The sequence below is a fragment of the Pinus tabuliformis genome, chromosome 2_2, assembly GCF_031772625.1.
Source record: "Pinus tabuliformis cultivar Carrire ecotype Pingquan chromosome 2_2, CPIR1, whole genome shotgun sequence".
NCBI classification, from domain to species: Eukaryota; Viridiplantae; Streptophyta; class Pinopsida; order Pinales; family Pinaceae; genus Pinus; species Pinus tabuliformis.
The window spans coordinates 518,765,854-518,837,942 of record NC_142300.1 but is presented as its reverse complement, the minus strand read 5'-3'; the positions used below and the strand labels follow the sequence as shown (position 1 = coordinate 518,837,942).

The 72,089-nt window shown below is 36.1% G+C and overlaps 1 pseudogene; it reads left to right on the top strand.

Annotated features, from left to right (window-relative positions):
- The first annotated feature begins 42,937 nt into the window (after nt 1–42,937).
- Nucleotides 42,938–44,610, top strand: LOC149193620 (abscisic acid receptor PYL9 pseudogene; annotated as a pseudogene).
- Nucleotides 44,611–72,089: the final 27,479 nt, after the last annotated feature.

Here is a 72,089-nt window from a genome sequence, read left to right as displayed (position 1 = left end):
ATTAGTATTAGATGTTTCATACAAGATTTTGAGAACATCTCATGTTTCTTTCGATGTTTTACAATCGCTAATATGAGGAATGTTGTTGTCCTTACATTCGTAGCAACACCTTTTCTTTTGTTTCCCTTTTTTCCCAATCTGGAATAGCTACAGCAGTAGTTGGCTTAGGCTCCAGCCCACTCACTATTGGCCATAAATTATTTCCCTCTAAAACTGTTAATACCTTGAATTCTAATTTTCATAATTTCCTCCATTAAGTGGACTCATTCAAATAAGTTTCTTCAAAAAAAATTGACATAATGACAAAAACATTGTCCCCAATCAACAAAATGCACCCAAATCCACCAGATCTACACCAAAATTCATGAGATCTACATCCAAATTCACCACATCCAAAACCAAATGTACAGGATCTAAAAAAACAAGACTTAATCTTGCTTGAGATCTACATCCAAATTCACCACATCCAAAACCAAATGCACAAGATCTAAAAAAAGACTTAATCTTGCTTCCAATTAAAAAACAAAGCCAAAATTACTTCTTATTTCTCCTTTTTTAACCAAACCCTGTTTCAAAAACTTTAATTTCATTTTTTAATCAAATACACCCAATTTTTACCTTTCACCCAAAAGAAAATATTTAACTCCTTATATGTGGTAAATTATTTTTCACCGTAAAAAAATAAATAAAAAAATAAAATTTAATGCCTTATTCCTCCATTAAAAAACCTTCACGTTTACAAACAAAATTTCATTATGAAGACTTTATACACAACGTGACTTAAAAAATAGTGAATTGTTTCAAGGTGAAAAGTGAACTCTTCAATGGTGGAAAACACTAGCTTTTCAGAAAACAACAATTACTTCCGGCATGGTACACTTTATTATTCCAAGTTTCATCTAAAGCACAATGTTCAACGCTCCGTTTTGATTGACCGATGAGTTCCCAAATGTATCTACAGTAGATCTGCACATCACTTGCCTAGAACCAAACTATTATAGGGAACCTGTGCAAGGCCTCAGAATACGTCCCACCTACATATTTAGATTGCACACCACTATTGCAGATAGCCAATGAGAGTTGAATCTTGATTGTACACAATGGCTATAGACAGACAACACTTCAATAACTTTTTCACAACCAAAAAACATAGAAAACTTGGGAGCAACACCATAACTACAAGATCTCACAAGCTTCATGAATCTTAGCCCTCTTTCTCTCAGATATGAAGTTTCACTAGATCTCCCTCTCTGGCTCTGATACCATATTAGAAAATCATAGAGATGCATAATAATCAAATGAAATCTCATTGATCAAACTGCTTGGACAACCAGTACATTATAAAAAATTCGGATTACCAACTCACAACACAAACTACGAAGACACAACTCATGACAGATAGACTCAAACACTAACTATGAGAACAAAGTTCATCAACTCTATCTAGACATATCATTTCTACATTATTCCAACAACATTGTTCCTTTAAATGGGAATTCAAAGAATCAATGATTATCATTGAAACCAATCTCTGGATTATGAAAAGATAACGTTTGAGTGTCATGGTTGTCTCCAAACTGGTCATTTATAGAATTCCTACACTTTGTCAAATTACAATGAGAAATGACTCTTCAAATCTTCTAAATCTCAAAGTTGGAAACCTTGTGACCTAGCCCCTATGGAGGGCATGGCTTCTTCTATTTATAATGAAAAGTAGGATGGTGTCACAATGATATGATTCCAGGAGAACCAAATCAAACTATCGCTACTCATCAGAATCTCATACTTATGATGATTCAACAGGTATCCTAGTATCCCCTACAAATAGGAAATTGGTAAGTCAAGATGTCTCTTTCGGTTTTCTAATGCAGATGCATGAATCACCATCTTCTAACAGAGATAAGGAATCTCCATATATCAACAATAACTTGCAAAGTACTTTGCTTTATCTACCTCCAATAGGTTGGACTAAGGTCGTGAGAAAGAGAGGAAATAAAATTCGTTCGGAAGACCATCCCCAAGTCGAGTGATTCTTTTGGGTCTGTCAAATCCATGGTAGTCTCTTTTTTCAAGTCTCTCAATTCTATGGTCTATCAAAATCTTTAGATGGACAAATTGTTGCAACAATGTAATTATGTTTTCATGATAATAGAAAGTATTAATTTACAAAACAAAAAAATGTTCATAACTAGCCTTGATCCATCTTATTTTTGAATCTACTTAGCATTCAGAGTGATCAAATCTCCTTTCACTCTAAAACCTTTCACTCTAAAAGATGTTTGCATAAGAGGTTTGATGTCTCTTGGTGATTGGTAGAGATCCACAGTTAAGATGGATCTAGGATATTTTTATTATTAATTATAATTATATTATTATTTTTATATTTTAGTTATAGTTTTATGGAATTTGACGAAGTCACAAGGTTTTATTAATATTAATATTTTTATTTTTTTAAAGTTATTATTTAATTTTTTTTTTTTTTTTTTATAAAGTCAAAATATTTACATAACATTACACCATATCTACATTCACTATATATTGTGTTGAAAGCACCTCTCTAGGAAATTAATTTTAAACTTTTTTTTTTTTTAGTCTAGCCCACATGTAAACTTACAAACATTTCTACCACTAAAACATTTCCCCCATAAATTTTTGTTCTTATATTTAATTTAAAAAATGTCATAATATAAATATAAATTAAATATTTATAAAATATTTTGATTTTGAAATGAGTTATGGTTTTTGGATAAGTGGTATTGATAATCCATCGTGCATGATATTGCAATGAATCCTATTTAGAAGTTAATGATAATCATAGTAAAATGAGAGAGAATATCCATGGTTAAGAATCTTGTTATATTGTAAGTTATATTTTTATTCTGAAATGAGTTATGGTTTTTGAGCACGTGGTATTGGTAATCCATGGTATTTTTCCATGATATTGTAGCAAATCCTATTTATAAGTTAATAAATGAGGGTGAATATTCATAGTTAAGAATCTTTCTATATTGTAAAATGTTATGTGCTTATTAATTAAATTTAAATATAGTTACTGAATCATCATTTGACTTTATATGGTTAAAAGGATCTTAATTTAGAACTATTGTTTATATGCTACACATTTTAATGTGATATGTATATTATGATTTTGTTTTATCTAAAAAAAATTCATAATTTTATTAATAAAAACAAATTTACAATATAAAAAATTTGAATCTAAGAAAAGTTTACATCTAACATCTAACATCAAACATCTAAAGCTTACACATCTTCCCTCTCCCCTATACTAGGTTGTAGAAAGACTCTCTACACAATTAAAATAGATATAAGTTATATGTTAATTCTTTCAATAATAATAATAATAATAATAAATGAAGTTATAATTCGTTAATTTTTATTGATTTTTCAAATCTTAGTAATGTAAAATGTATCATGAGATAAGTGTTTTAATGTCTATCAATATTTACCAATCAATTAATTTATGTAATTACATTAATAATAATTGCATGATAGAAACTTTGTCCTAAACATTTCTATCACATTAATAATAATTATATAATAAAAAGTTTAAACCCAATATCTAATGTGAAACCAAAAATCCAACCTCTATTTCATCATCGTTTCTTTACAATACTAACTTAACTATCTGTTAAATAAATAACACCTAATCTTAAGCGATCTTATGTTAATTTTATTATGAGTTATTGAGAAATTTTAATGTAATTAATTACAATCAAAATATGTAATTTCTTATGAATTTATCTCATTTTGATAATGAAATAAACTAGCCTATATCTATATAAACTACATTTCTACCAAGCATCGAGAGGGATCAGATCTCTTGAGATGCAAAAACATTTGATCCCTTTCATCGCTTCGTAGATCTAAGTTAAGATGTATCTAGGATAGTTTAATCCCCCCTTCAAATATGCTATATTTCACATGAATAACATGGATCAATACCGTGGGTTTTGATCAACCTAGAGCTCCAAAACCATTAGTATCTTGACTATTATATATTTTAGTCTATTCAATATTGTTTGTATGTTTATTATTAACTTTCGTTTTCTATAAAATTTAATAGGGAATTCCCTCCAATAGTATGTCAATAAATTAGATAACAATGCCTCAATGTTAGTTAAAAAAAATCCCAGATTAGACTTCAAAAATTGGATAACAATATCTTGGTGTTAGTTAAGAAAATTCTCAATGGGCTTCCACAACAACAACAATGATGAATCGATTCTAGCACATACTTAAGTAAACTCTCATACTGGCTAATTTATGATTGTGTTTTTGAGTTATAGGAGAATTTGCAAGCTTAACTTTGCTAGTGGTGTATGTTATGTTCCCTTTTCTAATTTCCTAGTTAGAATTAAACTCCTATACCTACATGAATATTATAAGTCATTTGATATAATCATTTTAATATCATACTTATGTTTATAATATTGGTCTAGTTTCCAAAATGGAAGACTAGTAGCAATAGAATTGTAATTTTTTTTCTTCAATAGCACTGATAGCGTAACTTACCAAAAAGGAAAATTTACTTTTTCTACTTTTTAAATTCCAATGATATCAACTCTATATTAACCTTTATTTCTCACTTACCTTTATCAAATTGTCCATATTTTATGGATTTGCATTTTTTTGAGTACTTAATTTCTTCTATTGCCAACATCACTAGCAGTTACAGGATTCACAAATTTGGATACCGAAAATAAATTGAAAGTAAAGAATAACATGATAGTTTAGTTAAATAATTTGGAGTTACAAGGGGAGTTTTGTATGTAGAAAACGTTTCTCAAATAGTTTCTCTTCCTTGTTGAAGTTAAAGTTTCATCATAACTTGCCATATAAATTTGGCTTTAGGGAATTTGAACAAAGTTGATAGTTGAAAAGTGGAAATTGCATGTGCAAGGATGCACAAACTTAGTAAATGCGCATATTTTAGAAATATTCATATGTTCCTCTTTATATAGCATTGATGCTCCTCAAACCACCATGCATGCATGCCATCTAATATTTTTTAGCTATAAATGTGTGTTCCTAAGCAGGAGCATGCATGAACATTAAAATGTGTTCACATTCCTAAGAAATAGTGTCCATTCACTATAAAGCATGTGCACATTCCTATTACAATGCGATACATCATAAAACGCATATCTAGTACTCAAAATGCTAAGGGTACATATATACCTGGTTAGTGGTAAAGGTTCTCACAATCCTATTACAATGTATTACATCACAAGACTTGTATCTAATGCTCAAAATGATAATGGTACCTATATACTTAGTTAATGGAAAAGAATGCCTTTGAGAGATCATTTGTGGTGCTTTAAAGTGTCATGCTTATCCCTCTTCCTTTAGGGGCTAAGTATTGTGAATTTTCCTTTAGGGGTTAAGTCTTGTGTTTCATCCCCAGACCATATCTACGAAATGAAGACTCATACTTAATGTTCAAAAAAACACAATTTTGACTATCCCAATTTAAACACCAAGAATACCCTAGAACATGCTTTGTGGCAGTTCAACATGTTTTTGATGGCTCTAGATACCTAGAATATACCCAGAGGACCTAAGGCATGAATTTCCTCTCTCAATTGTGTCCAACAACCCAAGACCCATACTTCTTACTCAAAATATCATAATGAAGACCATATTCCCACTTAAAGGCTAATGATCCCCTCAAGAGGCCATCTACAATGGTTAAGGTGTCATTCATGACCATTGAGCCCTATAAGCTACTTAAAACCCTAACAATCTCAGGTTGGTGGCTTGGGGCATCATTTAAGGCCTAAGACACATAAAATATTTGTACTTTATCTTGGGTCCATTAGTTAACCACATCAAGGCCTTGAGACCCATAGCTAATGATAAAATCCTTGTGAGGACATGCACATCCTTTATAAGAAGCCAAGGATACCCTCCAGAGGTTATGTGTGCTACTTCAAGACATTTTTCATGGCTTTAAATGCATTAAATATTTCTTTAGGACCTAAGGTAGGGCCTTATTCCCTAGATTGTTTACAAGAATCTATGGCACATACCTATTTTTCAAAACCACCTATTAGCTCTTACATTCCCAACCATAGACTATGATACCCTTAAGAGCTTTTTTGTGACTATTTAAAGCACCATTCTTATTTTCATGACCTTGCGAGACATACCTACTACTCAAAACCACTTAGTGGCACTACATAGCCAACCATAGTCTAGGATTCCTTCATGAGGCTATTTTTTATTATTTAACACATCCTTCTTGGCCTTTGATGGCTAGAGGATTCCTTTAGTGCTAAAGCTTCATGCTTCCTCCCCTAGCCATGTCAAGGGCCATAAGACCCATATTTCGTGCTAAAAAATGTTAATGGTACCTATATACCTAGTTAGGGGTAGAGAAATCCATTGAGTGGTTAGTTGTGGTGGCTCAAGATATCATTCTTGACCTTAGAAGAATTATTTAAATCATAACTCTTTGATTTATTCCCCTTGCCATATCCAAGGCACAAATCCTTGTAATTAATGTTTAAAACCTCCTAATCTTTACTATCCCCCTCCATTGACTAAGTTTATCCTAGAAAGTTAATTCATAATGGTTCGACATGTTTTTCACTCCAAATTTGAAGAAGATTCCTTTAGCGCCTATGGCCTAGGTATCATACCTTTATCATGCATAAGGACCTAAGATCTAGTGCTAAGAATCTCTTAATGATTCTGTATTCCAACATAAAGGCCAAAGATATACTTGAGAGGTGATACATGATGGTTTTGGGTATCATTCATGACCCATCAACCATGTAAGATACCTAGCACCTAAAGAGGTTAGGTGGGGTGCTTTGAGGTGTTGTGCTTGATCTTATGTGCCTAGAAGCCTTATAAGTTGAATAAGTTTTGGATTCCCAACTTTAAGAATATCAAGGCCTTGAGATCCATATCTATTGCTCAAAACCTTGTAAGGGTGCTAACATCCCATTCTCAAAAGGACAATGATACCATTTAGAGTTCATGTGTGGTGCTTCAAGGCATTACTCATGCCTCTAGATGCCTTAAATCTTTCCTTATGACCTATGGTATGCCCTTCTTCAATAGGGAAAGGATACATTCAATAGGGCATGTGTGGTTGTTCAAGGACTATTCCTTAGGCTTAAATTATTAAATATTCATTTAGGGAATAAGGTCCATGTGTCCTCCAATAATAATTTTTAGGGTCCTAAGACCCACATCTAGTGATAAAAAATGTCAATTATAGCTATATACCTAGTTAGAGGAAAACTATTGCCCTGTAAGTTAAATTGTGGTGGTTAAAGGTGTCAATATTAGCCCAATAAGACTAGAATTGTCATTTATGAGTTGACTTTTAAGTTTTTCCCCTAACCATATCTAACTTATTTAACTCATACTAATGTTTTAAATCTCATAATCCTAACTATCCCCACATGGAGGCTAAGGATATGCTATAATGGTCCTTTTCGGTGGTTCAACATGTCATTGTGGGCCCTAGATGCCTAGATTCTTATTATAGGACCTAAGGCCTTGGTTTTCTCTCTTGACCATGTACAAGTACTCAAGACCCATACCTAATGTTCAAAATATCCTAATGAGACCCATAATCACACTTGAATGCCAAATATCCTATCAAAACGTCATCTATGGTAGTTTCATATGCCATTCATCACTTTGGAGCCATATAAGTTGACTAAAACCTTCAGAGGTTAGGTGTGGCAGTTTGAGGCATCATATTTGTACCTAGTTATTAGATAAGGTTTACATTTACCCCCTCAATAATTTCAAGGACATAAGACCCATACCTAATATTTAAAACTAAGCATGCTAAAATATATACTCATATGGCAAGGAAATCCTCTAGGGGTCATGTGTGGTGCTTAATTAAGTTATTTGTGGATTTAGGTGCTTGAAAGCCTTCTTTAAGACCTATGTCATAACCTTATTCCCTATATAATTTCCAATTCATTGGGACACACATGCACTGATAAAACCATCTAATAATACAAGCATCCCTAATACAGGGACAAAGATATCTTCAAGAGGCCATCGGTAGTTTCTTGAAGCATCTTGCTTAGCTTCGAATGTTTAAAAGCTTCTTCTAGGTCCCAAGATTCACATTTTCCCTATTAACCATGTCCAAGGTCCCAAGACCCATATTTGAGATCGAATTATTGGTCCTAGATATTTGAAAATTTCCTTTAGGGCTTAAATCTAGTGTTTCCTATGTCGACCATGTTTAAGGAGCCATGGCACAATCTAGTGATAAAAACATCTTTATAGAGCCCATATCCATTTGTAGAGGTGAAATATCCCATAGAATCATCCTATATAGTAGTTCAAGTTATTATTCATGTCCCTTCAACCTTAGAAAATCTACCTTTAAGGTTTTAGGGCTAAGTCCCCCTCCAACCATGCTCAAGGAAATGAGAATGATACCTAGAGCTCAAATTCTTCTAACAGGTACCATATCCAAACTAAGAGGATGATGATGCTCATAAGATATGGTATGTGTTTGTTTGAGTCATTATTTTTGGAGTTAGATGCATAGAAGGTTACTTTAAGGTCTTGAATCGTGATTTTCCTTGACTTTGTCTAATACCCCACAACCTATACTTAGAAATTAAAAAAATTTAGTGGTGTACATGTTGCAATTCAGATGAAATATTGCAATTCAAATGAAAAATGTCCCATAGAGAGATCAATTATAATGGATGAAGAATTTATTGATGATAGTTGAGCCCAAGAAGATATGTTTTAGGCCTAATGAGCAGGTTTCATCACTTAAACTTGGTCCAAGTCTTCAAACCAATACCTACTTCTCTAAAAACAATAATGTTGCCAATGTGCCCATTGAATGGAAAAGGATACAATTGGGAGATAATTTGTGTGAGTTCAAGATGATTTTCTTGGCCCTAAATGCATGAAATATTCCCTAAAGTCTTAAAGCATTCATTTCATCTTATCACCATTTTGAGTAACCATTGATCCAAAGCTTGGTTTAAAATTGTAATGATGCACATAACTCCAGTTGAAAGATAAATATGCCTATGAGGTCATATTTTTTTCATGATAATTAATTCCTATAATATTTGTTTATGAAATAATACATTGGTTCCCCCAACTATAATTGGGACCCTGAGACCCATACCTAGTTCTATAAGGTTCATAACATCAACAATATCCCACATGAAAGGTATTAGTATGTTCTAAAGAGATCATGCGTAGTGGATCAAGCTATCATTCTTAAAAATTAATGTCTAAAATCATCCTTTATGGTGTAGGGCCTAGGTTTCATCCTTTAACTACAACAAATCCTTGTAATTAGATACCTTCTTTTCTCCCTTTCTTGCTTCCAAGGACTATTTTAGTGTATTTTTCCTCATTTTTTTGAAAACATTTTGTGCTATTTATCGAGTTGGAATTATTTTTGGTGTTTTTTTTCTAGCCAAAACATTTAGGTGCTAAATTGGGCAATAATAACGCTGGAATTAAGACCAGAAGTAGAACAGAAAATCAGGCTAGAAATATCGTTGAAAATAGCGCCATAAGTTTCCCCAAAAATAACACCATTGATAGTGTCAGGTTTAACTCTTTTTTTGCACCTAAATTACCTCCTTAGTTAGCTCCCTTTTTAGCTCTAGATGTGCCTAAATAGTTAATTAATCAAGGTGTTTGGGGTTAGGTGAATATGGAATTTAAGGATTATTGGATTTAGGGATTTGGGGTACAAGGATTAAGGGTTAAGGGATTAGGGGTTAGGTTTTAAGGGATTAAGGGTCAAGATCCAAGGCATTTGGTCCTTATGGGTTAGTTAGTTTAATGGTTAATGGCTTAGGGATTATAGGATAAGGGATTAATGTTTAAGTAGTACTTAGGGAATAGGGGTTTATGGATTAAGGGATTAGGGATTAGGTCTTAAGTTTTTACGGGTCAATGGCTTAGGGGTTAGGAGATTTAGGGATTTTACATTAAGGGATCAATGATTAAGTATGGTTAAGGGATTAAGGGTACTTTATGAATTAGGGCTTAAGGATCTAAAGGTCAATGCAGGATTAGGGATTAGGAGATTTATGATTTATCAAAACTCTTTAAATGTAGTTGAACATCATCTAATATGCCCATCACCAATGTCATCCTCCAATTCCACATGGTGAGTAGTGAATGGGGCCAACGTTGAAATTTATTCAAACTATTCTTGTATGCATCGAAATTTGGCATGGTTAGACTGAACATATGCCTTGATAGTATGTGAGGGTTTGAATACTCAAGGATGCTTGATGCCCTGCATAATATTTGAGACCATCCACATTTGCATCAACATTCGTCATGTAGTCTCATTATCATCATTCATCATTCCCATCTATGGAATATTTATTGAAACTCTCTTGAAATGTCATGGAACATCTTCTAACATGCCCATCAATGATGTCATCCATGGATGCTGCACAGTGAGTAATAAATAGGGCCAACATTGAAATTTCCTCAAACTATTCATGTATGCGTCAACATTTGACATGGTTATAGCAGACACATGCCTGGATGGTATGTGAGGGTTTCAAGACTCAAAGATGTGTGTTGTCATCGCATACTATTTGATATCATCCATGTTTGCATCAACATTCATCATGCAATCTCATTGTCCTCATTCCTCATTCCCATCTATGGAATCTTTGTAAAAACTGTCATGAAATGTCAATATGGAATGTCTTCCAACATGCCCATCATCAATGTCATCCACCGACGTTTCATGATGAGCAGTGAATGGGGAAAACGTTGAAGTTTCTCAAAATGATCCTGTATGCATAAAAAATTGACATGGTTAGACTAGGAACATGCCTTGACAGTATGCAAGGATTTCAAGACACAAGGATGCTTCACACCCCCGCATAATATTTGAGATCGTCAATGTTTACATAAACTTTGATCGTGCAGTCTCATTGTCCTAATTCCTCATTCCCATCTACGGAATATTTGTTGAAATTCTCTTGAAATGACATGGAACATCTTCCAACATGGCCATCACCAATATCATCCACCAACACTGCACCGTGAGCATTGAATGGGTCCAACGTTTAGATTTATTGAGTATGGGGATTAAGGACTATGGGTTAGTTATTAAGGTTTATAAGTGATAAGGATAAGGTTTATAAAGTCACACAACGGGGTTTATTAGGATTTATATATGTTTGGGGCTATGGGAAAGAGGGCTTAAGGATTATGTGGGTTAGAAACTAGGGTTTTTGAACTATGTGTTACGTTTTATTAGGGCTATTTGTTAAAGGTTAGGGGTTTTTTTAAGGGGCTATGTGGTGAGGATTTATAGGGGTTGGGAGTTTTTAGAGTGTTAAGGATTATAAGTTAATATGGTATTTATCAGCGATAGTGGATATAATAGTTTATGAATTTTACTTATTAATGCCAAGTCCAAAGCATATATGCATTTAGAGATAGGGGTTATTTCATTTAAGGTTTAAAAACAAAAAGGGTTTGGATGTGTCATATAGGTTATGGGTTAGGGCGTATAGAAGTTAGAGAATATGTTTGTATATGGGATCAGTTTATGGATCATAGAGGTTACTAGTAACAAGCTTAGTTGTTATGACTAAGAGTTTATTAGTGTTAATGAAAAAATTTATCGATAAAATGAGAACTGTAACCCAAAACCCCCAAAAAAAACATGAAGAAAAAAACCAAAAAAGAAAATTATGTGTGCGAGAATGATGTTTTTTAGGTAAATTTTCAACAATTTTTTTTAAATGGCAATAAAAACCAATTTTTTTTTTTTGAAAAAAGGATGAAAACAACACCCTCAAAACAATAAGTGTTGATGTTGGAACAAAAAAAATTCATTACAATTTTGACACTTTTTAGCAATGGAATTAAAGATAAATTATCATGACTTTGAAAAATCGTAAAATTCCAACAATTTTCGAAGATGATGTTAAAGATAAAATATCGTGTCTCAAAGCCTTATAATTCCAAGAATTTCCATCCATGTTATTAAAGATAAAATATCTTGACTCTAAAAAATTCTAAAATTATAATTATTTTGAACCATAACATTAAAGATAAAATATCATACTCAGAAAAACCTTAAGATTTTGATTTTTTTCATCCATGGAACTAAAAACCTTAAGTTTTTAACATATTTCAACCAAGAAATTATGCACAAATTATATGACTAAAACAATTTTTAAAAATGAATAAGTAAAGGAAAGATTCATTATTCCAAGATTAATATTTACTTTAAAGGCTAAAGTATAGTTCTTTTCAAATCTTAGCCTAAGACAACTTATCTTATTGCAACAAAAACCTAAAAATCAACCATAAAAAAAGCGTCCCCTTCAAATGAAGCTTTACAATTTAAACATTTTTAGAACTTTCTTATACCAAATGATAACAATAAATAATATCATGGCGATATCACTGTATAATTTAAAAAATCAACATTAATTTCTAATATTTCTTTACTTTTAATCAAAATATCAACTTTGGTAGATTGAATATAACATAAATTATTTTTGTAGTTCATTATTGCATTGTGGATATTCTAAAGAGATGAATTCTTCATAATTAAAACATATAATTCAACAAACATAGAAATGACTAATAACTTCATGTAAGATCATATGGAAGTCAAAATATTTATTTCATGTTACCATGTTATAGACATTTTTGTGCCCTACAACCCCAAGCATGAAATGTCCATAAACCAAGGGCTCCTAAATCCCTAAAAGTGTTGTTCTAACCCCTAAAGAAACAAGGTCAACAGATTACAACTTCTCCCAGAAGTTCTCCATGAGAAACTACTCAGAATTGGTCAAAACAGGATCATTGCAACTACTCCACTGGCTAAGTGCGTTGCATCTCACCTAAATACACTGTGAGGGTGCGTTTCATTTCAAAATTCCCTTCTGTGGGGTGCGGTGGGTGAGAAATGACAAATGGCAGTGTCATTCCACGAGGTGGAGAGGCAATGGAAGCTTCCAGAATCTTCTCCTATGACACTTGCCTCACTGAATTTGACCAAGGATGAGTAAGAGGCCCTCAGCCTCCAAGTGGAAGCAAGAACTGTCAGAGAGAAGACACTAATCAAATCACAAGCTGACTCATCCCCCTTACAGATATCTATATATGGATCCCTCATCCCAGAGATCCAGAGGCTGGAATTTTGCATATTGTAAGGAATTGTTGTTGGTTTCTAGAGACAAACATCAGATTGTTGGGTGATCTAAGCTTTGTTTGAGGTGAAGAGGGGCTTCTTTGCTAGGAGGTTGATGTTGGGTCAGAACAACTGGTTGTAACTCCTCCTGGATCTTTTTTTGTTTTATCAATAAAAGCTATTTGAGTTTTCCTCCATGCTTTTGTATCATTGATGCTTGTTACATTTGTATAGTCAATTTACATCTGATCCTAGATTGTTTATGATTATAGATCCATGTCTTTGTATAGTGCTATGCTTCTGTGATCTTACAGGTACTTTGTGAAGCTGGGCGTGCAAGGGACCAGGTAGTTGGGGACTATCAAAGAAGAGAGGGATCGAATCGAAGGATTAGCACAAGACAGAGGTTGGTCTTTCTGCTCCTCTCTATCTATAATTCATAAAGGGAATACAAAAGTAGTTTTTCTCTGTTTGTTTCTAAGGCAACTGTCACACCTTAGTGGGATAGAGCAGTTCTAAATAGACACTTTTCCCTATAACAAAATGGCGATTCCACTGGGGACCTAATTAGTTTGTTTGTTTATCATTCTTTGTTGTTTGTTTCATAAACTTACAAGTAGCATTCGAACTGCATTTGCCATAACAAATGCAAAGTAGACAACTGCTACTTCAATCCATCTACTGGATCTATTTATGATTTAAACAACTGATTCACAAACTATCTGATTGCCCTTGTGATAGCTCTTAGATCCTCCTTAGATCTACCCCTGATTGTTGCATTACTGATTGCTTTTTACTCGGCCAAAACCCAAGAACTGAACTGCAAACTGTGACCCGGAACCCGAACAGAGTCTCGTTTCTGGCCCAGCGCAGGTACTGTTCAGAGATTCTGAATTTTAGCGCACTTCCTGAGTGGACAACCTGCGTTGCATTTCAGATTCTCTGTGTTACAGGTGCGCTGATCAGACTAGCTTTGTGTAGTTGTGGCTTCTGTGGATCATCCTTTCCAGTTCTATTCCTGAATTTTGCTGCCTGTGATCAGTATATGTCTATTTGAAACCCCTTTTCCTTACTGTTATCCCACCTCCTTTGTACAAAAGAACTGTATATTTTTTGTGTGTTTGTTGAGTCATTTACAGTTCTCCTTTGCAAAAGTAGCATAGTCGTATTGTCGTCCTTTGATTTGAATCTGTCGCAAGTGTCGATTTCGATCGTAGGAAAAAGTTTGATTGCTGTTGATGGTTGATTATCCTGTTACTATTGCTTTTGGTCTGAATTTGTAATTTTCTAGTGTCGAGAACAAGCATTCAGTTCAAAATCGTAAGGTGTTGTAATCGTCTCCATTTTTTGATTTCGAAAAGAAACTTGTTTATATTTGTCGCTTGAAAATAAATTCAGATTTGTGCATCAACTTTCTTTTTAGCATCCATATACTAAGAAATTCGAAAACAAATACATGCATGTGCATTTGCATATAGACAGTCTGATTGGCTTGATTTAGAAAAGTGCATTTAGAGTGTGCTCTTTGCTCTTTGTGAAAAGATTCCGTCTTTCTTTTCCCTAGTAGCTAGGATTTTCATTGCATAAAGAAGATAAAAAGTTTGTTTATCATCTTAGATTGCATTTTAGGAATTACATCTACATCTCGTGGTGAACCCGAAAGGCAAACTTCATAAACAATATCAACTTAAAATAAATTCAATGAATCTAACAACACTTTGGAACTTAATGCACAACATTTAGAGGTCTAGGCCAGAGACGTATTCCGGCATCGTAAAGCCTGGTAACTGTTGTTCTCACTGATGGTTGGGTGATTCCTCCACTTTGAGACGATAAGTGCCAGTACGGACTTGTGCTCCCACGTACCGTCGAGTATATTTTGGGAGACCCCAATAGGCTTAATCCTTTATCCATAGGAAGCCATGTCTGCCGCCCTATCGATCACAATGCACTGAAAACAGCATTCAGGAAGATTGACTGTCGTACCGTAAAAAGTATTCTGTAGTTTTGCGATTGGTTTGGTACTCCCTCTACCTAGACTTCCAGAGCAGTCCCTTTCGTTCCTTTTCAGACTCCTTAACGGAAAAGGTTTATCTGAGCACTTGTCACTTCAGGCTCATTAAAAATCGAAGGAGACTAGAGTCATCTTTTGTTTTTTCTCGACACTTAAAAACTGAAAAAAAAAGTTGTGTCAAAGCGTCTAAAATTCATTTAATTCGGAAACATACTTCCCCTTTATTTTAGTTGATCGAGTAATCCACAATCGTGGAAGAAAGTCAATTGAAACCTCGTCTTTCACGGAGGCTTACGAGTCAACCGTCTTTGTCTCCAAAATCGAAGCCAGTATGGACAAAGCAAACTCGTTTAACCGGTTCCAAATCTCCTATTAAAGTTAGAACAAGTGTTCCAACTACATCAGAGACTCCGTTACTCCAAACATTTCTGGAATCCCTGCCTCTACAGAAGAAGTTCAGCAGCCACAGAAGGACAATGATATTGATCCTAGTCTGAGAGTAAACACTTGTGTTACCGAACCAGTTCCATCTACAACTGGTTTAGAGAGTCTTGCTCTTCAAACATCTGTCGCTGCTGATGTCACACCTTCTTCGGCACCAGAAATATTCTACGGACCTGACGATCTTCCCCTTCCACCTGGTCTGATTGCCATAGAAGAAATTATAGAAGATCCTCAAACAAGTACTCCAACGCAATTTGGAGTCGAGGTCACTCTATATCCTTCTTCATCAAAAGTTAGTCTACCACCAGCGGAAGCTCCTGTAGAATCGCTAGGTAATCTTTTGGATAGACTACAAATGTCTGAGCAACCGTTAACATCTAGGACTATGTCATCTGACACAGCATCGGCAGAACCCCCTTCTATCACTCTGACAATGTTCGTCGGTATACCATTTGTCCCTACTAGCTCTCAACCGCTAGAAGGAGTCCACTCAGGGGCTATTTCGGCAGTATGGTCTGTTCCTGTTTGTTCATCCGGAATAATATCCGGAAACTCTTATGTTGAGTCTCAACAAATTGATCCATTTGGAGGTCAATTTGGGCAATCCGGCCCCCAAGGGCAAACAATTCCCTTGAGTTCTGGATTACCACCGTATGGGGGGCAGTATACCCTTTCATTATCCCCTCCGAGAGGATATCAATACGGGAGTTCACAACAACATTCAGGTTATACTGGAATTACCTCAAGCGGTTGGGTACCAATACTACCTCAACAACCAAGAGTTGTATACTCGATGCAACAATGCTTACCTATGTCAAATATCCCAACTACGCCAGCTATTGTGATGGTGTCGCAAGTTCAAGCGCTGCCTGTTGTATGCCAACCTCAGGTTTCTCAGGTTGTAATGCAATAGCCCCTTGACCCTGTGACTCAACCACAATCGCCGATCGGAGGAATGACACAGGTTCAGACGAGTACAATTACCCCTCATATTGGTCAAACTGTTAGTATCGGGCAACAGCATATGGCTTCACAACCATGGCTGGTGCAATACCAACAACCGCAATTCCAGCAAATATACCAAGGTTCTGAGCAACAAATCTTTGCTAATAGTGGACAACCGTACATTCAAAACAGTAAAAATCAACCATTTTACAATGGTCATGCCCACCAACCTTACCAAACATACCAGCATCAAATGCATTATGCCGGTATGCAAAGACCAACTGCTCAGGCAATCCCATCTTATCCTGGGTATGCTTCACCTAACCTGAATCAACAGTTACCCTTTGTGGCAACTTTGGAGTTACCTGATTTAAACCGGTTAACAAACGATCCAATCGCTTACGCCCCTTGGTGGCCAGCGATTCCGCATAAACTTCCATCAGATATTCCTAAATTTAATGGAAATCCGGGTGAAGATCCATCGAATCACGTGATGACCTTTCATCTATGGTGTTCATCAAACACCCTGAATGATGATTCGATAAGACTTCGCCTCTTTCAGAGGACGTTAACGGGTCCGGCAGCAAAATGGTACATCGAATTGCCTAGAGCTTCGTTCAACAACTTCAGTACCTTAGCCACAACCTTTTTAACCCATTTTCAATTACCAATAAGGTATGAAACGGGAACATAATTTCTTACCAACTTCAAACAGACAACGGCCACTCACATATCTGATCATATACATGAGTGGCGACGTCGTCGTAGAATGGTAAAAACGTATGTCCCCGATCAGCTCTTAGCTGAATGGTTTATCAAGTCATTACTGCCTTCCATCACGGAAGATGTGGCAAAGGGGGGAGTCATAACAGAAGAGCAAGTTATTGCTCGTGCGCAATATCTGGACTTGATTTACACTCGGTCTGGCATGCTCTACGATAAAATACCTAACGCCCTAGACTGGAATTCTCAATTCCTCCTCCTCCTAAATTGAACAATGACTCTCATGCCGATGATGGCGTGATTGGCACAACGGACACGAAATCGACAAAGGCTACATCCAAAAAGGCCCGTAAGATTTCAAGTCAAAATGCAAAAGATGAACTTCTTGCTTCGGAAGTAAATGTTGTATCGATAGATAAAGGCAAAGAAACCAAACAACCAGGAAGCAAGAAGAAAGGCAAAGGGAAGAAGAAGAAACAGGAGGAATCATCACCTGAAAAATCTTCTTCAAACCCTCCTGGAGATAGGAAACCAAAAAATCCATGCTTTATATGCGATGAGGATCATTGGACCGCACATTGTCCACACAGAGCTGAGCTTAAGAAATTCTTCAAGAATTCAAAAACCTCCGCAGTGTTAACTGATCCGTTTCCAAATCCGGGAACAAATCTGGTTGAAAGTGGAAATGCTTCCCCGTCTCAAGTGCTAATGTTGTCGGTTTCAAAACAGCAAAATGATGCTTTGATATCGACAAGGAACAAAGATTATGGGAATCCACAGCTGTCGAACAACAAGGATAAAGATCAACCTAGTAGTTCGACAACAACTTCGACAGAAGTTGCGCCACCCACCATTCCTGAATTGACAATAAAACCGCCAAAAGGAGTAGTACACAAGTCGACATTTAATCCCTGCGCTAGAGCAGCACAACATTATAATATAGTGGAAGATTTGGCCCAATCGCCATCCGCTATGTCGACTCTTGAAGTATTACAGAATTTCCCATCCCAAAGGCAGGCTTTATTATCAGCCATTGGTGGGGTAGACCCAAAGGATTCCAATCTTGTATCCTTTGACCATAAAGGATACGATCCTCAATTACCAGCTCAACTAGCTTCCCTTGTTCAAGTGAAATCCCTCAACAAAACTGTTCATCGAACAATTATCGATGAGGGAGCATCTACATGCATTATGTCGATGAGTTGCTGGAAAAATTTAGGATCTCCAACCTTGTCGCGATCTTCGACGACATTAAAAGCATTTGACGGAAGAACATATACCCCATATGGTATCCTAAGTAACTTGAAAGTTGAACTAGGAGGGAAAACGGTAGAAATAGATGTTGAAGTCATCGATGGAAATCTTGATTACAACATCCTACTAGGAAGACCATGGATATATGCTATGGCGGCTGTTGTGTCGACCTATTTTAGGAAGATTTCATTTCCCTTTCAAGGAGGGATTACAATTGTCGATCAACAAAACTTCCTCCCGAATGGTTCTCAAGTTACAGGAAGCATTCCCATGATCCATGGAAGCCCCCATTCGCTTCAAAATATCGGAGTAGGCCTACTAAAAGATCCTATACTAATGGGAACTTTCGCCCTTCCACCTCCAATCAACCTGGCGGAAGTAGCGTCGGTAGGAACCTGTAATATGATATCTTCTAAAAAGATCTCACAAAACGATATCGACATGGATCATGCAGTGGTTTTACCCCCAAGCCCAACGGAAATATTGTAGCAATCAATGTTCCTAGCATGGGAGGCAAACCCAAATCAATGCTCATCAAGCGTTTGGATAGATAGGTCTAAAGAATATGGTACCCCTTCAGATCCTTGGTCGCGAGTGCATGTCACCGACGAAGGAATTGTCCAATCAATGGTAATGGAAGGGGCACCATGGAATGATTCCCACCATCGTTCCCTTCTTTTGGATTGTGAAGAAGATGCTCAAGATGACCTTTATCATCCTTCAGTCTTTGATTTCCTATCAAATACTGTAAACACGGTGGATTCAGAGTGAAACTTGTCCAACATTGAAGAGACTATCGCCATAAATATCTCGACCAAAACAGATGTTGTAGAGAATATTTATGTTGGCAAATGTTGTTCTCCTTCAGAACTGGAGATATATAATGCTCTTTTTCGCGAATTCAGAGATGTCTTTGCTTGGTCATACAGTGAAATGCCAGGCATCAACTCGAGTATCATTGAACATGAAATTAAGATGTATCCAGATGTCAAACCAGTACGACAACGGCTAAGGGAGGTGCACCCCAAGAAAGTCGTGCCAGTAAGGAAGAAGTTGAAAAACTTCTCCATGTTGGTTTCATCTACCCGGTTCCTCTAACCGATTTGGTATCGAATATTGTCCCTGTTATGAAAAAATCAGGGACGATTAGAGTGTGTGTCGATTATAGGGATGTAAATCAAGCTTGTCCAAAAGACAACTACCCTACACCCTTCATCGACTAGATAATTGATGAATGCACCGAATGCGAAATCTTTTCATTCATGGATGGATTCTCTGGGTATAATCAAATAAATATCCACCCATAGGACCAATCAAAGACTGCATTTATTTGTCCGTGGGGCACGTTCGCATATCGAAAATTACCCTTTGGTTTGAAGAATGCAGGGGCGACATTTCAGAGGGCAATGAATTATGCCTTCCATGACATCAAGAACATCGTTCAACCATACCTCGATGACCTTCCGGCTCATTCGCGAAAGCGGACTAATCATCCGCAGCATTTAAGAGCGATATTTCTACGTTGCCGACACTACAAGATACGACTCAATCCACACAAATGTGTATTTTGTGTCAGTTCTGGTCGTTTACTTGGCTTTGTAGTCTCGAAAGACGGGATTCGTCTCGACCCATGTAAGGTCCAGGCAATCATAAATTTGCCTCCACCTTCGAATTTGCTTCAAATTCAAAAACTCCAAGGGAAAGCAAACTTTCTGAGGAGGTTCATTCCAAATTACGTCGAACTTGCTAAAGGTTATACACGTCTTTTAAAGAAGGAATTACCCTTTGTCTAGGATCAGGTTGTGCAAGCTTCCTTTGATGCTTTAAAAGAATCACTAATGAAAGCATCATTAATGTACGCTCCTAATTATCAAAAATATTTTAACCTGTATCTGGCTGCAGCAAATACGACCATCGCAATGGTTTTAGTTCAAGAAGTCGATGGAATTGAACATCCTATATATTATTTAAGTAAAAACTTAAATGATACAGAAAGCAAATATTCTTACGTTGAAAAGCTAGCACTTGCAGCTGTTCAAGCGATACAGAGATTTCGACACTATGTCCTCTTTTGGAAAACTACCATTCTGTCAGATTGCAACCCCATGACTTATATATTGTCACGACAGTTTCTGGGGGGCAAATATTCAAAATGGATAGCAATCCTACAAGAGTTTGATCTGGAATTTGTAAAATCCAAGTCGAAGAAAGCTCTAGTTTTCGCAGAATTATTGTGCGATCTCCCATCGTCGTCCAATGATGACACATCCGAAGAAGAAATCGTGGACGAAAATTTCTTTTTGATATCTGCAAGCAATGAACGGTATGGAGATATAATCATTTATCTCCAAACCCAAAAATACAGGCCAAACACCTCCCACTCCGAACAAAAATGTATTCGATACCAAGCAAAATACTACATGATCGTCAGTGATACACTTTACCATCGTGGTATCGATACAGTTCTGAGAAGGTGACTCACCCATGAGGAGGCCGAAAAAGTCCTGAATGATTGTCATTCAGGTGCGTGTGGGGGGCATCAATCTGGATATGCTACAAAGCAAAAAATCTTACGAGTAGGATACTTCTGGCCAAAAATGTTCAAAGATTGCATAACCGCAGTCAGAAGTTGCCATGCTTGTCAAATTTTCGATAGAAAAACCAGAAGACCACCCGCAACTCTGCAACCAATAGTGGCTGTTGGGCCATTCGCCAAATGGGGCATCGATTTCATGACATGTAACCCCACCTCGACCGGCGGGCATGGGTATATCATAGTCGCATTTGACTATTTTACCAAATGGGCCGAGGCGATGCCTACATTAGATAATACTGGTGAAACAGCTGCCCTCTTCTTTTTCAATCATGTAGTCGCCAGATTCGGCGTACCACAGGCTATAGTCACAGATCATGGATCGCATTTTCACAATCACATGATGGTCGAATTAGCTGCCAAACTAGGGTTGTCTCACGACAGCTCTACTCCATATTATCTGCAAGCCAACGGAAAAGTTGAAGCAATCAACAAGGTCCTAATGCGCATGCTGCAAAGGATGATTGGAGTTCACAAAAGAAGATGGCACCTAATCATGTACTCATCTTTGTGGGCTTACCGAACATCGGTAAGGAACGCAATCGGGTTTACACCTTTCCAATTGGTATATGGCCTGGAAGAAGTCTTACCAATCCAGTGTGAAATCTCGTTTCTCAAACTCGCAATTGATCTCCTCCCCGGAACTTCAGAAGAAGAAGCTCGTTTCTTGGAATTAATCCAATTGGATGAAACCCGTCGTGATGCCACTTTGGCTAACGAAGCCCATAAGAAACGAGTCAAGGTGCAGTTCGACAAAAGTGTCAAACCCCGTGTCTTCTTAGAAGGTGACTTGGTCTTGCTTTACGACCAAGAATCCGATAAATTGGGAGCAGGTAAATTTAAGTCTTTATGGATGGGCCCCTATATTGTTAAATGAGTGTTAGCAAAAGGAGCGTACGAGTTAATGGATTATGACGGAATTCCACTGGCGCAACCCCGTAATGGGTTGTACCTCAAGCATTACTATGCGTAATGGTAACCTGTATGCTTTTGTTATGTTTTTGTTTTCGCTAAAGTGCTTATTTTGGCCAAGTAATCCACTTTTTACATTTATTGCAGATGTCGAACCCATTGGAGTCATGTGTTGGATATGCCGACGGAGCAAGTCGTAGTTCGCGGAACCTATCTTCCGCAGCCTAGGCTATTTTTGATCCGAGCGGCAAGTTAGTAAGTTTCAGAGGGGTATGTATTGGTCGATCAACAAATAACATCGTTGAATATAGCGCATTGATAGAACTTCTCTCTGATGCCATCACACATGGTATACGCCGACTAATTGTCAGGCTAGACTCTCAACTCGTAATACTACAACTCACGGGTATATATTCCATCAGAAACCCAGCTATTTATCACATGTTCCTAAGGGTTAAGATTTTGGAAAGACAATTTGATTTTATTCAATATCAACACATTTCCAGAAACTTAAACACATTAACCGACTCATTAGAAAATTATGTGTTAGATAGACATTTGCAACATTTATAAAAAGAAACATATCATCAATGTTTGCATTTGGATCATGCAACTTAACCAAAATAAAACTTCGAAAATCAAAAATATATATAATTGTTTATGGTTTACACATAATGTTCCGTAACGAAGACAAAATCGGTCAAATGACCAAAAAACTCAAAATGCTAGGGGGCACCCTAGTCTAATGATGCTCGTGATAGCAAGTCACAACCTGTGCGATCATGCGTAAGAGAAGAGTCCATCGTCAGGCACACCAGTAGTATGCCGTTGTAACCTCAAAGGTAGCTCGTCGGTCCTCACATCTGGAATACCAAGAGTGAGGCCCTCAACCTGCTCCTGTAATGATGTGAGAGTCTCGGCCACATCGAGGTCACGAAGAATAGCCCTTCCGACGGCCTCTCATGCTGGGGCAGCAGCTGGTACTCTCAGGCAAACTACTGGATGAACAGGACCAACATCTGCATGTACACATGAGTTTGATTAAAGTCTTGATAGAATAAAGCACAAGGACATTATAAATGAAAAACGATAAACAGGAATATGGTCAAAGATTTTACCAATGGCGCCCCACTATTCGCCATCCGGCAGTACTCAATCTGGATCACCCCGGAAGTCCATGCCAGTGTATGGATACTCGGAATAAACCATCTCCTGACGATCAAACCACTTGAAGAAGGTATCAGAAAATGAAATCTGAGACTGGCCAGCATGCCTAGATATATGGTCAACCCATCTCTGCATACGTGGTTCAGTAGGAGAAGGTAAATCGAGTGCAATATACTGCGGTTGCATTAGTGGTATCTTCTCCAAGGCAAAGGCGATCAAAATAGAACCGTACCCAAAGTTCTTCAACCTCTTGTTCTTTATCTTTGTCAACTGTTCTTTCATCACAAGAAGTACTACGTCACACCAGTTGAACACCTTCGGTTGGAGGCATTCCAAGGCATGCTACATGTAAGATTGGTTGGCTACATGAAGAGCCGCACCACCGGCCATCCTACCAAAAGTAAACAGAATAGTCCTGAGGGACCTGTCAGTGACACCACGGATGATGATCTTGCCATCTTTACTCGGCTGAGATCCTTCTCTGCAGTAGCGACGAACATAATCTCTCACAGAGTCGCCTCCTCGGGCCGAACCGGATAAAGAGATGGGGGCACCCTGCCTCGACAAGCCAGTCAAGAATTAGATGTCTACTACAGTCAAGGGGATAGATTTGCCCCTGATATGGAAAACCTGATTGGTAGGATCCCAAGCATCGAGCAAATACTGCAGTAAGTTTATTTGCTGTCTCTTGCTAGAAATGCGGAAGAACTTCAGCAAGCCACAGTTCCGCAATGCATTTACTGTAACCGGATCATGTAGGGAAAGCATGTCCTCTTCTTCATGCTCATGTTCTCACCATGTAATGGTCATATTACTCCAAAGATCTCTGAAAAACAAACAAGAGAGGAGTTAGATCCCAATTTTGGTAAGAAATAGGCAAAATTTCCATCAAAAATTGTGCATTAAATTCCTTTTCTGCGCCCAACGCACCTGCAGCAGTGTTCTAGGTGCGTTGAATGTCAGATAGCCTTTAGACAGGTCAACATTCAACGCACCTTTCAATACACAGAGGGTGCGCTGAAGGCAGAATGTGCTCTTCAAACCCCAAGGGCTCAGAAAAGCTAGGAATCAAGCTCAAAATGCAAAATGGAAACCATGAAATGAAAGAGCTCAGGTTTAGCTCCTACCTGGTCCAGACGGCGCCGAGAATCGTCCATAGAATCTCCCAAAATCAGCTGATGAAAATCAAGGGGGAAAAGCACCTCCAAAGCTCCAACAAACCAAAGTTCAAATGAAATGGTAAAATGAGAGGTAAAAATGCTTTTTCATTACTTTTTACGTAGTTCAAAGTAAAATATTAGTGTTCTATGTCGTTTTCAAGCATATATTGTCCATTTCTGATTAGTTTGATGAAGCAGTTGAAAATACAGTACAATCTTTGAAAGAACGAAGCTATTTATGGTAAAATCAAAATGGGACCATTTAATCGAGCAGTGTTACCGCAAGGTTCAAGCTCGTTAAAAAATAAACCCGCATCGAGCAGTTTTAGCACATAGTTCAAGCTCGTTAAAAAATAAACATAAGACATGAGCAAATGTTTCCCCCCGCATTTAAGCTCGTTAAAAAATGAACTATTCCCCGGTAAATAACCATCGTGAATGTAGTACTTCAGCCGTTAAAGCCTTGGTCGTGTTTGCACCGTCACCTCCACTTTTTCATTGGCCGATCATTCACCTCCATTTGATTGTTTACCCATTTTGAGGAACAGCTGCGAAGAGTGATTTCACTAGCCATCCTTGTGACACTGCCGTGATTGGAAAATTCCAAACCTTACCTAGAATCAACTGCTACCCGTTTTATCACTCGTTCCTCAAAAGACAAGTCTCCTTTAAGCTCTTTTCAACTGACTAGTAAAATATGAAAAGATTGTCGAGCCATTGGCCTCTCCAGCTCGTTAAAGGGACAGGAAGTGCTATCCCTCCTCTAGATTTTAATCTTTTTGGACCTGAGGGATTATTACACAAAAAGATCGAGCGCTTGTTTTGTTCGGCTCGTTAAAAGTATCGAAAATTCATCCCTTCTGTATTGTTTTATACTTTTTCGGACTTAAGGAATTAGATGACGAAAAAGGAATTTTGGAGTTACCTTTATGTTCCTTTTCAGACTCTCTAAAATTGAAAAGGACGGAGTTTTCTTTGTCGTTAAACTCGTTAAAAAGATTAATAGCGACAAACTTGTCTATAGACGAGAACGAGTTTCACTATCGCTAGGCTCGTTAAAACATAGCGATGGGTTTGCCCGAAGGGAAAATTATAGAACAAGCATATGTTATCCTCCTCAAGCTTGACAAAAATAAAGAGGTACTGGTCAGCAATGACTGGGGAAAAATTGGGAAGAAAACTCAAAGAAACTTTGTTGGTAGCAAGTCGCTCTTGAACATGACACTTCCGCTCCGTGTTCGAGTTGGGTTGGGTTGTTTCATTCACCGGTCACATCACCATGGTCACGCCATACCATTCACATTTGGGGTTAATGCTACCGATCCATCACATCAGTGTTGCCGATATGTTCAAGAGAAGTCATTCAGAGGATTCACCTGTGTCTCACCCACTACCATACATTATACTCCATTCTTTCATGACCGCCACCCTGAACCTTATATCACTAGATCGTTTTCACCTCCATCAAAATCATTTGCTCCGTTCCGTGTCATTGATGTGGGATTCATTAAGGCCCTCCTGTGACGGATCACTTCTTGTTGACATCAGCTCATTATCCAAGAAGTTGATCTAGGAACACCCCATTTAGTACTTTGAAGCTTGCATGCCTCAATGGCAAGTTTCTCACTTCCGACGACAGGTTTACATCAATGGCCTTCGACCGAAAGATTTTGCGTGGTGTTCAACGCCAAGTCCTTTATTCACACCACGTGAATTGTACTGCAGTACCTTGAGGGTCATTATCATTATCGGTGATTCCTCTCGCGCTTGTTAATAGTTTACATCATTGACTGGTAATCAAGCGATGTCTTTCCATGTTCGACTTCAGAACATTTCTCACATGGATCGACTTGTACTTCGAGTGAAGATCGGACGAGATTGAAGACCCCGGATCTAGTTTCATCCATCCGGGCTGCGATATATATTCAAGGAAATAAAGACATTAAATGTACATCATTTTCGCACAGATAATCATCCACTCAAAAGGATGATGGCTCTATCAGAATCATCAGTCTACACTCAGACGATTGTCTGTCCTATGTACATGAAAATGAATTTATAAAGCTGAGCATGGGAATGCCCGCCTCAGCTAGATCATGAAAATATTATGAAGATAATGTATTGTATTGTATCTTATTACAGGTCTCCTCCCAGCATTGAAAGAACTTCGGATCCTCATAATAAAGCATTTCACCCGACACCAAAAGGTTAACGGCCTCATACTTTAGGGGGCAACTGTTATAGACATTTTTGTGCTCTACAACCCCAAGCATGAAATGTCCATAAACCAAGGGCTCCTAAATCCCTAAAACTGTTGTTCTAACCCCTAAACGAACAAGGTCAACAGATTACAGCTTCTCCCAGAAGTTCTCCATGAGAAACTACTCAGAATTGGTCAAAACAAGATCATTGCAGCTACTCCACTAGCTAAGTGCGTTGCATCTCACCTAAATACGCTGTGAGGATGCATTGCATTTCAAAAGTCCCTTCTGTGGGGTGCGATGGGCGAGAAATGACAAATGGCAGTGTCATTTCGCGAGGTGGAGAGGCAATGGAAGCTTCCAGAATCTTCTCTTATGACACTTGCCTCACTGAATTCGACCAAGGATGAGTAAGAGGCCCTCAGCCTCCAAGTGGAAGCAAGAACTGTGAGAGAGAAGACACTAATCAAATCACAAGTTGACTCATCCCCCTTACAGATATCTATATATGGATCCCTCATCCTAGAGATCTAGAGGCTGGAATTTTGCATATTGTAAGGAATTGCTGTGGGTTTCTAGAGACAAACATCAGATTGTTGGGTGATCTAAGCTTTGTTTGAGGTGAAGAGGGGCTTCTTTGCTGGGAGGTTGATGCTGAGTCAGAACAACAGGTTGTAACTCCTCCTGGATCTTTTCTTGTTTTATCAATAAAAGCTATTTGAGTTTTCCTCCATGCTTTTGTATCATTGATGCTTGTTACATTTGTATGGTCAATTTACATCTGATCCTAGATTGTTTATGATTATAGATCCATGTCTTTGTATAGTGCTATGCTTCTGTGATCTTACAAGTACTTTGTGAAGCTGGGCATGCAAGGGAGCAGGTAGCTGGGGACTATCAAAGAAGAGAGGGATCAAATCGAAGGATTAGCGCAAGACAGAGGTTGGTCTTTCTGTTCCTCTCTATCTATAATTCATAAAGGTAATACAAAAGTAGTTTTTCTCTGTTTGTTTCTAAGGCAGCTGTCACACCTTAGTGGGATAGAGCAGTTCTAAATAGACACTTTTCCCTGTAACATACCATGCAAACATAATTTACATAAAATGTCTTAGACATTTATTCAAAATCACTCATAGGTTCTAGAACACCATTATAATCTACATCTTTAGATGAATGGCGGGATTCATATGAAGATGACCCATATTCTTCTCTTTCATCAACTAGTGGCCCATCTGAGTCAACATGCATGCCCACCATTTCATGTTTCAAAAGTCTTCTAGAACTACAAATAGGTTCAATAGACTCCCATCTTCAAAATATCTATGGTACTGAAGCGAAGAGTTCCTCTCTTTGTTAAATTGAAGTCATAAACAGGTATGTCAACATCCTCCAATTTTAAGAGGTCTCTGCAGTGATGATTTATGTTTGTATACTTTCTTTTTCTCTTTCTGCCAATTTCTTTATCAAGTACCATATCTAGCATGTACACACCATTGAATGGGTAGGTATTTGTGACATACCAATGTACTTCAATAACTGTAATATCTTCATTTTATTTAATGATCTTTATAACCTTGGAAACATAGAATGGATAGCCAAGTGGATCTCCATCGTCTAACACTAATATCATGCAACCATCCTTAACATCCTGCATAGAACCACTGCAAGGGTCTTCCATGGCTTCATGTCATGCTCATGATCTTCTAGAACCAATATAGATTTATCTTTCCTCTACCTATGGAAAATTAATTATCCTTTGAGATTATTGGTGTTCAAAAATGTGTCTTTACTCCTGTTCATTTGGCATATTTTGTTGCCAAATAAATGGAGTCTTGAAAAGTGTATCTTCATTTCTTGATCTTGAAATGATATCACTTTGATTATTGAAAGAAGACTCCCACCAAACTGGATTAGCAACATCAAAGTACCCTTATGTATCTCTAATACATCTTTTAATTTCTTCCATGCATTAAAAGTAATTTATATCTCTCTTATACCTTCGTGCATTATGGAGTTCAACAACTGATTGTAATAACAATATCTTTGATACAAATATTGGATGATCTGGAATGAACTTCAAAAATGTTAAACCTGATGATTGTTGGTTGCATGTTATATTATTTCCATGACTAGTCGCATTTGCAAGTGGTCATAAGGGTGTAGGTTTTAACCCTGTTAGAAATTACCTGCATACGAATTCTAGAACATAGAAAATAAACAATGTGAGAGCATAACAAATAAAACACATATACACAGAGATTTTCCCTTGGATCCCAAAACCGGAACTACCAGCTTGATTTTTCATTATTTTCCTTTCAATGTTACAATACGAATTATACATGCTGAAGCATCCAATACCATGGACCGAAAACCATCACATCCAAAACCATGGACCAAAAACCATTGTGTCCAAAACCATGTGCGAAAAATCATTCACAAAACCATAGGTAGGTCCGCCCAACCTAATATAGGGTCCCAAAAGAAATTTTTCTGGGGCGCTACCCTGGACCCCATAGAGTGGGGTTACCTGCACCCCTCAAACCCCCTGTGACTCCCCCCGCTATGCAATCGGTGCAACGAAGGCAAGGCTCTGCCTCCCTTCTGACCCCCAGTTAACTACGTGGGCTAGTCATGGAAAGAATATAACACAACCCAACATTCTCCCACTTGTTGTTTTCTTTCCACAGGGGGCACAAGAGAGCTTAGTCATTTATCCTGCCCTGCAACGCCCATTGTTTCTCTACACCAACAGAATTTCTCAGGGCTCACAGATTTTGTTAATGCATCTACAATATTCTTCGAAGTGTCCACCTTTACCAGCAAAACCTTTTTTTCTTCTATCATGTCCCTCACAAAGTGATACTGAACATCAATGTGTTTTGTCTTTGAATGATATGAAGGGTTCTTTTCCAAGAAAATTGCACTTTGGCTGTCACTGTCTATCCTTATAGCTCCTTGTACTAACCCCATACTTGAACACAATCTATGTAACCAAACTTCTTCCTTGCTTGCATGACTGGATGCCATGTATTATGCCTCTGTAGTTGATAGTGCCACTACAGCTTGTTTCTTACTCATCCAACTGACTGCACCTCCAAATAGGTTAAACACATACCCACTTGTAGATATTCTCTAATCCAGATCTCCAGCCTAGTCTACATCAACAAAGCCATGAATATCCAACACTCTGTCTAATCCTGGTCCTCCTTGGTAGCACAAACCATAATCACTAGTGCCACACAAATACCTGAAATCTTGCTTCACTGTTGTCCAGTGCTCCTTCCCTAGTTTTGACATAAACCTGCTCAATACTCCCACTGTATGTGCAATGTCTGGTCTAGTACAGACCATTGCATACATCAGGCTACTGACTGCTCTTGCATATGGAACATGGGACATGTCCTCTTCCTCTTCTTGTGTCTTGGGACACTGTTCAGCTGATAACTTACACCTACAGGAATAGGAACCTTCACCAGTTTACTATTCTGCATATTAAACCTCTACAATACTGTCTCAACATACTTCCTATGGTTTAACCAGAGCTTCCACTTTGTCTGATCTCTTTTAATTTCCATGCCCAAAATATAGTTTGCACCACCAAGATCTTTCATGTCGAATTTGGAGGACAAATGGGTCTTCAAATCCTGGATAATTTCTTTGTCATTTCCAACCATCAACATATCATCCACATACAAGACCAGATAAATAACACGGTCACCAATTAATTTAAAATACACACAATGATTTGCTTTGCTTCTAATGAAGCCAAGTTCCCATATAAATGTATCAAATTTTTGATACCACATCCTTGGTGACCATTTTAACCCATACAGAGACTTCTTTAACTTGCATACCAGTTTTTTCTTACCCTTCGCCACAAAGCCTTCAGGTTGCTTCATGTAGATCTCCTCTTGCAGATCCCTGTGAAGAAATGATGTCTTCACATCCATCTGTTCTACCTCAAAATCAAAAGCAACAACAACAGATAAAAGTAATCTAATAGAAGTTACCTTGGCAACAGGAGAAAAAATATCACCCAAATCAATTCCTGGCACCTAGGAATAACCTTTTGCTACCAACCGAACTTTGTATTTCTCCACATTTCCTTCTGCATTTGTCTTCTTCTTGAACACCCATTTTCTGCCAATGGGTTTCCTTCTAGCCGACAACTCCACCAGATCCCAAGCCTCATTTTTGTGCAAAGATGCCATTTCATCAACCATGGCCTCTTTCCAGAGTTCTCCATCCTCTGAATCTACTGCTTCCTTCACAGTTATGGGATCATCATCAGTAATAGATAAAGCAAAATTTGAATAGAAAGAAGATGGACTATACCTTTCTGGCTACCTTCTTTCTGGAACTGATATTCTCACACCCGAAGTCTCTGGCTCATCATCTTCTGATTCCTCCTCTACTGTAGAGTCTGATTCTTCCTCCTTTAGCTCAAACTCTATCTTCTCAGGTTCCTAATGGTTGGACTTCATGTTTAATAACATCTTTCACCTCTTTGAACACCACATCTCGGTTGTACACAACCTTCCTTGTTACTGGGTTCCAAAGCTTATAACCCTTTAAACCATTCTTATACCCAATAAAGATGCACTTTTCAAATTTACTACCCAACTTGGTTCATTTCTCCTTTGGAACATGTACATATGCATCACATCCAAATACCCTCATGTGAAAGAGAGGGTTTCTTACCAGTCCATACATCTTGTGGGGTCTTATCCTCCAACACTAATGAAGGTGATATGTTGACCAGGTAACATGTTGTCTCCACCACCTCTGCCCAAAATTCCTATCCTAACCTGGCACCACTGAGCACGCTTCTTGCCCTTTCCATCAACGTCTTGTTCATTAATTTTGTAATTCCATTTTGCTGAGGTGTATATGGAGTAGTCTTCTGTCGTGCTATACCACACTTCTTACAAAATTCTTCAAATTCCTTACTGCAAAACTTTCCATTCTTATCTATCCTCAGCACCTTTATCTTCTTCTCTGTCTGGTTTTCCACCAGAGCCTTAAATTCTTTAAACCTATCAAAGACCTCAGATTTCTTCTTAAGGAAATATATCCATGTATTCCTTGAGAAGTCATCTATAATGATACATAGTACACAGACTTACTCAGTGATGGAACCTTCACAGGTCCAAACACAACACTGTGCACAAGCTGTAATATTTGTTTCACCCTCTTACCACCAGAGGGGAAACTCACCCAATTCTGCTTCCCATATACACAATTTTCACAGAAATCAAAATCCAGAGAGCTATTACACATACCTTCTACCATACCCTTACCATGAAGTATTTGAAGGCGCTTCTCTCCAATACGTCCAAGCCTTTGATGCCACAGCGTGGTCTTCTCTCCAGAGAACACTAGATTTTCTACTCCACTTTCAGGAACCACAGAACTATCGCACCCATCAACAACAGTGCTACCTTGCAGCTTGTATAGAGTTCCAATCCAAACTCCCCGCATCAATACCACTGCTCCCCGAACCAACTTGTAGGTATCCTTCTTGAACACTATCTTTACACCTACATCATCCAGCTTTCTTACAGAAATTAGATTTCTGGCCAATGTATGAATATGTAGAACACCAGGAAGTGTTCTAACCCTTCCACCTTGCAACTTCAACTTTACTTTTCCACGACCAACGATTTTAGCCTTCTTATCATCCCCTAAGAAGACATCACCACCATCCTCTTTTTCATACTCGCAGAACCACTCTCTATGGGGATTGAAGTGAAAGGATGCACCTGAGTCAATCAACCATGCCTCATGATCTACATGTGTACTTGAACAAACCAAGTACACATCCCCACCTTCATTTGAGGTGGTTTTCGCCTCTGCAGAAGGAGCATCATCTGGTCCCTTTCCTTTGTCAGGAGCTTTAGATTTACTGTCCCTTTTGTAGTGCCCTTCCTTTCCGCATATCCATCACACCACCTTTATAGGTCTTCCTAAAGATTTAGATCTCCCTCTAGATTTAGATCTCCCACTCGATGACTTAATTTTGTTTCTGTTCTGGGATAATCCTCGTACAGACAAGGCATCACCATTCTAGCTCTCCATATTTTTCCGTCTCATCCCTTCCATCAACAAGGATGAGACTATTTCATCAAACTGTAACGCAGTAGCATTGCTACCTATTGCAATCACCAGAATATCCCACGAATCTCGTAGAGAACACAACAAACTAATGCACTTATCTTCATCTGAAATTTTGATATCAAAAGACGATAACTAACTTACCATAGTATTAAACACATTCAGATGCTCTACGACTGAGTCTCCATCTTTCATCCTCAGGTTATACAACTTTTCCCATAGGAACAGTTTATTCACCAGAGACTTAGATTCGTACAAAGTCCCTAACTTGTCCCACAAAGCCTTCGTCGTCGCTTCCCCTGATACATTTAGCAATACTGAATCTGAGACACAATCATATTGTGCTCTTTGCCTTCCGATCCAACTTCTTCCATTCTTCATTAGACACTCTCATTGGTTTAGTATCTGGATCTACCGCGATCCACTGATCTTTATCCACCAACAGATCCTCCGTCTTGAGTTTTGATAACTCAAAAATCTGACCATTAAATTTCTCTATCTCTATCTTTCCACTGCTTGCCATCTTCTTTCACTACCAGAATTGATCCCAAAGATCTCCCACTAGATAGGGTCTATCACAGGCCCCAGTGAAACCCCTCAGCACCAAAGGCATCCCCTTGAAGCCAAAACTACTCTGATACCAAATGTAGGTTTTAACCCCATATACAAATTACCTGCATACAAATTCTAAAAAACAAAAAGTAAAAAATGCTAGAGCATAACACATAAAACACATATACACAGAGATTTTCCCCTCGATCCCAAAACCGAGACTACCAGCTTGATTTTTCATTATATTCGTTTCAATGTTACAATACATATTTATACATGCCAAAGCATCCAATACCATCAACTGAAAACCCCTTAAATCCCCTGTGACTCCCCCCACTACACAATCGGCGCAACAAAGGGGGGGCTATGCCCCCCTTATAACCCCCTTGTTAACTACGTGGGCTAGTCGTGGAAAGAATATAACACAACCCAACAAAGGGGGGGATAGAACCCCTTGTTCGTTTCGTTAGGCGCAAAGCCCCGTGATTTTTTTTTTTTGGACCATATATTAGGTGGGCGAACCTACCTATGGTTTTGTGGATGGATTTGACCCGATGTCTAGTGGTCTAATTTTATAATTGTTGATTTTCCGTGATATCAATGCTATGTGGGCATGATGACTTATGTGGGTATTCGGATATTGGCCTCCTTGTTATTAGCACAGTGGTTGAAAGACTGATAGTTGTGATTATGAATGACTTATGATTATGAGAATAACTTGATGGAGCCTCAAAAAATATTGCATAATCAAATTCACGTTTGATATGAGCTCTACCTGTTTGGCTGAAAGTATTAATACTACAATAATGATGACTTTGATTATGATCATAATCTGGATTCTAAACTATGATGAGATGATTTTTTTGATATGATGATACAACATTTATTTATGTAAGGATGATTATGATGGCTTAGAAAGGCATTATGCTTAGAATCCAGATATGTCTATATTTGACAGTTATTTGATCATTTCAGGATGATGAGTTTTATATAAATTATAGTTTTGATTTTATATCCTGATGATCTACTTGTGATAGGTGATGAGACTCTGATGATCTAAATCAAAGGGAGATGGCTTCTGAAGCTCGAAATTATATATCATGGCATGATGAATTGATGTATGGAATTTGGGAAAGAAATTCCATATTGCACAACTATTGAAAATGTTTTTTTAAATCCTCGATACTCTGATTTGAAGTTATTGAACTTGGCATGGAATTCGACAGTTGATTGAAGTATTGTTGATTCTATTTTTTGAACAACCATCTGTATATATATGATCTGCATGGAACCTTAGTAAATCCATGATTAAGCTACTTCACTCACATAGAGTTGCCACTGAGCATGATTTGAAATATCTGCATGAGATATTATATTTTGAGAATGAGATATTTCTCCTATGGTATGTGTCTGCACAAATGTATTGTTGATATTTGAGATTATTGTTGATAAGCACATTTGGATGCTTCTTTAGCGTGAGATCTACCATGATATCTTGGATGAGAAGTTCATACTGTGATCAAGGTTGACGATGATGCTGCTAGCATGGCTAGCTATGAGGCAGGATACAAAAGCTCCTTAGAGAGTTGTTTGAGAATGATATGGACATGACATGGTTACATTTGGGACCAAGATGCTCTCACATATTGAGATAGTGCAGTTGTTCAAAAGAAGTTTAAGCTTCTCGTTGGAACCTCCTTGAGAGGGAGGATGATCATGGTATCCTTTTGTGATTTATATGATAATATATGATTTGACATGATATTTGATTTGGTGTTCTGTATGAACAGGAAACAACTATTATTGAGACAAGAAGATTGCAGATATTCTCACAAAGGCATTACTAAAGAGAAAGTTCTTGGTTTTGAGAGAGCATCCCCTCCAAATGAGGGGCAATGTTGATCGAGGACACTTAGCCAACTCTTCCTACCCTGTTTGAGCTCCCAGGGTGAGGAATCGAGATGGAGGGCTCCTAGGGTTGAGGGAACTCTAGACAATAGGGGGTTACCCCTATTTGTTACCCATAGGGTTGGAGTAGTAGCTCACCCTATCTTGGTCTTTGCAGAGTATAGCCTAGATGGAAACATACCCACAAGACGAGCTTGTTGGGAGTACCACTCCTCATCTGACCAATGAGTTGAGGGTGTACTTGGGGGTGTATAATGCAAGGCAATTATGATGCAAGCATTTTACCACATGAACTGGTCATCGATGGGAAGATAAATAGGTAATAGGATGGGTTGGGATGACCTGATATGATTCGGGGTTGAGGGTAAAGCTCCCCGATGAAATTTCAGGGTCAAGCATTTACTCCCTTGGGCAATGAGTTATCTTATTGCTGGGTATGGGTGGAAGTTATTGCTAGGGAAAATTTTAAGAAGCCCCCCTAAATTTACATGTATAATAAATGGGCGAATCTCCATGGTATATAATATGATATGTATATATAATTTTTTGGCGAATCTCTCACCAGGCATGGCGAATATTTTACTCAATTATAAAATCTTGTTTTTATTGAATACACAAATGAAATCATTACATTTCTTTAAAATATCTTTTGAAATCAAAATTACCGATATTTGATACCTTTCGCGGGTTAGTGGATCGAGAGTAAAGATGGATCTATGCTGGTTTAATTCCCCCATTTAAATAGGCTACATTCCAGGTGAATACCATGGGTCAATACCATGTGCCATTTTTATTTTTATTAATACTAATATTAAGATTAATAATGTTGTTTTGCATGGTATTAATAACAATCTAGTCCATGGTATTTGTCCCATAGTATTTTGCCCATAGGTTTCACCTAAATATAACGCATTTTTTGAGTGTTCGTAAATATAAGGTGACTTATGGAGTAAATATAAAAAATTGTTTTATTTTTTTACCATACCTCTCGTTTATTTATATTTTTATTAATTTACCATACCTCTTTTACAAATATGGTATTTGGCCCATAGGATTCACTTAAATAAAACCTCTTTCTTGAGCCTTCATAAATAGAACGAGGGTTATGGACTAAATATAAAAAGAGGTTTTATTTATTTACCATGTGTCTAGTTTATTTATATTTTTATTTATTTACCATACCTTTTGAGTAAGTATAAAAAAACGTTTTATTTATTTACCATACCTCCACTTTACTTATATTTTTATTTGTTTACACCCTTGCATGTATATAAGGTGACTTATGGAGTAAATATAATTTTTTTTTTTTTTATTTACCATACTTCTCATTTATTTATATTTTTATTAATTTACCTTACCTCTTTTATAAATATGGTATTTAGGCCTTTGGCCCATAGGATTCACTTAAATAAAACCTATTCTTGAAAATGGGCGAATGGAAGGTTGTAACTCCTAATTTCAAGGGCTAAATTTACCTTTTTTACCCTCTCCCTTAAAAGAAGGTGGGATATTTGAGGTGATTTGTAAAAGTGTACTATGATACAAAATAATCGCCCACTAAAAATTTAAAACCCCTTACTTTTGCCAAAGGGCGAACATTCGCCCCTAAAATCACCCCTAGTTATTGCTCCACGATGTGATTCTAGGTTGAGATGTTCTCCTTAATGATATGCTCTCCCGATGAAAACATTGCAGGCAGCAACCCAACAACCAAGGTTTCATATAACATCCTGATGCATAAAGGGTGGTAGCTTAAGCTCCCCTCTAGTAACAAATTCTTCTTCTTCTAGATTCAAGAATGTTTAGCATACAAGCAGGAACAATCACTAGATAAACAGGAATAAGCAAAGGATAGATCGAGATGTACAATTATTATTTGTGATGGACATGGCATGACTACATGACAAATATTATCCATGATGATATATTGTTCGATGGACAAAAATTGGGAGGTGGAATTCTCCGTAGTTGACAAGGAGCGTTAATTATTACAACTACAGTAAAATTCCACCTTGGATAGTGAAAACGACCGAGATAATGATTTCATTATATTCGTCTTTTCGAGAGGACCAAAATCCACCTGAAAATCACCCAATTTGGTTAAGCGGGAGTTGAGTTATGAATTATTTTATTCATACATGTATTATGGAATGGGTTGACTCTAACCACATGAGTAACTGCTTGGGTCCATCTTAACCCCAAGTGAACACTTAAGAAAGCCTATAAATAGAAGAGACCTCAAGATAATTTGGACACATCTTCTCTTCTCTTTTTTCATGGTTCATATAGGTTCGACGGAAGGAGTTTGCTCAAGGGTCCGAAACCATAGGCAAAAGGTTTTCTCTAGGTTAGGGTCATCTAGATCTCGGTCGCTAGCAAAAAATAAAGCATTTTGGTCTTGGGACGCTAACACATAAGCCTATCAAAGCGACTATAGACCATTGGACATTGACACAAAGGCTCATGGAAGAGACTATGGCTTTAGAGGCAGATCAAAATGTCCAGGTCCCTAGTCGCTCACACATGATTGTCCTGGGAGCGACCAAGACATCTCAGTCATTCTCACAACAATAGTAAGGGAGTGACTATGGGATTTAGGTTTATTGCGCCACAATCGCACACATAAAGACTTCTTGAGAGTGACCGTGCAGTCACAGTCGTCCGCATACAGTGGTCGAGAAAGCGACCAAGGCGTTTTGGTCACACACAGACAATTTTGATGAGAGCGACTTGAGTTCAGATCTAAGGTTTGACATCTTGACTTCAGTTGACTTCAATGATATGGTAGATCCGGGTTTCTCTCTACTGTTATACAGATATGTAGATTTGATTTGTTAGTTTCCATTGCAAACATATGTATTGGGCTCATTGACAGTGACAAAAGTGCTCAGCAGCCTTCGACACAGTGACAACAATATACAACGGTTGACATGAGTTTGTGACAACACAATACAACCATGAGTATGAGGGTTCTTATTCCTGTCATGATTAGATCTGTTTCATAGATATCATTATTGTTTTGCTGCATAGATAAAGTTATGGATCATTGTACTCTCTTTTTCTGCATCATTTGATAACGATCTAAGAAGAAGAAGATTTGCAGGGGTTTTCCCTATAGTGAGGTTTGCCTTGGTCTGAGACCAATATTAGTGTTTCTATATTTGTACATTTTTTCTTCTATTCTTATTTTTATGTTCCGTTGCATTGATGATGATGGTGATGTTTCTTTCTATGTTATTGCACATATTGATGTATAATGTTGTAGATCTGAATAATATAATAATGATATTGGGTGAACTTAATATATTAATGATAAAATACAATTATCATTGCAAAAAACAATTTCCGACTATGAAAAAATAACACAAACCACTGCAGGAGTATGCTCTTTTAAATAAATAATAGATTTTCATGTTCGCAAAAAGCGTTATGGCAATGACATCATGTTGTTCAGCAAAGTAATGTGGAGGGAAAAACTCTCGCTGTGGAGCAGTTGCCTCCAAACATAGGTAACTCAATGTACGACCGCATGTTGTGCATATTTCATGCGAAAAGAGTCGCGAGAATGGAAACAGAAAAGTTCCCCACCAAACAAATTTTCAAGATTGCGTTGGAAGATTTTGTTTGTGTTTACCAATAAATTAACTTAAAGCAAAGCTCAGCTCTTGATTCACTGCATGAACAGCAAGTTGAGCAAGTTGAACAAGTGTGTCATGTGTGCACCCATAAATTAAATCAAGAAAAGCTCACGATCCTGTGGACCAAGTGCGCGCGCAAGTTGAGCAAGTTACTGGCCACAAAAAGCTTAAGATGACATAATTAAAACATATGGACGGGCGTTGTGCATGTCGACGTAACGATAATATTCCTGTAAATATTTTCTAATTTTGACAATGACAGCAAGGCGATGATTGGATACAGAGTGAAGGCATCTCGTGTTGGCTCTCACGACCTTTTAGGAGGTCGACAGAAGCTTATAAGTCTGACAAACCCCAGAAACTCCTATTTCCAACTCTATAGAAAAGTAAATGTGCTCTGACATGCGAGGAAAATAGCACTCGCCCTCTCTCTCCACGCTGCTATCTCGATTCACGTGCTGACACTCAGAGGGCAAGTGCTATTTGCCTCGCATATCAGAGTGCATTTACATTTCTGTAGAGTTGAAAATATGAGTTTCCAACAAACCCCATCCCCTAAGGGCAAGAGCTAACCAGCCTGCCATAGAGCATTAAATGCCACTATGGAGGCCCCTTCACCATGCATGCCCATGCGCTCCCACGCAAACATTCGCTAGCATCTGTGCATTTCTCTGGGACAAAGACCGAGACTCAATTAAACCATGGACAGATAACGAGACGTCTCAATTAAAACATTGACAGATATTTTCCAGACGCTGCACGTAGCTGTATTTCAAATTTTAGTTTTGAGCACCCCTCTATTTAAAATTTGAAATTTTAGTTTTGCACCACCCAAAACACTACATGAATTCCCATGCTCGGGATGTTCGCTTACTAGTGTATTTCTTCCATCGCTGTTGGATAACCAACTGCTTCTTTGTTTTTGGTGCTGGTTGTTTTCTTAAATTTTTTAAGCCATGGATGCCATTGTCATTTCATGTTGCATATGGAAAACAATGAGGCTTTCCCTCAGGTAACGTCGGTCTCTCTGTTTCACCTGGCATCTGACCACGATGAAATTGTGAAACATAACGCCCTCTTCAATCAATTTTTGCCTCTCGGCCTGTCAATTAATACTTGGACTGTAAGATCAATTGCTCTACGTGGAATTCAATTTGAAGTCATCAATTATGTTTCCTTGCCGCTGAAACAGGAGGAGGCTACTGTTAGAAATGAAATTGTGGACGGAGGAACCGTGTAAGGTGAAGGAAGCCTTCAACGTGTTGGACTGAGATAGCGACAAGAAAATCAGTTTGTTGGATCTCCAAGATTTCTTCACTGGCAGTTGCTTCCACATGGGGAAGGGGCTCAGTAGAGAGGAAATTGAGGGAAGAATAATTGTTTCCCATGCCGACAACAGTGGCTCAAGCAGAGAGGAAATGGAGGGCAGGATAATTGTTGCCGACAGCACTCTGAATTTTGAAGACTTTCACCGCATTCTATGGCTCATTACACAAGAAATCAATGAAATAAATGAACCCAGATCCAACACTAATACTGGTGAAATGTGGGCATTGAACGAGGTGTTTAATGTCATGGAAAAAGACAGAGATGGGATTGTGAGCATAGAGGATCTGAAGACCCTGTTCTCCTTACAAATCGAAATATTTGGTTGCATGTTCGAATCTCAGGCTAATGAAGATGATGATGATATAAATTTTCATTAAAGTCCTGTTTGTGGATAAAGGAAGCGGTTGCCTCCATAGCATAAGTCTGATTTCAATATGGACGTCGATTGGGATGCCCACTACTAGAAAATCAAAGGTCGACGAAAATCAGATTTGTTTTCCAGTTAGGTTTTGGTTGGTCTGTTTAGTTGTTTTTCAGGCTCCGCCATTTAATGTGATGAAAACTGTAGGAAATGGGTTACATTTTCGGAGTGTTAAATATGTCATTTCTATCACTCCTGTAATGTTTTAGTAAAGCGTGTAATATTGTGATGGAATTTAATTTTCAATGAAGAATAATGCAAATGCTTCTCCTGTGGGCACGATCTTTTACATTCAATGTAACACTTATGATGATGTGAAGTTCACGATTTGCTCGTTGGAGGCTACCTTCGTGATCTTATGAACTTCAAAATCATTCACATTGTGCACATTTGGTGGGTTTATCCGAGACAAAATTGAATGTTGTATCATTGTTAAATGTTACTACGTATGAAATTAAAATTCAAAATCGTTCACATTGTGCACATTTGGTGGGCTTATAAGAGACAAAATTGAATGCTTTATCATTGTTAAATGTTACTGCTTATGAAATTAAAATTCTCTCCATGAAGCTTTGGTAAATTGGTTCCTTTTTTAATGTAAGATGAAACTTGAGTCATGAATAGAGTTATTGTATGAAAGGAAAAGAAAGGATATTTTGCCTTTTTTTTTTGAAATCAAAATTTAAGAAAATTTAGATAGCTTAATTAAAAATATTTTGTTTAGTTAAATTGATTAAAAATATTAAAAAAATAATAATAAAATTTAAAATTATTATAATGAAAATGATTATATATATATATATATATATATATATATATATATATATTAGATTTGAAATTAAAATGATAATTAAATTTATAAAAATAAAAATGTGTTCATAATAATAAATAGTTGTATATTTGCTAGGGAAATTGAAAATTTATATATCATACTGTTATATATCTAAAAGATAAAAAGAGTTGTTTTTAGTAAGATTTTAAATATTTAGAAAAAAACATATATTTTAAAAGATTTGAAAACAAAAACGAAATTATCTCAATTGGGAAATTTAAAGCATATAAATAAGAATTTAGGAAGAAAAAAAAAAAAGTTGAAATGGTGTGTAAAATATATGGATAATATAAATGAAGTTTTAAAAATATGAAGGGAACCTAGTTCAATATATATGGATTTATTCATTTTTTTTTAAGATAAATTGAGAAGTTAAAAAGAATGAAACTAAGACATAGTAATAAGAATTAATATGATTAAATAGAAAGTATTGTGGGTGACAAAGATATTCGAAAATTATAAAATACTAATAGAGATTAATAAACTACTAAATAAATGGGAATTCATGTAGTGTTTTGGGCGGTGCAAAACTAAAATTTCAAATTTTAAATAGAGGGGCGCTCAAAATGAAATTTGAAATTTGTCAATGTTTTATGGAGTTGTCTGGTTATCTGTCCATGGTTTAACTGAGTCTCGGTATGTGTCCCGGAGAAATGCACGGATGCCGGCGAATGTTCGCATGGAGCCCATGGGCATGCATGGTGAAGCGGCTTCCATAGGGGCATTTAATGCCTTATGGCAGGCTGGTTAGCTTTTGCCTGGCAATGGCATCGTGTTTAGGTCAGCAGAGTTATGACAGGCTGGTTAGCTCTTGCCTGGCAATGACATCGTGCTTAGGCTCAGCAGAGTAATGTGGAGCGAAAACCTCTCGCTGTGGAGCAGTTGCCTCCAAACATCAGCGCAACTCGATGTACAAGTTGTGCATATCTCATGCGAAAAAAGTAGCCGATTATAGAAGCAGAAAAGTTCACCACCAATGTGGAGCGAAAACGTCTTGCCGTGGAGCAGTTGCCTCCAAACATCGGCGCAACTCGATGTACAAGTTGTGCATATTTCATACGAAAAAAGTCGCCGAGTATAGAAACAAAAAAGTTCACGGCCAAACAATTTTCCTCCAAACATCGGCGCAACTCGATGTACAAGTTGTGCATGTTTCATGCCAAAAAAGTCGCTATAGAAACAAAAAAGCTCACCGCCAAACAATTTTTCAAGATTGTGTTGGAAGATTTTGTTTGCGTTTACCAATAAATTAGATTAAAGCAAAGCTCAGCTCTCTCCATCCTTCTGGACGAACATCAAGTTGAGCAAGTTGAACAATTGTGTACACCCATAAATTAAATCAAACAAAGCTCACGATCCCTGTGGACCAAGTGCGCGCGCAAGTTGAGCGAGTTGCTGGCCACGAAAAGCTTAGGATGACATGAGAACATATGGACAGGCGCTGCGCATGTCCACGTAACGATAAGATTCCTGTAAATATTTTTTAATTTTGACAACGACAGCAAGACGATGAATGGATAAAGATTGAAGGCACCTCGTATTGGCTCTCGAGACGTTTTAGGAGGTCGCCAGAAGCTTATAAGTCTGACAAACCCCATCCCCTGAGTGTTCATTCTTGGAGAGAGCATTAACTCACGCTGCCTTTTTTTTCTGCTGCTATGAGCTGTTGCTCAGACTACATAATCGTGAGTTTACCAGTGATTGGGCAGTGAGCAACGAGGGTTTCATTGATTAGGCAGTGAGACGCTAGGGTTCGGTATTTGTGTGTGCTATATTTTGGGGTTTTGAAGGCGCATCGATGGCAACGGTGTGTGAAACGCAGCCTCAGGAGGTGTGTAGATCATCACGGGATTCGATCTCCAGATTTTCTTGCGGATCTAAGAAACTTATCAAGAGGGGTCATGAGGAAGAAGAATATGGGGAGTGGGTGCAGGAAATGATTAGACGTTACCATTCTCACTCGTGTGAGAATGAGGGGAAACAATTCACACGGTGCTCCTCGGTTGTGGTGCAGCTAGTGAAAGCACCAGTGAGCGTGGTGTGGTCGCTGGTGAGGCGCTTCGACGAGCCCCAAATGTACAAGCAATTTATCCGCAGTTGTTGCATAAGCGGTGAGGGAGATCTGAAGGTCAAGGTCGGCTGCCTGAGAGAGGTTCGAGTCGTCTCCGGTCTCCCTGCTGCCACCAGTACTGAGCGACTGGATATTCTCGACGAGGAGCGGCATATTTTGAGCTTCAGCATCGTGGGGGGCGATCACAGGCTCAGCAATTATCGATCCATCACCAGTCTGCACGAGAGGCTTATCAATGGTGAACCTGGAACCATTGTAATCGAATCCTACGTGGCTGATGTGCCACATGGAAACACGAAAGAGGACACCTGTTTGTTCATCGATACTATCGTCAGATGCAATCTGCAGTCCTTGGCTGACGTGTCGAAGCACATCTTCAGTACAAACCACTGCTTATAGTCTAGCAGGATGCAGTACAAGGCAGTTATGGCTGTGTTCTAATTGTTAACTGTGGAGGTTTAATCCCCACAGATTAAAATTTTCTGGGCATTAAATGTGGAGGTTTGATCCTCACAAATTAAAATTTTCTGAAAGCCTCACCGCATATTTTTCTGAAAGGCCCACCGCATCTTGCTCACTCTCTTCATATGACTAAGATAAAAGCAATGGAATGGCGAGTCATTTTTCCAACCAAAGTAACATCTCTGCTTATCGATTTAAATGTGAAGGGCAGGCCAGCAAAGGTGTTCTTGATTCTTCAGTGTGAAGGGCAGGCCAGCAAAGATGTTCTTGATTCTTCAGTGTCAAGGTCGAAGGAAAGTTTTCCTTCGTTTGGGCATATGTCAGTTGTGATTGCCTCCGTCCAAAGAATTCCACTTCTCAAACATTCACCTTGGGATTTTCAAAGATCCGTCTTGAATTATCTGAGCTGTTGGAGAGGATCGTATTGTTCTTCTAAATGGGAATTCAAATCTCAGAGAGGGTTGTATTGTTCCTTGAAATGGGAATTCAGAGAGGGTTTCTTGTTCACGTAAATGTATTCCAATTTAGACAGTTCAAATTCTCAAATTCTCCCCAAAAAAGAAAAAAAAAAAAACAAAAATGATAGAAGTCTTTCTTTGAAATTAAATTCTCCAATAATGGTCGAAGTCTTTCTGTAAATTAACATACAAGTTGTAAAGCAAGTTGCAACTAGCTTCTTTCCCCACGTATGCAGCATAATATCTTGCTCTTCGTCCACGCCTCAGACAAGGTATTCGCGTGTCACATTAATTATATTTAAAATCCTTTTTATTTTGAAATAGGGTTTTCAAAATTATAATTTAATTCACGATAATTAGACTCAAGTCTTTGCACTAGGTTTTCAAAATTATAATATAATTTTAAATAATATTAAATTTATTTTAAATTCTGATTTACTAATTTAAGAAAAATAAGTTTAACTTTTTGCCTCAGATAAATAGATTTGGAGTAAAAAATGGCTATGCTGAATTATTAATATTAGTTTTTATTTGATCAAAACGTTTATGTTTACATTACAATTTCTCGTATAGTTCGAAAGAGCAATAATTATTTTGATGGATAGTAGAGAATAATATAATAATTTTAAACAATTTTTTATATTTATTTTAATGTATTTTTTTAATTAAAATTGATTAATTAAAAAAAAATTGAATATGATTTATGGGTTTTAAGGGATGTGGTATTAGTAAGTCATGATATTGGCCAATAGTATTTTAACAAAGCCTCTTGAAAAGTTAAAACTTTCCATGATAAAGCAAGAGCGAATGTTCATAACAAACCATAAGAAACAAATAATGTTTGAGACAACCATGGATAAATTTGGGGAAGTCAATTTGGGCATCCTCGCCAAGCACAGATAGTGGTAGGTAGCACTTGCTGGTGGCTGCTTTGGCTCTTACCAGGCACTTTTCATTGCTTCCAATGTGTCGCTTACACTTGAAGGTAGCCTTGTTCAGCAGAGCGAGGAGGCAGAGGGGAATGAGAGGCTCGCAATGATGAGAGGGAACTTGGCTATAGGCATTGTCTATAATCCAAAGGTGGACGAGGGGATCATTATGCCTAAAAGCTTCTCTCATAGGTACCATGCCCACAAAAGGTTTGTTGAAAGCATGAAAAAGACTCTTACCTAGGGATTGGAAATAGTGAGAAAGCATGCAATGAGTTTGACAAAATTCACTATTTAGACGAGGATCATAAATAAATTCTAATTTCTGTTTGGTCTATGTATGGTGAGTCCCTTTCATCTATGGCTACAAAATCAGATGGAGTGGGAGCATTGGCTATCAATATTCGACATTAGATAGGTATCCCTATGGGTGACATGAGGATCCTCCACAAAGGGAGACAATTAAAGATGGAACAAGGCCTAAGAGACTGTGGAATTAAGAGGGATGCCACTATCTCTATAGTGGCATGCTTGTTTGGAGGTGGGACATCTTTGGTTTCAAAGTCTCTATCCTTCATGGAGGCACTCAAAATAGGACCCAACTCTCAATAGCCCCAAGCATCTCCTAAGGTAATCCAGGTGGATAAAGTTGAGGAGGTTCATTCTATTGAAATTTCGCACCTAGATCTCAAGGACTACCTTCAACACTACATTGAATTAGATATCATTTTATACTTCAATGTCTTATGGCCACACTCAAAGGGTCTTCATAAGTGGATTCATTCGACCTGTACTAAGAAGTGCAAGGAAGTATTCTTCTCTAAGAGTTCTTTTAGTGTTGTTCACTAAGACAGAAGGTTACTGGACGGCCCTAATTGGTGGGCCTTGGTTCTAGGGTAAAGAGGGTCTATTCCTAACCCCTTAGTTTTCAGGTTTCGGTCCCTCTATAATCGTCATTACCAAGCTTCCAATTTTGGTTCCACCTCCAAATTTACCTACCCATCTTTGGCAATTTTCAAATTTTCAAGACAGGAAATTCCTTGGGCCGTTATCTTACCATAGATATATCTTGAGCGAAGTATGGCCTATATACCTATCGAAGAATATGTGTAAACATTACCAAATGCTTTCTAGATCAAATAAATCCAAAAATCAGTGGTTATCATTGGAACCAATCTTTGGATTATGAAAATATAACGTTTCAGTGTCATGTTTGCCTTCAAACTTGTCATTTACAGAATTCCTGCCCTTTGTCAAATTCCAACGAGAAATGACACATAAAATATTCTAAATCTAAAATTTGGAAACCTTGTGACCTACCCCCTATGGAGGGCATGACTTCTTCTATTTCTAATGAAGAGTAGGATGGTGTCATAATGATATGATTCCAGGGGAACCAGGTCAAATTTTCACTACACATCGGACTCTCAGACTTGTGATGATTCAAAACGGATCCCAATACCCCCTGCAAAAAGGAAGTTGGTAAGTCAAGATGTGTCTTTGGGTTTTCTGAAGCGGGCACATGAATCAACATCTTCTAACACAGCCAAGGAATCTTCATATCTCAACAATAACTTGCAAATTAACTTTCTTGATCCACCTCCTATAGGTTGGACTAAGGTCGTGAGAAAAAGAGGCAAGAACATTCGCTCTGAAGATCATCCCCAAGTCGAGTGATTCTTTTGGGTCTTTTAAATCCATGTAGTCTCTATTTTTAGGTCTGTCAAATTTATGGTCTATCAAAATCCTTATATGGATGAATGTTTCAACAATGTAATTTTGGATGAATGTTTCAACAATGTAATTTTGGTTTTGTGAGAATAGACAGTATTATTTAAAAAAAAAAAAAAAAATGTTCATAACCAACCTAGATCCATCTTAACTCTTAATCTAACAAGCATTAAGAGTGGTCAAATCTCCTTTCACTCTAAAATATGTTTTGTGAGAATAGAAAGTATTAATTTACAAAAAAAAAAATGTTCATAACCAACCTAGATCCATCTTAACTCTAAATCTAGCAAGCATTAAGAGTGGTAAAATCTCCTTTCACCCTAAAATATGTTTTCATTTCAAGATGTTTGATGCTTCTTGGTGATTGGTAGAGATCCAAAGTTAAGATGGATCTAGGCTAGTTTTATTATTAATTATAATTATATTATTAATTTTATGTTTTTATGTTTTATTTTTAGTTTTGTGTGATTTGAAGAAGTCACATTTATTGATATTTATTATTATTTTAAGTTATTATATATATATTTTTAATTTTGATAGAGTCAAAATGTTTACATAGCATTACACCATATCTACATCCACACCATCTTTATATAATGGGTTGAGAGTGACTCTCTAGGAAATTACTTTTAACCTTTTATTTATTTTTTAATCCCACATGTAAAGGTTTACAAACATTTATACCATGAAGACATTTTCCCCATACATTTTTTTCTTATATTTAATTTTAAAAATGTTATAAAATAAATTAAAATGAAATATTTATAAAATATTTTGATTTTGAAATGAGTTATGGTTTCTGGGAAAGTGGTATTGATAAGCCATTGTACTGACCAATGATATTGCAATGAATCCTATTTAGAAATTAATAATAATCACGGTAAAATGAGAGTGAATATCCATAGTTAAGAATCTTGTTATACTTTAATTTAAAAATTTTATAAAATCAAATTAAAACTCCGCATGTGGTATTGACAATCCATGGTATTTGTCCATGATATTGTAACAAATCCTATTTATAAGTTAATAAATGAGGGTGAATATTCATATTTAAGAATCATTCTATATTGTAAAATGTTATCTGCTTGTTAATTAAATTTAAATGTAGTTATTGAATCATTTTAATTTATATGGTTAAATGGATCTTAATTTGTAACTACTATTTATATGTTATATATTTTAATGTGATATGTATATTATGATTTTGTTTTATCTAAAAAATGTTCATAACTTTATTAATAAAAATAAACTTACAATGAAAAAACTGAATCTAAAAAAAAATTTACTTCTAACGTCTAACATCAAACATCTAAATGCTACATATCTTCCCTCTCTCAACACAATTAAAATAGATATACGTTAAAGTGATATGTTAATTCTTTTAATAATAATAATAATAATAATAATAAATGAAGTTATAATTTAGTTAATTTTTATGGTTTTGAAATCTTAGTAATGTAAAATGTATCATGAGATAAGCATTTTAATTCTATCAATATTTACCAATCATTTAATTTATATAATTACATAAATAATAATTGCATGATAGAAATTTTATCCTAGACATTTCTATCACATAATTAATAATTATATAGAAAAAAAAAATAACCCCAATATTGAATGTGAAACCAAAAATCAAACCTCTATTTCATCATCTTTCTTTTACAATAGTAACTTAAATGTGTGCTAAATACATAACATCTAACCTTAAGGGATCTTATTTTAATTTTATTATGAGTTATATTGAAATTTTGGTGTAATTAATTGCAATTAGCATATGTATTTTCTCATGAATTTATTTCATTTTCATAATGTTATTACCATCCTAGATCCACATTAACTGTAGATCTACTCAGCGTCGAGAGGGATCAAATCTCTTGAGATGAAAAGACATTTGATCCCTTTCATCCCTTGGTAGATCCGAGTTAACGTGGAGCTAATATAGTTTAATCTCCCCTTTAAATAGGCTATATTTCACATCAGTAACATGGGTCAATACCATGGGTTCTCATAAACCTAGAGCTCAAAAACCATTAGCATCTTGACTATTATATATTTTAGTCTATTCAATATTGTTTATATGTTTATTATTAACTTTATTTTTCTATAAAATCTAATAGGGAATTCCATCCAATGGTATGTCAATAAATTGGTTAACAAAATCTCATTGTTAGTTAAAAAATCCCAATTTGGACTTCAATAAATTGACTAACAATGTATTGGTGTTAGTTAAGAAAATTCTCAATCGACTTCCACAACAACAACAATGACGAATAGATTCTAGCACATACTTAAACAGACTCTCATACTGGCTAATTTATGGTTTATGCTTGAGTGTTTTTGAGTTTTAGGAGAATTTACAAGCTTAACTTTGCTACTAGTGTATGTTATGTTCCATTTTCTAATTTCCTAGATAGACTTAAACTCCTATACCCACATGAATATTATAAGTCATTTGATATAATCATTTTAATATCATGCTTATGTTCATAATATTTGTTTATTTTCCTAAGTGGCAAGCTAATAGCAATAGAATTGTAATGTTTTTTCTTCAATCGCAATGATAGCCTAACTTACCAAAAAAAATATTCATTTTTCTACTTTTTAAAGTGCAATGATATCAACTCTATGTTAACCTTTATTTCTCACTTACCTTTATCAAATTTTCTATATTTTATGGATTTGCCTTTTTTTGAGTACTTATTTAATTTCTTCTATTACGAACATCACTAGCAGTTACGTGATTCACAAATTTGTCTATGGAAAATAAATTCAAAGCCATAAGATACCCTCAATAGGCTAAGATACCCTCATGCGGCTATTTTTTATTATTTTACACATACTTGTTGGCCTTTGATGGCTAAAGTATTCCTTTAGTGTTGAAGCTTCGTGCTTCCTCCCCTAGTAATGCCAATGGTCCTAAGACCCATACTTCGTGCTAAACAATGTTAATGGTACCTATATACCTAGTTAGGGGTAGATAAAGCCCTTGAGTGGTTAGTTGTGGTGGATTGCGATATCATTCTTGACCTTAGAAGAATTATTTAAATGATAACTTTTTTATTTATTCCCCTTGCCATATGAAAGGCAAAATTCCTTGTAATTAATGTTTAAAACCTCCTAATTTTTACTATCCCCCTCCATTGACTAATTTTATCCCAGAAAGTTCATTCATGATGGTTCAACATGTTGTTCACTCCAAATTTGAAGAATATTCCTTTAGGACCTAGGGCCTAGGTATCCTCTCTTTATCATGCCTAAGGACCTACGATCTAGTGCTAAAAATCTATTAATGATTATGTATTCCAACATAAAGGCCAAAGATATACTTGAGAGGTGATCCATGGTGGTTTGAGGTGTCATTCATGACCCTTCAACCATGTAAGCTACCTAGCGGTTGAAGAGGTTAGGTGGGGTTCTTTGAGGTTTTGCGCTTGATCTTATGTGCCTAGAAGCCTTATAATTTGAATAAGGTTTGGGTTCCCTGCTTAATAATATCAAGGCCTTGAGATCCATAACTATTGTTCAAAACCTTGTAAGGGTACTAACATCACATTCTCAAAGAACAATGATACCATTTAGAGTTCATTTGTGGTGCTTCAAGGCATTACTCATGGCTCTAGATTCCTTAAAGCTTTCCTTAGGACATATACTAGTCAAAAACCACTAAGGAGCACCAACATCCCTGATCATAGGGCAAGGATACATTCAATAGGCCATGTGTGGTTTTTCAATGAATCTTCATTAGGCTTAAATGATTAAATATTCATTTAGGGAATAAGGTCCATCTATCCTCCCCTAATCATGTTTAGGGTCCTAATTCCATATCTAGTGACAAAAAATGCAGTTATAGCTATATACCTAGTTAGAGGCAAACGATTCCCTTATAAGGTAAATTGTGGTGGTTCAAGGTGTTAATCTTAGCCCAAGAATCCTAGAAGCGTCATTTATGAGCTGACTCTTAAGTTGTTCCGCTAACCAAATCTAATTTCTAGAAACTCATACTAATGTTCAAGATCTCATAATGCTAACTATCCACATATAGAGGCTAAGGATATGCTATAATGGTCCTATGTTGTGGTTCAAAATGTCATTGTGGGCCCTAGATGCTTAGATGCTTATTTTAGGACATAAAGCTTCGGTTTTCTCTCTTCACCATTTACAGGTACCCAAGACCCATTCCTAATGTTCAAGATATACTAATGATCCCCATAATCCCACTTGAATTCCAAATATCCTCTCAAAAAGTAATCTATAGTGGTTTGATGTTCCATTCATCACTCTAGAGCGATATAAGCTTACCAAAACCTTAAAAGGTTAGGTGTGGTGATTTGAGGCATCATATTTGGACCTAGGTCTTAGATAAGGTTTCAATTTACCCCCTCAAGCATTTTAAGGACATAAGACCTACACCCAATATTTAAAAATAAGCATTCTAAATTATATACTCATAGGACAAGGATACCCTCTAGGGGCCATGTGTGGTGATTCAATATGTTATTAATGGATTTAGGTGTTTGAATTCCTTATTTAAGACCTATGTGATAACCTTATTCCCTACGTCATTTCCAAAACATGGGGATGCACATCCACTGATCAATATCATCTAATCATACTAACATCCCAAAGGCTGGGACAAGGATATATTCAAGAGGCCATGGGTAGTTGTTTGAAAAATCCTTCTTAGCTTGGGATGTTTAAAAGCTTCTTATAGGTTCCAAGCTTCAAATTTCCCCTACTAATCATGTGCAAGGACCCAAGGCCCATATTTGAGATGGAAATATCGACCTTAGATGCTTGAAAACTTCCTTTAGGGCTTAAATCTAGTGTTTCCTATGTTGACCATGTTTACAGAACCATGACCCAACTCTAGTGCTAAAAACATCCTTATAGATCCCATATCCCTTCCTATAGGTGGAATATCCCATAGAATGATCCTATATAGTATTTAAAGTTCTTATTCATGTACTTTCAACCTTAGAAAATCTACTTCTAAGGTTTGAGGGCTAAGCCCCTCTCCCAACCATGATCAAGGAAACGAGACTCATACCTAGAGCTAAAATTATTCTAATGGGGACCATATCCAAACTAAGAGGATGATGATACTCACAAGACATTATATGTGTTGGGTTGAGTCATTATTTTTGGAGTTAGATGCAGAGAAGGTCACTTCAGGTCTTGAAGCTTGATTTTCCTTCCTTGACTTTATCTAATACACCACAACCTATACTTGGAACTCAAAAAAATGTAATTGCGTAGATATTGAAATTAAAAGGAAAAATATCCCATAGAGAGATCATTTATAGTGGATAAATAATTTATTGATGATAGTTGAGTCTGCGAAGATTCCTTTTAGGCGTAATGAGAAGGTTTCATCACTTAAACTTGGTCCAAGTACTAAAACCAATACTTACGTCTCTAAAAACAATAATGTTGCCAATGTGCCCATTGAATGGAAAAGGATATAGTTGGGAGATCATTTGTGTGAGTTCAACATGATTTTCTTTGCCCTAAATGCATGAAATATTCCCTAAATTCTTAAAGCATTCATTTCATTTTATCACTATTTTGAGTAGCCATTGATCCAAAACTTGGTTTTAAATTGTAATGATGCACATAACTCTAGTTGCAAGATAAATATCCCTATGAGGTCATATTATTTTCATGAGACTTAATTCCTATAATATTCATTTATGACATAATACCTTGGTTTCCCCCCTAACTATATTTGGGACCCTCAAACCCATACCTAGTTATAAAAGGTTCATAACATCAACAATATCCCACATGAAAGGTATTAGTATATGCTTAAGAGGACATGAATAGTGGATGAAGCTATCATTATTGAAACTTTATGTCTAAAATATTCCTTTATGGTGTAAGGCATAGGTTTCCTCCTTTCACTACAACAAATCCATGTGATTAGTTCCATTTTTTTCTCCCTTTCTTGCTTCCAAGGACTATTTTAGTGTATTTTTCTCCATTTTTTTTAAAACATCAATGCTATTTATCGGGATGCTACTATTTTTGGATTTTTTTTGCACCAACCAAAATACTTAGGTACTAAATTAGGCAATAATAGCGTTGTAAATAGTACAGGAAGTAGAGTAGAAAATAGGGTTGGAAATAGTTCCAGAAATAGCACCAGAAATAACACCATAAATTTACCCAAAAATAGCACCAATGATATTGTCAAGTTTATCTCCTTTTTGTGCACCTAAATTACCTCCTTGGTTAGCTCCCCTTTTAATGCTAAATTTGCCTAAATAGTTAATTAATTGAGGTGTTTAGGATTAAGTGGATAGCGGCTTTGAGGATTATGGGATTTAGGAATTTGGGGTACAAGGATTAAGGGTTAAGGGATTAGGGGTTAGGGTTTAAGGGATTAAGGGTCAAGAGCTAATGGATTTGATGCTTATGGGTTAGGTAGTTTCATGCTTAATGGTTTAGGGATTATGGGTTAAGGGATTAATGTTTAAGTCGTACTTAGGGCATAGGGTTTTATGGATTAGGGGATTAGGGATTATGTTTTAAGAGTCGATGTCTTGGGGGTTAGGGGATTTAGGTCTTTTGCATTAAGGGCTTAATGATTAACTAGGGTTAAGGGATTAAGGGTAATTTAGCAATTAGGGCTTAAGGATTTAAAGGTAAATGTAGGCTTAGGGGTTACGGGATTTCAGGATTTATCAGAAATCTTGAAATGTAATAGAACATCTTCCAACACACTCATCGCCCATGTCATCCACTGATGTTGCATGGTGAGCAGTGAATGGGGCCAACATTGACATTTGTTCAAACTATTACTATATGCATCAAAATTTGACATGGCTAGACTAAACACATCCCTTGATAGTATGTGAGAGTTTTAAGACTCAAGGATGCTTCATGTTTCTGCATAATATTTGAGATCATCCACATTTGCATGTACATTCATCATGTAGTCTCATTGTCATCATTTTCCATTCTCGTCTATGGAATCTTTGTCAAAACTCTCTTTAAATGTCATGGAACTTCTTCCAACATGGACATCAATGATGTATTCCATCAACGCCACATGATGAGTAGTGAATAGGGTCAACATTGAAATTTCCTCAAACTGTTCCTGTATGCATCAAAACTTGACATGGTTACAGTAGACACATACCTTTGATGGCATGCGATGGTTTCAAGACTGAAGGATGTGTGGCGTCCTCACATAATCTTTGAGATCGTCCATGCTTGCATCAACATTCATCATGAAATCTGATTTTCATCATTCCTCATTCTCATATATGGAATCTTTGTCGAAACTCTCTTTAAATGTGAATATGGAGTGTCTTCCAACATGGACATAACCAATTATGTCATCCACCAACATCGTACGATGAGTAGTGAATGGGGCCAACGTTGAAATTTCATCAAAATGCTCGCGTATGTGTCAAAAATTGGCATGGTTAGTCCTCGCATAATATTTCAGATTGTCAATGTTTACATCAACGTTCATCATGTAGTCTCATTGTCATCATTCCTCATTCTCATCTATGGAATATTTGTCAAAAATCTCTTGAAATTTCATGGAACATCTTCCAACATAGCCATCACCAATGTCATCCACCGACACTACACAATGAGAAGATAATGGATCCAACGTTTAGATTTAGCGCGTATGGGGATTATGGACTACAAATTAGATATTAAGGTTTAGAAGTGATAATGATAAGTTTTATAAGGTCACACAATGGGGTTTATTAGGATTTATATATGTTTGGGGCTATGGGATAGAGGGATTAAGGATTAAGTGGGTTATAAACTAGCATTTTTGAATTATGTGCTAGGTTTTATTAGGAATATGTGTTAAATGTTAGGGGTTTTTTTAAGGTGCTATAAGGTGAGGATTTATAGGGGTTAGGAGTTTTTGCAGTGTTAAGGATTATAAGTTAATATAGTAGTTATTAGCAATAGTGGATATAATAGTTTAGGAATTTTGTTTATTAATGCCAAGTCCAAAGGATATATACATTTAGAGATAAGGTTTATTTCGTTTAAGGTTTAAAAATGAAAAGGGTTTGGATGTCTCTTATAGGTTATGGGTTAGGGAAAATAGGAGTTAGAGAATATGTTTGTATATGGGATTAGGTAACTGATGGATGATATAGGTTACTAGTTAACAAGTATAGTTGATATGACTAAGCATTTATTAGTGATAATGAACAAAGTTACCGATCAAATGATATCTATTACCTCAAAACAAGAACTCTAGCTTGAAAACCCAAAACGAAATAAAAACATCCCAAAAACAAAAATTGTGTATGCCAAAATGTTGTTCTTTTAGATTAAATTTTCAACCTTTTTTTAAATGGCAGTAAAACCCTTTTTTTTTGTTGCAAAAAGGATGAAAAAATACCCTCAAAACAATAAGTGTTGATGCTGGAGCAACAAAAAAATTAGGTTACAATTTCAACACTTTTTAGCAATGGAATTAAAGATAAAATATTAGGACTTTGAAAAACCATAAAATTCCAACAATTCTCAAACATGAGGTTAAAGATAAAGTAGAATGTATCAAAGCCTTATAATTACAACAATTTCCATCCATGTTGTTTAACGTTAAATATATTGACTCTAAAAACTCTAAATTTGTAATTGTTTTCAACCATAACATTAAAGATCAAATATCATAACTTAGAAAAGCCTTAAGATTTTTACAAATTTTCAACCATGGAATTAAAAACCTCAAGTTTTTAACATATTTCAACCATGAAATTATGGACAAATTATACGACTAAAACAAATTTAAAAAATGAACAAGTAAATGAAAGATTCATTATTCCAAGAGTAACTTTTTATTTTGAAGGCTAAAAGTATAGCTCTTTCTAAATCTTAGCCTAAGGTAACTTATCCTATTCCAATAAAAACCTAAAAATTAACCATAAAAGACTTTAATGGGGCATTAAAATTTCAACATTTTAAAAACTATCTTATACCAAATGATAACAATAAATAATATCATGGAAATATCACTATATAATTAAAAAATAAACATTAATTTCTAGCATTTATTTTATTTTAATCAAAATATCAACTTTGGTAGATTGAATATAACATAAATTAGTTTTTTAATTCATTATTTCATCGTGGATATTCTGAAGAGGCAGAATTCTTCATAATTAAAACATATAACCCAAAAAACGTAGAAATGACTCACAACTTCATGTAAGGTCATACGGAAGTCAAAATATTTATTTCAAGTTACCACGCAAACATCATTTACATAAAATGTATTATACATTTATTCAAAATCACTCATAGGTTTTGGCACGCCATCATAATCTACATCTTCATATGAATGATTGGATGAAGATGAAGATGACCCATATTCTTCTCTTTCATCAACTATATCCCATCTGAGTCAACATGCATGTCCACCATTTCAGTGTTCAAAAGCCTTCTATATCTACCACTAGGTTAAGCACACTCCCATCTTAATACTGTTTCTTTTGGTAGTAGCTTCTTCCAAATATTTATGGTCCCAAAGTGAAGAGTTCCTCTCTTTGTTAAATTGAAGTCATAAACAAGCATGCCAACATCCTCCAATTTTAATAGGTCTATGTGGCAACAATTTATATTTTAACCTTTGTTTTTCTATTTCTACAAATTTGTTTATCAATTGCCATATCTGGCTTGTACACTCCATTCAATGGGTAGTTATTTGTGGCATACCAATGTACTTCAACAATGGTAATATCTTCATTCTCTTTAATGACCTTTACAGCCTTTGAAACCCAAAATGGATAGCCAAGTGGATATCCATCTACTAACACTATTATCATGCAACCCTCCTTAACATCCTGCACAAAACCCATGTAAACATCTTTGATGGCTTCACGTTTTCCATGTGATATTATAGAACTAATATAGATTTCTCTTTCCTCTACCCATAGAGAATTAATAATAACTTGAGATTATTGTTGTTCAACAACGTGTCTTTCCTCATGTTCATTTGACATATTGTATTTCCAAATAAATGAAGCCTTCAAAAGTGTATCTTCATTTCTTGATCTTGAAAAGGTATCACTTTAATTATTGAAAAAATACTCCCACCAAACTGAATCAACAACATCAAATTACTCATATGTATCTCTAGTACATATTTTAATTTCTTCAATACATTAAGAATAATTTATATCTCTCCTATGCCTTCCTGCATTATGGAGTTCACCAACTGATTATAACAATAATATATTTGAGGAAAATATTGGATGATCTAGAATGAACTTAAAAAATGTTGAACCTGATAAAAACCCCCATTTTGTAATAGTTGAATACTTCTTGCCCCATATAAGTGTTTTCTCATTAATTTTTTTGATATGAAATTGATGTTGGAAGCTAATGTAATTAATTTTTCCAAGTCATTTCTCCTCACCATGTGATCCTAGAATAAACCTCTGCATGTCAATTGTTTCTTCCAACACATGAAATCCAAGATCTGGAATGTATGATTTATTAATATATTCAATTAATGATGGCAGACTCCCAACATCCTTCCTCCTCAATGTTATTGAAAAATGGCTAAACATCTATTCAACATAGTCATGGGTGTGCCCAAGAAGAAGGAAACCACCCTTTACTTTTTTTTTAAATTCCCAATTCAACAAGCATGTTTAGATATCGAAAAACAACTTGATTTTTATTTTCATGGCTTGTGTTGTCTAATTGCAGAATCAAAACTCTAGGAAGAATACTAGACCAATGAGAAACCACATCATGAATTATAGTTATGGTGATATTTTCATCATTATGAATATTTGGAGTTGTGAAGTAAACCCTTGGCAACATCTTCCCATTAAATATCATGCAACCAACCAAGTGAAACTAAATAAAAGTTTCCTCTTGTAAGTTACCTGGTGTGTAGACAAAATGTGATAGAAGTGTTTTCTTTTGGTCCATACCATCAATTATCAAATTCAAATATTTATTTGGATTAGCATAACACTTCTTTCAATGCTTATACAATTTTTTCCTTTCACTTATTTGGTTATTGTGATGCTTTGTAAGTGCTTTGACAATGGAATCATCAAATAAAAAGAAAGAACCTATTAATAAATATATTTTTATAGTTGATAACTATCCAATTTTTAAAAATAATGTTATGAATGCATACCACTTTTTGCCCCTTGACATTTATCCCTTTTTATTTAAGAGAAAAACATGTACTACAAATCCCCATTCTTGTCTTCTTAGGAATACAAACATTTTTGAATTTGTTTTTCCATATCCTTGTAAAATATGAATATGTATATTCAACACCTTCTATATATTCTCTATATAAGCTATAGATTTCTTACCTTGAGAAATTATTTCAAATATGTATTGTGTCTTTATTTGGCACACACTCTCTATTCTTTGAAAAGAATTCTTTCATCCATGACATTGCAATTTTTGCTAATGGCCCAATTTCTTGTCCATAAGGTACTTCTGAATAAAATGTGGGATCCTTTTCCATTCTTTCTTGGATTCTTTACAAACAAAAATTACCAATTAAATGGAACATTTTGAAAGCCTTTCCTCAAAGCAATACATTCCCTATATGATAAACATAACCTGTTAGTGTAGATTTCATGAAAACCACTAAATATGAATTTTGCATGCTTTTATTCATTGATAAATATCTTCCTTTTCTCCAAAGAAAACTTGAAATCCATATGTTTCAAGAAATTCTCTCGATAACATTCACTTGAAATTAGTTCACTGATAGAACTTCTACCTGTGAGATATTTTTTCACAAGCCTTGTATAACTAGAATATTTTGGATTGATATGAAAAGGTCTACTCATACTCCTCGATACAATATTTTTTTGCAACATATCCTTCATTTCATTATCCTTTGTAGAAGAATTTTCATCATCATTAGGAGGAATAGTATCCTCACTATGATAATTTGAACATATTTAGGAAATTCATCACCATCATTGCTTGGAAAACGTTCATTACCATCCTCACTTGAAGGAAATTCTTCACTACCAACATCTGTACTTTTGAAATCCTAACTTGGATGAAATTCTTCAACATCTTCATCCGTGCTTTTGAAATCCTCCGTTGGAGGAATCAATTCATCATCACGATGAGTTCCTTTGAAATACTCACTTGAAGAAAATCTGTTATTCACACATGTGCCTCTTACATTATCATTTGCAAGAAACTCTTCATCCTCCCCTTCATAATTGGTGCTCTGATAATCCTTAGGATTATGACTAAGTGGAAAATATGGCCCCCTATTCATAGTCAAATTATTATTTGCAAGAAATTATTGATCCTCCCATTCATCAGTGGTGGTCTCATAATCCACAAACCTTTCGATGTTTCATCTCCTTCTATTTTGACCATTTAAAGAGGAATTTGTGGAAAATCCGTCGTTTTACGGTTTTTATGCTCCAAAATTATTTGTTTTTACTTTTTTTCTTTCTTTTTTTTCCAAATTTTTTTTTGCACTGTAATATTTTATAGGAAAAACCACAAAAAAAACTCTATTTTTTCCCATTTTTTTTTATATAGCAAAGAAGATGAAAAAAAACCTCCATTTTGTAGGAGTTTTAAGGGAAAAAATAAGAAAAAATATATTTTTTAGGGATTTGAAATGAAAAAACTGGTGTTAATTTCTTTTTTTGTATATTTTTTTTAATTTGTCTTGGATTCATTTCAATTCGATTCCATGTTTTAAATTTATATTGTTTTTAAATTAAATTTATATTGTTAATTTTTTTTAATTTTTTTATTAATATATGTGTTTTTTATTTAAATATATATATATATATATACATATATCAGGAAGATGGCATCAAAGAAGGTCTCTGTGAATGTTTCTAGAACAAGGACAACAATTACATCATCTAAAGTTGCAGTTGGACGCTCTATGAATATTGTTGAACATACCCAAACTGAGAAACAACGTAAGAGTCAATCAACTGGCCCGTCAAGTATATTCAAGATTATTTTTGAATGTCGAAATTATTAAGAAATAAATAAAACAAATTTTACATGGCATGTTAAAGATATTGAAAGTGATGATAGTACACATATCTATCTATATTGTGGTATGATTAACTTTGGTGAACCATATGAGGTGATGGGAAAAGTAGGAGACATGTTTGGTGCCGAATGAAAACATTGTTTATGTTCTTACAAAATTAACCAAGGCACGTGAAAATGTTAGATATCATCTCTCAAAGGTTAGGTATGACACATATGAAGAATCTCAACAATTGTGTGAAGAAATCACAACCAACATTTTAAATAACTTTGTAAGTATGCTTATTTATATTAATAAGTTATGCATTATCGTAAGGATCATTAATTTTTTTTATAAATTTTTGATCATTGACATATTTTATTTTGTTTGATATGATTTTGCTGAGATTCTTTCAATCATGTTGGATGGAATTTATTATCTAGAGCCAAATATTATGAATGTGATCAACAGTTTCCACACAGAGACATAAGAAGAAAGGAGAAGGAAGTAAAGATCAATAACTCATGATTGTGAAATAGTATATATAGGGGATCAACAAAGAATCCCTAAGGTGGTTCAATCTAATAAAGCTAAACATGTTGTTTTGGAAGAAGTGGAAACTAAAGTTGAAGCTGAAAAATATGTTACCATTAGTGAGGAGGAGATTAGAATTGTTGCTCAAAAATAAAAAATAAATAGAACACCAAAAATAAAAATGTCTAGAAATGTCTCTCTACCAATTGATGATGAGGATATTGTTTATCTAGAAGAATATATGTTAACCAGTAAGAAGAATAAATCAAAATTTGGTTAATCTGTAAAAATCATGTGCAACTGTGAAGATCAAAGTGAAAGCTCTAAAGGTAGCAGAGAAATCATAACACCAGGTGATTATTTATAGGATGAAATTATCAAAACAAAACAAAATTCCCTTCAAGATCACTTGATGAAGAATAAATTAATTAATGATAGAAAAACATTGCAGCGTAATGTAAGCCAATTCTATAATCCAAATGAAAGACAATCTCAATATCAAATTAGAAAGGCATATCACCTACATGTCCATAATTTGAAAACATTGTTTAGGTACAATCCATATGCACGTGTGGTGGATTATGTGGTTCTTGTTGATCCAAATCAACTTCCAAATAAAAAGGTATTTTAGAGGACACGATGCTTTCAATACAAATATTATGTAATTAGAGGGAAACATTCAGCAGAGGCCAAAAGACAATTGATCAAGGAATATCCCAATATGTCTATTTTTGAAATAGTGAGATGCATCATTTATTTCAGTTTAATAGAAACAAAAACATATTTATTGACATGGTATCATAATACAGATAATGAGTATTGAATGTCTATAACTTTCATCCAAAGTGTTAGATTTATTCATAATGAATTTGTAGAAAAATGTGGTGGGGATAATACAAAAGTCATTCTAAGATTTCAGAAATAATTTTATAGGAAATAATTTATCAAATTGAGAATAAAATCAATACAAAAAGTGGACAAGTAAATTCACATTTATTCAGAGGCATGGATAATATTTTCTAGTTGGCATTTAGAACTTGAGAGATATGGGAATCGATTGATGAGATTTTTGACATGTGGGAGAACATTTCCGTAAAAAATCATAAGGTTAAAAAGTATAAACCCATAATATGTACCAATGGTAAGACAAGTCCTGAAATGAAGCAACTTATAGATGATATGACTATCACACCTTGGAGATCATTGCAAGGAGTGAAGGATGAAAAACTAGTCAAATCAATACTATGTCGTGTCAAAAGTAAGATGAATTGTCATTGGATGAAATGTGCTTGAAATTTGAAAAGTAAGTTTGTTGAATTTTGTTTAGTTTTTCTTGGATTATAATTTTATTTTAAATATAACATATTGTTGTTGCTAGTATTTGTTATACATATCACTATATTAACAATTTTTATTTTATTTATTCAGTCATAAGATTTTTATGAAAATACCAGAACATATGGTCAAAATGTTGAATGAAGAGAATTGGCTTGATGTTGTACACAACTACCCAGAATCAAGTTCTACAACAACATTTAAATATTTTTATCTTACATTCAAAAAGGTATGTTGATTTTTACATTCATTTTATTCATATGTAAACTATTTTTATTATATTACTTATACATATATTTGTTTATTTCTTTAAAGATGTTAAAAAAGGATGTAGATGGAGTACCAAATACTTTCAGAAGCTTTATTGAAAAAAATAAGTTGGAAAGGATGAGAAAGAAACATCGTAGGAATGTTGAACTTGATCCTACTCTTACTCATTTCATTTGGAATGGGCTCGACACTATCCAATATCCATTAATACAAGGTGATTGTGAATGCATTGAAAAACTCATACCTAAAATGGAATATGTCCTGATTATTGCATACATTCATCATGGTTTCAATTTCCTAGACATTGGATATAATAGTGAGCCTTATACTTATCAAGCTTTAATAAAGTGGTTACAAGATTTCAAGAAGTCACAACATTACCACTTTGGATATTTTTGACATTTCATTCATATATACAATTTGCAATGTTATTAACAAGCTTCAAGGGAAAATCAAACCCAAGGATGCAGTTTACATGGTGAGACATTGAAATTGTATGTTTGATTAATGTTAAAAAAATATTTATGTACAAGTTAATTGAAATTTTATTATGTCATGTTACAGGAAAATGTCAAATATTATTTCTTTTGGAGATCAGCCAATTGTAAGTGATTGTGAGTTCATCCATGTTGAATGCTAGACAACAGATGATAACTATAAGTTTATTCTCATGAATCAAGTAGATGAAAAGAGTCATAGCAAATTATTGGTTCATGATGTTGTCATACAAAAGATAACATATGAGGATAAGATGCAAAAGGAGAGATAGTTAACATTTATCAAAAACTGTAAGCATTGATTAACTATCTTATAGATTTATGTTCAAATGAAGGAGATTGGGTTTTGGATTTATTTTGATGTTCATGTAAGTTTTATTATATAAAATTGAATTTTAAAATTTTCCTTTTTATTTTTATGTGTTTATACTAATTTACTTAATTATCTATCTCGTTCTTGATGATTAGGTACAACACTAGCATGTTGCCTACACAAAGGAATAAATTGCATTTCCATTGAAAAAGGCCCACTACAATGTAATTTTATTCAACAAAGAATTAATGATCTTCAATTTGTTATAGATGAAATGTAAGAAGTTGCTTTAAGGAAAAGGAACCCCAACCACATGCGGCAAAAAAGGAAAAGGAACCCCAACCACTGTTATATGGAATGATTGGAAAATGACAGTTTGGGAGATTTGCAAACATGAAAGATGCATTAGAAGAGGAAAATGAGCAAATTGAAGAAGAAAATATTGTGAAAGAAGACAGTAATGAAGCTCTAGAAGATGATGAACATGGATTACATGATATCGTTGATGAAATTTAAGTTATGCTTGCAAATCAAATAAATTTTGAGAGCTATTCATTAGTTTTACTTGTAATGTTTTGACTTTGAGATTTTATGAGAAGAATGAGTATTTGATTATTGTTGTTATATGTTTAATATTTATATTATCTGATTTTCACTTTAATTTTTATGTGAGACATTATTTCTTGTAAAGCAAATGTGATTACCATTAAATTTTAACATAAAATTCATAAAAAATGTTATTCTTTAAAGTTTTTTTGTTAAGATTTTCCCATAAAAATTGTTTATTTGGCATGTCATTTTTAACAAAAAGTCCCAAAATGTGTATTTTTTCATTATATTTATATTGAAAATGTGTGTTTTTTGTCAAATGTTTAAAATTATTGTTTTTTAGTGTCAATTATTTGATGTGCATTGAAATATTAATTAACATTACATAAACATATAGAAAATACTAACTTTTTTTTTTATCAGGTAAGAGTAGGACCATCTATTAATCAATCCAAAAATACATAACATACATGAAGCCACCCCCGCACTGTGAGAATTCAACAGAAAACAGGGCAGGAAAAACCTGAACCACACGCCTAATCCATGTGAAGCCCGAACAAGAAAGGCGGGGAGTTCCAGCTAAACACTTTGGACAACAAACAATCAAAAGACCACGCGCTGAAAATGGGCCAAAACCAAACCACACTTAAATCTATCTTATGGACCCAAAGAAAACTTTAGTCTAGCTCTCTAAACTTTTTCGGGTATGTGACACCAAACCAACTAGCTTGAACAAATCTACACTGTTGATCATCCAACGTAGATCCAACGGTCTTCATAGATATCGGGTGGATAAAATGCTCGAGGTATAACCACCCGATGAGAGCGGTTTTCTCTCGCCTCGCACTATTACATGTCGCTCAGAGAGTGGAATCGGTGACTTTCCTCAAAAACCCAGAAACCACTGGGACCCCTCCTGAAAAACCACAAGTGGTTTTGGAGACGATTTCCTCGCAGAAAATCTTGCTCGCTCTATCACCAGGTGATAGCTGGTAATCAAGTCCATCGGACGGTTCATGAGCCATCCTCCCAGATCCTCTACCAAAACCCATCAAAGCGAAAGAAAAATAACAACCAAACTAGTGGTGCTACTTGAGTCAGTCCTTTTGCCACACCTCCAATGGAATGTTGAGCTGTGGGTTACAGCTAGTGCCAAACTGGGCATCCGGTTTAGGGTTCCCTGTCCTCCTGACTGTCTCCTGCATCATTTAGATCCATCCTGTTAGTTCATAGCTCCATATATTTGTTCGCTTGACAGATACAGTCCTCCAATAGTTTTCCTAGGGGTAACAAATCCCAGACATGCCGAGAATTCTTATCCATATTGGTGACACCTTCTTTCGCGAAACGGTCTGCTAACATGTTAGCTTTCTTTTTCACATGGACAAATCTGACAGTTCTTAACATTTGTAGATGGGAGTGGATACGATGAATGACCTGAAAAAGCTTCTAATGCTTCGACACTTTATCAAGAGAAGTGCCATTACATATTTTCTTGACCACTTTAATGGTCAATTCCGAATCTGCTTCAATGATAACATTTTGTGAATTTGAATCCACCAAGATTTCCAAGCATTGCTCTAGTGCCATGAGCTCTGCCATGTTATTAGTGGCCTTCCCCTAGTGGCCATGGAATATCTTCTTTATCTAACCCTGATAATCTCTTATAGCACCCCCAAATCTAGCTAACCCAGGGTTTCCCTTAGATGCTCCATCAATATTAGCCTTTAGGAAGCCGTATGGAGGAGGCTTCCAAATGGTGATAGCTATTTTTAATTGGCTCACTCCCTTAATTATGCCCTATGGGATTATGGACTGGAGACCCAAGTGAAGTAGAATACTCTCCTCTTGGAGCAGAGGAGGATCCTTGGGAAGTGTCCTCAACAAGCTTCTTAAAGTGTCTTTGATCTACCTTATAATTTGGTCAATTAAGATTTGGGGCTCGCTTCCTTTGTTTTTGAAGATCCAACTATTGCGCTCTTTCCAAATATTCTAGATAACAAAGCCTGGAACCAGAAGCCAGGCTTTATTAATGATTTCATTCTTTGAGAAGTTTTTCCTCCAGTTCTTCAAAGTGATGGATATGCTGAGTCTATCCCTATCTATTTGTCTTAAGATAAAGGCCACCAAATCCCACATGATGGATGTGAAAGGATAGAGGTTGAGAAGATGTTCCATCATCTCCTCATGTGAGCCACAAAGGTAACATTTGAAAGGACCAACGAAGCGTTTTCTTAGGAGACTTTCCCAAGTTAATATTTTCCTTTGATGCACCAGCCAGATAAATAACTTTATTTTCATCCAGTGGGGGCTTTGCCATAGTTTCTTCCAGACTTGATCAGGATTCATATAGTTGAATCCTATTATTTCCTGTTTAGCTTCTTTGAGGTTAAAGTTACCTTGAGTATTTTTCCCCATCTTAATTGGTCAGGAAAGGAGGATACCAGAATCCTTCTGTGCTTTAGATCTTGGATGGGAGCCTCTACCTGGGCTTTCAGAGGACTCTCATCATTGTGGCCTAGATCCTTCCACTTCCTCCATTTTCCATTATTCCTATCCTAGTCCCAGAAGTCCTCTACCATAAGTAGACCCTTTTTGTCTGTGTCACCCTTGAGTGCTACTAATTCATACTTATATATATTGGGTTCCTATTGCCAGTTATCCTCCCAAAATTGTGCTAGGTTCCATGCTCTAATTTCCCAGAAACTATGGTGCTAAACAATACTTTTATTTTCCCAGGTAAGGTTCCAAATATGGGAGTCCCTGATTTGCCTTGGCATTCTAATATGATCCTTCTCCTACCAATGCTTGGCATATTTTTGTTTACAAAGCTTAGCCCACAGAGCTTTCAACTCTTTGATCCACCTCCACCAAAGTTTGGCTCCCGAAACTCCACTGAGGGTTTCAGGGTCGTGAAGCCCCAAGCCACCATGGCTTTTAGGCTTACATATCCTATCCCAGGCTACTAACACCCACTTCTTCCTTTCTTCTCCTCTACCCCACAGAAAATCCCTTTGTATGCTCCTGATTTGTTGCTTAATACCCTTAGGAGCAGGAAGAGCTAAGAACATGAAAATGGGAATTACCTGCCAGACCGCCTATGTGAGCACCAGACGCCCTGCCAAATTTAATGACCTACATGTCCATTTTCTGACCTTGTCCTGAAGTTTAATTATAATTGGCTCCCACACTTTCTTGCTTAGAGGTTTATTAGTAAGGGGTATGCCTAAATACTTGGAAGGCAGTTATTCCCTTTGAAACCCCAGAATTCTGGTAATGTTTCTTTGAATAGCAATGTTAGTGTTAAAAAAAAAACTATGGATTTGTTGAGGCTTACCTTTGTACCTGCTGCCATAGAAATGTCATTTAAGATGCTTTTGATTGCTTTGGATTCCTTAACTGTGGGTATGCCTTGCATCATTGTGTCATCCACAAATTGTTGGTGAGTATTAGCTGCTCCATCCAAGGTGAGTTTGATGCCCTATATTCGCCCTTCAGCATTTGCCATTTTGATCGCTTTGCCTCTAAGCCCTTACATCATGAGAATGAAGAGGAAAGGAGAAAGAGGATCTCCTTGTCTGAGACCTTTGGAGGGAGTGAAGGTTCTTGAAGGAGCTCCATTAAGAAGTATGGAGAAACTGGTCATGGTTACAAGTGCCATGACCCATCTTATCCAACTTTGGTCGAAGCCATAGGCTCTCAGAATTGCTCTTATATAAGACCAACTTAGCTTGTCATAAGCTTTCGCTAGGTCCAACTGAATGATCATACCAACTTGTTTGTTGGTTTTGAGAGAGTGAACCACCTCATGAGCTTAGATGATGTTGTTGAGTATTTGTCTTCTTTCCACATAGCCTGTTTGCTCCTCCAAGATGAGAGATGGTAGAAGGGGCTTGAGTCTATTGGCTATCACTTTAGAAATAATTTTATACACCATGTTACATAGGGCTATGGGTCTAGAACCATCCAGAGTTATGGCATTTTCCTTTTTTGGAATCAAAGCTATTAAGGAACCATTAAGAGCCTTGAGAACCTTTTTGGATTTTCTTAAGTCTTCCACAACCTCACGGATATCCTGTTTGACGGTCTCCCAGCAAGCTTTGAAGAAATATACACTGAACCCATCTGGGCCTGGTGCTTTTCCATTTTTCATTTCATTAATCACTTCACTAACCTCCTCCTCTAACACTGGTCTATTGATATTGTGGTTGTCCTCTCTGGTAACCAGCTGAGGGATATACTGAGTGAATTGGTCGATGAACCTGGATCTATCCTCTAGTGGCTCCTTTGCTATGTTGAGGAAGTGTTGTACAAGGACCGATTCCATTTCATTGTGAGAGACAACCTCAATCCCTTGAGAATCTTTGATCTTTGTGATTCTATTGTGTGCCCTGTGAGCCATGGTGGATCTATGAAAGAATTTGTATTTCTTTCTCCCTCTCTGATCCATTGTATCCTTGATTTTTGTCTCCAGAAAAATTCCTCTTGCATGCAACGGTCATCCCATTCTGCCTGCAAAGAGTCAGTTAGCTTTTGCCGCTCTTCAGTGAAGCCATCTGAGATGCTGATCTGATTGATTTCTTGGATCTTTTGCTCAGTTTCTCTTTTGGACTTGAATATATCCCCAAATTCCTTTTTGTTCCAATATTTAAGTCTAGATTTGATGTGTTTAAGTTTCTGTTGGAGCATAAACATTCTAGTGCCCTGAATGTTCAAATCCTCTTGCCACCATTTTTCAATATTGCTGGTGAATTTAGGGTGAGAGAGCTAGGTGTTTTCAAACCTGAAAGATCTGTTTCTTGGTGTGCCCATAAAGGTGGCTTCTCATTGTATCGGCTAGTGGTTTGAACATCCAAAGGGCAGAATAGAGGCTGTTATGGCAAGGCCCGTGAGAAGGAGGTCCTCTGAGATAATAAATCTGTCGAGTTTGGAGGCGACTTGAGAAACCCCTCCCCTCTTGTTGTTCCAAGTGAAGGTTCCATTTATTGTTTTAGTATCCACTAGCCCCATGTTCATGATGAAGTTCTAGAAGGCCATGGAGTCTCTTCCTAGTTGTTTGATACCACCTTCTTTCTCTGAAAGAGATCTTATCATGTTGAAAACTCCTGCAACGATCGAAGGCATGTTGGGGTATCTTCCTCTTAGATCCTCAAGGGAGATGAGAAGCTGGAGTTTATCTCCTTACTTTTGAGGTCCATAAACATTAGTGATCATGTATATCTCTTTATCACCTACAGGTTGACCTGAAGCATCTAGGATTCCAAACTTTTGTGGATCCCACAGTGTGAGAATCCCCCCCCGGGTCGAGTTGTTAGCTTTAACCACTAAATACTCATACTTGATTAGCCACTTATTGTGAACTGCTCTAATATTATCCATCGAACATTTTATTTCCTGAATAAAAACCATATCTGGTTTTTCCTCTTTAATTCTGTTACTGAGATTTCATTGTTTCCTTCTATTACCTATGCCTCTAATATTCCAAGTGGTGAGCTTCATTAAGAAAGGTTGGTAAAAGAATAGCTAGTGAGATATTTCATCTTACCTGAGTTAATCAATAGTTTTCCACATTCGTTCAACAACTCATTTTGTCTTTTTCTTCCTCTTTTCCTTCCTGAGTTCTTTGGAGATTGTACCAGTATGTTCTCCATCATTTTGACCCCACTGTGCTCTTGGCTTTCATGGTTTCTTTCGACTCCAACTCCCTTTGATTGTGATATCCATAGAAAGAGCTGTCGTACTCTGTCATAATCCTCTTTTGGCAAGGAGTCCACTCCTATGATCGTTCCTTATTCAAGAAATTTTTCTAGATCTAGATTTTCCCTCTCTAGAATCTCCTGTACTTCATGGTCCTCTGTGCCCATTTCACTTGGAGTCATCTCATGGTCCCTACTTATTTCCACACAGCTTGGTATATCGTCCTTTAAATTTGTTGTTTGTCTATGGTGATATCCTCCATATCAGCTATTTTTTCCTGCTCCTTGATTATGTTCTCCATATCCTGGACTATTTCCTTGTTTCCCTCTTCTTCCTCCAGGATCTTGAAACAATTATGTGTTGATTGTTTATCCTCATTTTTTTTTTGTGTACGTTTACCACCTTTCCCTTTGCCCCCAACCTTGGTAAAACCCTCTTGACTTCTATCTGTAGTAGTTTTCGCATTACCTTCCATATTGATTGTTGGGTAGTCTTTGAATAAATGCCCATGTTCATGACATTTGCAGCATTTGAATGGGATGTTCTCATAGTTCACAGTCTACACCCATTCTTCATCATATACTTCTAAGATTATCGCTTCCAGAAGGGCTCTAGATAGGTCCATTTCCACACATATTCAAGCAAAGGAGGTATATTTACCTTTCAGAGTCACCTCTGAGATCTTTAGAAAACACCCCAATTTATTGCCTATTGTTTTTAGAGATTTTGGTAGCCAATAATCTAGAGGAAGGGAGTATAGTCTGATCCATACCGATACTGATGTGAATGTTTCACATTCCGGGACAAAGTTCACCATCCATGGCTGCATCTAGAGTCCTGTAGTCGCGTAGAAATAAGGCCCCCCTTCGAACACTCTATCTTGTCCTCTAGGCTCGTGAACATCACTGTGAAGAATCCCTTAGAACCCAGATGGAGGTGTATTTTCCCCTTTTGCTTCCAATGGCTCCTTATCCATATGTGTAACGCCCTCTCCGTTGGCCATAACCCCATGAATTTTCATATGATCGCATGTTCCATCATATGATCTCTGTGCGCTTGAAGCGCTGGATTGCTCAATATGACCCTGGGAATAGTGCTTGACTTGGGTTTATAGACACTAGTTGTCCTTATGGCTGCAGGGTTTTCACTGCCTCCCCCATTCTCCTTCTCCTTACTCGTTTCCGGCTGATCCCATTCTTGTTCCTGAAGTCCATTACTTCACAATGTTCCCTTGCTTCTTGCGTCTGAAACCTTCTCCAGAGGTTTTTTGAAATGTTGATTCCCTACTTCCTTACATCTATCTGTAACTACTTGACTGTAGGAGGGAGCAACACTCCCCCCTGCACGTCTCGCCATGGTACCCAAAATCAAAATCAAAACCCTAGCACCAACTCCAACCCTAGCTTCGTCCAACTATTTTCACTCCCATAGAACAAGTTTTAAAGTATTTTCATATTACGATTCATTTTTCAATTTCAAGAAGGATAGAAAATACTAGCTTTAAAATATTGACCCTTTTCTTATTTTTTAACTATGCGAAAAAATGAAGATTTCATTAAAAAAAATTTGAAAAGAAAAATAAAAATACACAAATACATAAATGCACTTAAAAATAAATATCTCAGGGAAGAAGTACACATTATAAAATTTAAAGTGTAAAAAATAAACCCTGTAAAAAAAGGGGTTGATGTTGCATCAACATTTTCAAAATCAACATGAAAATCACTCACATTTTTAAAAAAGCATTCATAGTTGATACATAAGAAAATTTAAAGTGCAAAAAAAAATGCTAAAAAAATGTGTATTCTAAATAGCCACTTTCCAATATCTAGTCATCTTTTTACTACCTCAAGAAAACGGGTAATCGGTAATTTTCTCATTTGATCGATAACTACGTTAATGGTTACATTTCAAGAGTTAAGGGTGAGAGGGTTATGATTTTTGGGATATAGTTGTTATTTCTACAAGCTATATTAGATAATAGACGTTAGGATTGAAAATTAGTAGGTGTTAAGGGTTATAAGGGCTTGAGATTATAGTTTTTATGTGCTTTACAATTTAGGGGTGATAAGGTTTGGACATTGTTGGGTCACGGAATTGTCATATTTTTCCTACTTATTTTCATATTTATTTTATCCCTTTTTGACCAACCGAACCATGTATTATTATGTAACAACCCTTATTCACCTAAGTATGTAACTTTTCACTTATCACTTTCTTAGTCCAATTCTACATATAATTTGACATTAGAACTATTGTCTTAGGTTGGTTTTTATCATAAAATTAATGTAAGGGTTGTTTAAGATTTAGATTGTCTATAGAAGCTTGCAGTTATAGGATTACATTTCAATTCCTTTACCAATTTGGATTAATTAGGGTTATGGAGCTATTGTTGTTACATAGACAGTTGCTTAAGCATGTGCTGCCTTTCCTAATCAAACTAAATCTAGGAAATTCAATTATTTGTCTAATTAATACATACCTCACCATGCCATAATACAACATGATTAGACCATTCTGACACCATTACCTTTTACAATTAAACTAATGTAACCATCATCATTAGTACAAATATTCCTTCATCATCATTATTTCTTTTCTTTATTATTCATGTTATTACATCTTGATTTAAAAGTTCTAAATTGGTAATAAGGAGGTGTAACGCTAATAATTCCAACACCTTGACATTCTCCCCTGAGAGAGAATCTATATGAAATGAAGCAACTTTGTAACATGTTCCTGGCATTGTTGAGTAGTGTGCTTGTGAGAAGTTATGGATGGAGCATCGATCAGAGTTGAGCCTAAATATGTTAATGCGTTGTTAAAATAACCAGAACCCTTGGAAATTTTTTCAATAGCTAGATGGCTAAGTTATTTTGAAAA